At 40.1% G+C, this 62,206-nt stretch overlaps 3 protein-coding genes across 20 annotated transcripts; 1 reads left to right on the top strand and 2 right to left on the bottom strand.

Annotated features, from left to right (window-relative positions):
* Positions 1-1,968: 1,968 nt before the first annotated feature.
* Positions 1,969-44,165, top strand: ZDHHC13 (zinc finger DHHC-type palmitoyltransferase 13). 17 transcript variants are annotated; one of them, XR_004498033.1, is made up of 25 exons: positions 1,969-2,075; positions 2,689-2,822; positions 3,205-3,327; positions 3,811-3,888; positions 4,330-4,474; positions 5,675-5,739; positions 6,328-6,490; positions 7,348-7,473; positions 7,768-7,901; positions 8,673-8,773; positions 11,171-11,295; positions 12,307-12,369; positions 12,755-12,848; positions 14,306-14,389; positions 15,209-15,363; positions 16,523-16,620; positions 17,125-17,174; positions 23,802-23,915; positions 24,863-24,936; positions 25,036-25,100; positions 25,284-25,386; positions 33,111-33,183; positions 38,215-38,314; positions 41,627-41,713; positions 42,865-44,060. XR_004498033.1 is itself a non-coding variant. In XM_033515425.1 (18 exons), the coding sequence occupies exons 1-18, from the start codon at positions 2,055-2,057 to the stop codon at positions 17,745-17,747; spliced, it is 1,764 nt and encodes a 587-aa protein (XP_033371316.1). In that variant the 5' UTR covers positions 1,969-2,054; the 3' UTR covers positions 17,748-18,208. The 17 variants fall into 17 exon arrangements, 6 of the variants coding, with proteins under 6 accessions (XP_033371316.1, XP_015486200.1, XP_015486201.1 ...); XR_004498032.1 differs by having other exon boundaries at positions 25,021-25,100; XR_004498036.1 differs by adding an exon at positions 17,743-17,797 and having other exon boundaries at positions 23,802-25,100; positions 42,865-44,165.
* CSRP3 (cysteine and glycine rich protein 3) lies at positions 18,298-31,828 on the bottom strand. Its single transcript, XM_015630719.3, has 6 exons — positions 31,731-31,828; positions 25,830-25,960; positions 21,937-22,105; positions 20,512-20,647; positions 19,958-20,051; positions 18,298-18,867 (listed from the first exon to the last, which is right to left on the bottom strand). The coding sequence occupies exons 2-6, from the start codon at positions 25,939-25,941 to the stop codon at positions 18,788-18,790; spliced, it is 591 nt and encodes a 196-aa protein (XP_015486205.2). The 5' UTR covers positions 25,942-25,960; positions 31,731-31,828; the 3' UTR covers positions 18,298-18,787.
* On the bottom strand, positions 34,687-46,109 carry E2F8 (E2F transcription factor 8). 2 transcript variants are annotated; one of them, XM_015630712.3, is made up of 14 exons: positions 46,055-46,109; positions 45,693-45,802; positions 44,174-44,449; positions 43,699-43,855; positions 42,684-42,989; positions 41,894-42,055; positions 40,423-40,560; positions 39,908-40,117; positions 39,292-39,376; positions 38,556-39,039; positions 37,486-37,704; positions 36,508-36,637; positions 36,097-36,413; positions 34,687-35,409 (listed from the first exon to the last, which is right to left on the bottom strand). In XM_015630712.3, the coding sequence occupies exons 2-14, from the start codon at positions 45,729-45,731 to the stop codon at positions 35,236-35,238; spliced, it is 2,697 nt and encodes an 898-aa protein (XP_015486198.1). In that variant the 5' UTR covers positions 45,732-45,802; positions 46,055-46,109; the 3' UTR covers positions 34,687-35,235. The 2 variants fall into 2 exon arrangements, with proteins under 2 accessions (XP_015486198.1, XP_015486197.1); XM_015630711.3 differs by lacking the exon at positions 46,055-46,109 and having other exon boundaries at positions 45,693-45,923.
* Positions 46,110-62,206: the final 16,097 nt, after the last annotated feature.

Here is a 62,206-nt window from a genome sequence, read left to right as displayed (position 1 = left end):
AGGAAAATTAATCCACAAACCACAGAGGTTTATGTCCAAAAAGGAGACAGAGGAGTCCTTTTTTCTTCATTACAATAAAGGGAGAGGCCATGGGGCATTCCCCTGGGGTCTCTCAAATTATTGGTGGGCGCAGCCTCCTTTTTATCTTAATTCCCGGCCGCTTGTCCCTTCTCTCTTTCCCCATAGACTGAGGTACTCGAGAGGTACAGACTTCCCGGAACGCCTGATACCTGCGAAACCTTCCCCCCCACCCCCCCCAATGTATAATCCGTTCTTAATTCTTAACTTTTATGGAATTCATAATGTTCTTTCAGTGCCTCTTTGATCTTTTAGTGGAATCCATCCCATTTTTCTGTTGTCTTTCCCTGATAGCTGCATCTTATCAGCAGACCCACAGCTTGTTTGTAAAGACAAACCCATCATTCCTCCCACAGGGACTGGGGGAAAATGGATTTTTTCATAAATGCGCCTGTTCTTTCATTTATCTTCCCTTTTATGAGGGCTGCTGACCATCTTGTGCCCTGCATGGCTCTCCAAGCCTCTACCTGAAGACCTGACCTGAACTGTGATCCTTCCAGCCAGGACCCCACTGTGAGGGGATGGTGAGAGGTCTGTGTGTCAGCCCTGGTCTGGAAGCTGAGCTGGGAGTGATAATTATCCCTTTTCCAATGACCTGTGAGCAGTGGCTGCTGTAATACATAGCATAAATAAATTTGTGATAAAGTTATCATCTCGTCTAATAAGAAACCTAGCGTATTTCCTAGAAACCTTCTCTGACAAGATTATAGTGATATGCAGCAAGGCCAACAGGAATATGCATCTGCAAGGAGCATATTTCCAAGAAACCTCTGTCTGGTAAGATTATAACTTGTGAATATTTGTCTGCAAGAAGTGTATTTCCAAGAAACCTGACAAAATTACAACATATACACCCAAAACAGCATGAATATTTGTCTGCAAGAAGAGTATTCCAAGAAACCCCCAAAAAGCCTGAAAACATATAAAAAACACCCTAGGACAGTCACAGTTTGTGAAGCGGTGCTAGCAAGCTCCTCCCTGCCTCACTTGATGCTGTTCACCTAGTATAGCATCAAACTGATTTTTGCTTGTGGCTTTTTACGACTATATTTTTTTAATAAAATATTTTTATTAATCAAATCGGCTACTCATTTATAACACTGCCAATCCTCCAAGAGCCATAACACATGTTCTCCAGGAGTGTGAGATCCCCATAGTCCTGGGATGCCAGTGACTGCTCTGCCTGCTCTGACCTGGCCCACAGCCATTGAGAGCTGGAGTTCTCCAGTCACTCCATGGTTTCTTCTCAGACTAGAGGAGATGGTGTCGCTCTGGGGGCTGCCAGAGTCTCATCTCACCTGGGAAGCTTTTGGGTGTTTGACACCTGTGGGTGTTTCCCAGGTTATCCTCATTTCTTCAGGTGGTGACCGCTTGCCCCTCACGGCTTGCCCTAAAATGGCGGCTCCTCCCTCACCTGGCGGTCATTATGAGGCGACATTGGGGCTCAGCTGCGGGTGGAAATGGTCCTAAATGGCCTTGAACTCCTGTGAGAACCGTGCCAGCCAGGAGGTGGCACTACTTCTTTCAAGGAATTGCGGAGAGTCAAAAGCTCCCAGCTGAGCCTCCTATTCTCCAGGCTGAGCTCCCCCCGCGCCCTCAGCTTCTCTTCACCCGACTTGTACTCCAGAGCCTTCACCAAGACATTGCTTCCAGCTGCTGAAGCACAACCCCCCGAAAAATTCGCCTTGTCCGCGAAAAGGGTCCTTGTTCGCGACCCAGGGGGACCCTGTGCTTAAACGAAAGATTTTTTTCGGTGTGGCTGCCTGGGTAAAAGGGAAGGAGCCATTTCAGGCACAACTGAACAAACCTGGATGCCGCGGATCTTCCCGCCCAAACAGCTCCGCAGCGGCCGGGGTAGCTCAGGGATGGCTCCCCCGGTGCCGCCCCGGTGCCGCCCCGCCAGGGCCGTGTGTGCCCGGCCCCGCCCCGCAGCCGTGCCCAGGAAGCCGGGAGCAGGAAGCCGCGGGGCTGCGGGCATGGCGAGCAGCGGCCCGGCGGTGAGCGGGGAGCCTGCGGGCAGTGCCGGGCGGGGCTGGGACCCGGTGCTGCCCGGGCCGGGGGTGCACAGCGCGGCCGCGTGCCCCTGGCAGGCGGCGAGGGCGAGGGCGGGGCCGGGGCCGGGGCGGCCGCAGTGCCGCTGGGGCCTGGCGGGGGCTCCCGGGCAAGAGCTGTTCCTGTCGTACCCTGTATGTGCCTTGTCTGTTCCCTCGCGTCGGTTCCTGGCTGCACGGGTGGCACTGTGGCTGCCAAGTGCGTTTCAAACCTTCCCCAAGGGTACATAGGTTGTACCTACGGCTCCACAAGGTCATAGGTTGTGGTTTCTGGTGTGGCAGCGGTGTTGTGGGTGAGGCTGCTGTGTCGGTAACCAGCTCTGCAGGGTGCTGAACGCCTCTAATTTGTCCTGATGCACCTTGACCACATCCCTGCTGTCCTCCGCAAATAAAAGGATTGGTTTCTTGCCAGGAGGTTTTAAATGTGCTTTGAATTAACATCTTCGTTTGTATTAACAGAAACTAACACGCACAGTGAGTGCTTCTGGTAAAGAGGGAGGTGTGTGTGGTGTGCAGCTGATAAATAACAATGGTTAATAATTGTTTTGTTAACCTCCAGTGTAAAAGCCACTGCCATGGGTCTCATCGGCCTCATATGCACAGCAGCCGCAGCGTACATGGAGAGAAAGATCTCGCAGGCCCATATCCCATTGCTGAAGACCCCAGTACCTGTGATATTGTCAAGGCTACACAGTAAGTACATGTTCTGAGTGTGCAGTGTTGAAATAGATGGGAGTGTGCTCAAATGTGAGACAGGCTGGATATTTTTACAAAGGAAATGTTTTCAGTTTCATTTTCTCCCTGTAGTAGAAGAAGAAAAATCACTTACAGCTACTATTGTAAATGGAAGCATTTAAAGCAAACTTGTTTCAGCAGGAAATTCTACCCATCAAGGCACAGCCCCACTCTTTTTACAAGGCTTCCAGTGAATGCAATGTGGAATTTGCTCCAGTAGGAACTGCTGGGTGATGCTTACTGAGATGTATTTTTTTCTTTAGGATGCAGCTGTCTCTGGACTGGAGAATACTGAAAAAAATTATAAGTAAATTGATTTATTTTTATTTTCTTATTTAAGATATGGACTCCTAGAGCGATGCAAAGAACTGGTAGAAGCAGGATATGATGTTCGACAGCCAGACAAAGAAAATGTGACTCTTCTTCACTGGGCAGCAATAAACAACAGACAAGAGCTGGTGAAGTGAGCTGGGAGTCCCTGTGACAGTAACACAGCATATTCTGTCATTGTTACCTATAATGACTTTGTTGCTTTTGTACTTGAAAACAAAGGATTGTGCTGCTTGAGAAGAAAAGGCCGTAATTCAAATTTTAATGCACTTATCTTTGTGAAAATGTCACTGAAATGTAAAGATAGTCTGTTTATTTACATGTGAAATCATGTAGTACATGAAATCATGTAATACATGAAATCATTAGATTTTCCTGGGTTTGTTTCTGATACAAAGATGAAAGCTGAGTTTAGAAGCACCCTGATAATGACTATATTTTTTCTTCACCATCTTCTTGAAACAGCATTATTTACTAGCAAACCACTTTTGTCCATTTGCTTCTCTAGTGAATTTTTATTATTAATTGTTTACTCCTTTAACTATGTTATCTTTAGTATAATGTTTAGCTATTTTATTATGTGTGTTCCTGACCTTACTGTGTTGTTATTACACAGATATTACATTTCCAAAGGTGCAATAGTGGATCAGCTTGGTGGAGATTTGAATTCTACACCCCTGCACTGGGCCATTAGGTAATGCTGCTTGCACCCAGTAACTGCAAATCTGTCGATGTTCACAGCTGTGGTAGCATTTTCTGAGATCCAGAAAACAAAGCACTGGTTGTCTGTAGAAAACATAACCTGAAATAACTATTCTGGGAAAACTTCTCCAAGTGTGAAGTCTCCCATTGGACAATCAGTGCTTTCTTCTAGAGTGTCAGTCTTTTGCTAGAGTCAGAGGTTTGGATGACTGTTCACAGGAGAAGTTACTGTAGAATAACCACTGTATTCTAAATTAATGCTTTGCCCTTGGCTCGTTTATTATGGGGTATATATTTAATATAATTTCCTGAAAAAAGCCATGAGAGTCTGAATTTTTTTTGGGATGCCTGTGAGAATTGTTAAGGCGATGCTTTCATTAAAATATCCATTTTTTTCATCATCTCTATAGTTTTATTTCACATATCGTTATAGACAAGGACACCTTCCCATGGTCATGTTATTGTTGAAATGTGGAGCGGATCCCAATCTTATTGATGGGGAAGGATTCAGTAGCATTCATTTAGCAGTGCTGTTCCAACACATGCCCATCATAACCTACCTAATAGCAAAAGGCCAGGTATGTTGCTGATGTCCCTAATGTTGTTTTCTGCTTACGAGTAGCTGCCTGTGTGTAGGAGACATTTCAGAATTAACTGGTTTTTTTCCCTAGATGAAAAGCAGCGACTCTACACCTATTTTTCTGTGCTAGAAGTGCAGACAAATTTAGATCTTTTTTATATTTGTACATATTATTTTTTAATGCTCTTCCCTATTCCTGTCATTCCCTATATCCAGATTCACCTGCATTTCAGCATGAAATATATATGATTTGATTACAGTTTTGTAACTAATAATATGTGCAGTTCTCCATCAATTGAAGAATGCAGAATAAATTATCAGTTAGGTCTGAATTTTCATTAGAAATTTCTGTACTGTATCTGTGGTAGTTGATGTCTCTTAGCTTATTTCTTATCTGAAATTAACAGAATTAATGGCAATTGTAACAACTTGCTAATAAGAATGACAGGAGAGTTCTTATATGACCTAGACTGATTCTGAGGAGCGATATAGTGTTAGGATTTAAAAGTTTGCTAAGTCTATTTTCTTTCTCATGAAGTTCTCTTTAGGGAGAGTAACTGATTTCTGGAATGTAGGTATAGTGGTGTAAATCACAAGCCTAATAAAGTTGTTGGCCCACCTATCTTCTACTAAAAATATCCAAATGAATAATTCTTCTAAGAAAATCTGTGCTAATGTAATGATGGATGGAGGCAGGGAACAAGGAAACCTTTCTTGTAAAGAAGGAAGAAAAGTAAAAAAGAGGAAGGAAGAAAATTTAGGTTAGGTATTTAACTATGTCTTGAGATATAAAATCCTTCTTTGTTGTTTTAATAAACCTGGCTTTCTTATTTTCTGTACATCTGTTATGTACAAATATTTACACAAGAAACATGGTTAGCATTACTTTACAAGATCCTTATTTATTGTATTTCTTTGCAAGGAGGACAAGAACTACAATTGACATGATTCACTTAAAAATATCCTTATTGGAGTCTCTCCCTTAAAAACTTCCTTAAATGGAAACTCAGAATATTCTGAAAGGAATGATATACAAGACTTGTAGGAGGATAACATTTTAAATGAGTGTTGGCTTCTTGGCTGATATAATTTGATTTCTGTCCGTTCTCTGTTTATTAGTGAAGCTAAGCTAGTTCTATAGCCTTGAATTCCACTGTTTCCTGAAATCACTGGTAATCGCTTGTTATCTTATTCTTAGAACATAGACACAATAGACTTCAATGGACAAACACCTTTAATGTTAACAGCACAAAAAGTCATTGGGTAAGTAGAGAGTAACTGAAGAAGAGTCTATTGTATTGTACTCAAGAAGCAGTTAGGTGAAATTTTCCTTACTGTTGTTTTGTTTTCTTTTCAATCTGACATTCCTTTCGCTTCTATTTGTACTAAAATATGAGGTGTTTCAGAGATCAGGAGTCGGGAATAGCTCACTGGATATGGAAAAGAAAGTAAAAGAAATTTCTAGAAGAATTTTAGGTTTGTGGCTGAATCATCTGCAGCCGTATTGTATTTTCTGCAAAATGAAAACAAATGGGTGTGGATGCAGTGAAATGCATTTAAAACAAATAAAATGGGGAGATACAAGCTATGTATGGTGTTGCAGAAGATATAACCTGTGTTATGAACCTCATATTTGTTAAAATGGTAAGGTAGCATGGTCTGGAGAAAAACTCCCAGGGTAGGTCTGGAATTCTAAACATGCATCTATCACCGATGAGCTGGTTCTGAGAAGGCATTATATATCTGCTGTTGTTTCATAAATGGGAACTACTGTTTTATAGTGTTCAAAAGTTTCATTTCCAGTCTAGATTATCTTCTGTTTGTTAACTCTCATACTTTATTTTCATCTAGACCAGAGCCCATGAGGTATCTCTTAAAGTTTAACCCCTCTCTCAATGCTGTAGACAATGTTCAAAAGAATACTGCACTGCATTGGGCAATAATCTCAGGAAATACTAGTGCAGTGGATTTGTTGCTGGAAGCTGGTGCCAGCCTGAACATAAAAAATGTCAAGGTACAATTTTCTTTGTGATACTTTGTCCTATGTGGCATGAATGTGTAAAATGAATGTAAAGGAAAATCACAGTCCTCTCCATGTTGTATGTAAATTACAGCAGGGGTCGGCTAAGAGCAGGTGTTCTTAGTCTTTCCCAGAAGGAAGTAGCATCTTTCTTCAGGTGTGACTCAAAGTATGAATGCAGAGGTTCTTTGCAACCTTTGTGTAACCAATAGCCAAGCCTTGTGTTCACTCAGCAATAATTGTGTCCTTTGCAGATTCTTCTCCCTCACCCTTTTTAGTTTCATTTTCTTGGGGTGTTTAATTAGTTTCATTTTCTTGGGGCCTTGTTTAAATTCTTTTTTATCTCTTATTTTGGCTGTTTTCTGTTTAAAAACATCATGAGGACTTGGGCGGATTTAAAAAAATATGTTTCTTAGTGTTCAGTCAGACTTGTAAAGACTTAATTTTAAGTGAATGTCCTCCTGTGAAAGCTGATGTTTGGCAATGCCTGTTTGTACATTAAAAGGTTATCACATATGAAAGGCTTCTACTTAATATTTGTAGAAATTGATAGTATAAATGTTGAGAGTATAGATTCCCATGACTATATAGACATGTTACTGGAGGCAGTCCAACAGATAAATAGGAGCAAGCTATTTGCAAGTATGTTTTTAGAACTACGAAGCTCTCATTTGAGCATGTTAGCACTCTGAATTTAGCTTACCTTTGCCATGAAAAAAAATAGTGGGGGGAGATGGAGCTGGGAAGTAACTGCCTAGTTAGTCTTAACTATATTCATTTCTTGCTTCTGTTAAAAATGAGAGTATTTATGTGTTAAGTACATAAATAAATAACCCTTTCTGTTGTTAAAGGGAGAGACACCGCTTGACATTGCTTATCAAAGTCAGAATCACTTCATGATTTATATGGTACAAGAGGAAGAAAGAATGAGAAACAGGAGAAATAACAGGTTGCTGAAAATAATAGAGAAATATGAGGTAATTTCCTGAGTAATAACTAATAGAAATAAAGCTTGAGCATGCTGTGGTTAGTGACATGCAAATTAACAAGAGTAATTACTGAAATTGGGTGCACAAAATAGAATTCTTTAAAAGCGCATAGGAGTGGTTTGGGTGGGATGTTTTGTGTCATACCTCACCCCTGCTTTTGATGTATTGATGTGTCCTATCTTATTTTGAGTTTTTCAGCATTTGTTATTACATGAACTGAATTCTTTTAGATAAGACCTGCTTAAGTACTTTGTCATATTTTAACAATTATAATTTTAACAGCTCTTCCTGATGTTGGCATCTTCCTTGACATTCATATGGGCCATTGGATATGTCATGGACTTGAGTTCTGATTCTTGGCTTTTAAAAGGAGGTTTGCTTCTCGGTCTGCTATTTGGGATGTCTCTGTTTGTGAGGTTTGCGGCTTTTTCTCTCTGTTTTTGTACTTACTTGTCAAAGGCACTTTAAAAAGTATCTGATGCATAATTATTTTCAGAGTTTAGTTTCATTTAGTATAAAGGTACCTTCTGAGAAATGGTTGCATGGTGTGTGAAGAGTTTAAATACAGGTACTTGTTAGAATGAATGACTATAGAAATTGAATGTATTTAAGTGTATACAATATCGTTTCTTGTCACTGAAGGATTTGAAAAAAAAACCCCAAACCCGGGTTTGCTGTTTGCTAATTTTATTGTCAGATCGTTATTAACGGTCTGCATCTGGTAGACATGGAGATATCTGCTCAGAAATGTCCTTTATCACAACATTTTGCTGCTATATTCTGTCAAAGATGAGTTTTAGTGAGCAGTCCCCTTTCTCTCTGTTCCCCAGAACTCCCAGTATTATCTTGAGTTGTTTTTCACTTTTTTCTGCCACAGTCAGTGGTCACTGATATGACAATGCTGTCTGTGTGCAAATAGATAGATTGGAGTTTTCATCCAGTCCTACAGCACTTTTCTTATATAATATTGTACTGGAACAGAGCACTCTTCAGCTTTATTTTTGTATTGTTAATGCCCTGTATATGGGTAAATAGTGCTTTTGAGTGGCAGTTCTGGACTGCTTTGAGAGACTTGAAGTAAACCGTAAATGAAATTTTTACAGTTATAAATAAGATTATTTATATTCTATGGATTTATGTTTCAGATGTATTTTGAAAAACATTTTTTTCTTTTAATGTTCTTTCAGGCAACTCATGGGGCTCAAGAATCTAAGGTATCTTCCCACAGCATTTCTGCTAAGTTCAGTTTTTTGGATGTCCATGACCTGGTTTTTCTGGTTCCTTCCCGATATCCTTTTTACTCAAGAAATGCAACTCTCTTTGGAGTTTCTTGTAAATCTAAACCTGGTTGTGCAAAAGGTGATGAGCAGTTCCAGATAATTCCAGATGATTCCATGTGACTGTTAGTGTCAGTATTATTAGGTAAGATTGGTTTAATCCCATTGGGAAGGAGCAAAGTGACTTTTAAGTTATTTGCTGACTAAAAATCTGTACCTTCTTTTGTCTGTAGATTTTTGTCTTTATAACCTGAAGTATTTCATGTGTTACTGGAGTATCAGAATGAAGATGTTTTTTATAAAATTAATTGTTTCTGTTAGCATCTCCATGTCACTCTTTAGTCTTCCTCACTGAGACTGTTGTACAGTGATGTATTTTGGCATGTGGTATAACTGGGTAACACCTATATTAATAATAATTTTAAAAGCACCTCTTCTTTCTGAAATGGTAAGTGTTCGATGGTTAGTGGTATTCATGCTCCTGCCTTTAAAAACAACATCCTTTACCTCCACCTCCCTAAAAAAAAGAAAAAATTTATTTGTGTTCCTGCAAAATAGACTGTCCAGTCTTCTATTTTTATTCACAGGTTACACTGAATCTTTAGTATACAGTGGATTAATTTCTGACATTTACTTTCTTTGAAGAAGCTTTTCAGTGATGAGTACAAAAACAGTTTAGTAGTTTGTGCTCTCTTTCCATTGCTCTGCTCTTTTGTTACACAGTGGGTATCTGTTTATTGGTAAAGTTGTGTGAAAAGGCCTTTAGCAAAATACTTAGAACTGCATATAATTTTGTACTAAACCAGCTATAATATATTGCTCCACAGTTTTAATTAATTCAGCCTTTAAATGACATTTTCTCGTGTACTGTTCCCAATTAATATGTCCTTAATAGAATTATCAGGATTAACTTTGAACTGATCAAGTATATTCCTGGTGGGGATTCACGCATATGCTTGTATAAATGGAAATGGTGTTATTCAATTGTTGTGAAGCTTTAAGGTTTGTTTTATTGGTATCATCTAAGTTAAAAGGTTCCACTGGCAGGGATTTGGGTTAGACACTTTGCTGAAGATAGTGAGCATAGCAATATTCTGAAGTCCTAACCATAGCCTGGTGAAATGGGCCAGTGGCTAGGTTTCCATTTCACTGTCCAACCCTATTTCTCATGAATGTGTTTTCCTTCTGGAGCTGATCACATATCTGAGTGTCTTAAAAGTTTTCAGGATTTTAGTTAGCTGCATTTGTCTGTCAAACTTCCTCTAGAGTGAATGAAAATCCAGTCATACTAATTAAGGATTTCTCTGAGCTCAAAAAAACCAATAGCAGTGCAAATAGACCAGCAGTATCCACAAGAAACATATCATCATTTTGACTTCTAAAATTGTACCCTGCAACTGCATTGTAACAAACACAGCTGGTGTTTGTGCCACTATTTCCTAAATTATCATATTGATTTTAATTAGAACTGTTTGCAGTGTTGTTAGTTCATAAGACAAAACAACCTTGAGGTTGCTATCTTGCATTTTTAAAAATTATATGCACTGAGGGTCATGGAGTGACAGAGGGGTCACTGGAGATGCAGTCCAGCTTGAGCTCTCTGCCTGTTCCTTGGTGGCAGCAGGGACTGTTCTTTAGCAGCCTGAGTCTCAACTTTGATGCATGAATTGAATTAGTATGAAACTTGTCCCACTCCACATTCTTCTGTTGTTGTACAGAGACAATCTTGACGTGTTTTTCTTCCCCACTCATCTGATACAGAGATGGTTTTAGTTCATGGTGCAAAAACTGTTCCTAATATCCCATTACCTTCAGAAGCGTTTAGCAGTGTGTTTAGTGTTTTTTGTGTGACAAAAATAGTTTCAGGATGACTTCCAGTTACATTTTTCTGACTGAATATATTTAGATATTTAGTTGCTTTTAGCTAAAATGAATAGGACAAGGTAAGACTGCATGAGAGCCACCTGTTTGAGTTAGGGGTGGGTACAGCAGCCAAACAAATCTCACTGCTGTCAGAAGCTTTATAGCTGTGCATGTCTGACTGATATTGTTTAAATGAAGTACAAAAGCTTCAGAGGGAAAGAAGAAATCAAATTTGTTTCATATCTGTGAAATAATCAAAGGCAAAAATCTGGAGGACTTTTAAGGAGGACATGGAGCCATATTATGATGCAAATTTATACAGTTGTAAGAGGCTTCTCCAGCACTCAAACTAGACTGAATATTCCATTTCTCTGATAAGATGGCCTTGGAAGGACAGAGAGGATCCTACTGTCAAAGTGAAAGTAATTTTTTCCTTCTTGTGTCTTGCTTGTAAACTAGTATAAACTAATTTTAGGATATTTTGCTTGTTAGACAAATAATGGTGTTATGAGTTATAAGAATATAGTCCTTAACCTGACTATCACATACCACAAATGTAATTCTTAAAATCACTGTCATGTTCAGCATGATGGGTCTTCTCTATTATTTCTATAAAACCTGGAGTACTGATCCTGGATATATAAAGACTTCAGAAGAAGAAAGGAAAGAGGTAGGAGATTTTTGTAAAAATAAATGGAAAGGTTGACGTGGTGCAACATGTATGTAATTCTGGCTTGTCATCATGTGCAGCTTTGTTAAACTGGAAAGCAGTGAAATATTCTTACTCAAAGAGTTTTTAGCAATGTTGCTTAACAACACAGGTCTTGGAGAATTTCTCCTTCTACTGCTTTTTTCCTCATCTTCCTTGTTCTGCTATAATTTCCTTGCCTCTATCCTCTCTTTGAAATGCGAGCTTTGGCCAAAGGTTGTACAGACTTACTGGTGTTATCTGTGATATGAATTCTCATAGAACTTCACTTAAAAAATACAAGTTTTGCATAATTTCTGCTTCAGTTGTCTCTGGTTAGAAAGAAATAGTCACAGTGCTGTCCTATATATTATATGCTAGTAATTATTTAAATTTTACCAGGCGCTTTGAGGATATGTATAATGGTTTGATTTTTGTTCTTGAACATTGTGCAACTCATATGCTGTTTCCAAACTGTTTTATAGTGGTCAAAAGAAATCATGAGCAGCCAATCAGTAGAGAATTTAGTGTCTGATCTCCCCAGCCTATGCGTTAAGGAAAGCATTTTGTTTGTGATCGCGGGGCTCTCCTTGAGGTTATGTTTCTTCAGATTGCCAGGGAGAATAAACTGCAGTTTTAAGATACTGCCACAGGACTCATAAACATGTCCTTATAAAGGAGCAGACTTCATCTCCCTGAAGTCTGACTAACTATATGAGAGATGCCATCTCATTGTATGGAATATGTAATTCACATAATTTTTTAATTTTGGCAGCACGGAGATACTTTTCTGAGCAATCTTGTGTGGGTGAAAGTGCATTAGTGTTTATTAGTTTGTTTTTTCTTGTGCTCCTCTTTATATAGCAAGTTCTTATTCCTGTTCATGCTTGGCACTTTAAATACTTAAAAAATGCAGAAGTCCTAATGTAGAACTCTTCATAGGACCTATGGAATTGTGATCCAAGTGCAAGCACAAAATACTTTGTCTTTCAGAACATAATAGCTCTTGCAGAAGCTGGCTGCTTGGACTTCAGAACATTCTGCACATCATGTCTTGTAAGTGGGGCTGTTGTACTTCTGTTGTTTGTGAATCTGCCTTTTACTCAATACTGCCATAAAAAGCCTTTTTGCCATAAAAAGCCTTTTTCCTCACTACTTGTCATTAAAGTCTTACAAAAGTAGTTTGTTATATATTGTTTAGATTTCTCTATTTATTTATGGTGACAAGAGATTCTTTGAGATTCTTGGACTCTAATCTTAATTTTAAAAAATTCCTTTTTTTTTTTTTTTTGAGTGTATAGTTCTCATCTATGTTCGGTGATATGAGGTCATATCGCAAAATGTAATTATGCAAAATGTGGTTGTAACTGTAAGGTGATGCCTTAAACTTTGAGCAAATGCTTCTGGCATGAGTGTATTCTTTTCTTTCATCCTCACCTAGGTAAGGAAGCCTTTGAGATCTGTGCATTGCCTTGCTTGCCAAGCATGTGTAGCCAAATATGATCAGCATTCTCTGTGGACTGGACAGTGCATAGGTGAGAGTGTGTGTTTTATCAAATTTGAAAATGCCATATATTTTAAAAGTTGCAGAGATAACATTTATTGCCTTAAAGAGAGAGTACACATGATGCAAGAATATCCTGTTGATACTGAAGGGGTAGGTGCCCGTTGATAGGTGCCAGAGGGAAATTAGTTGGAAGAGAGAAAAGCAAATAAGATTATTCAGGGGTTGTTAGAGTGGTTACCCTAAGGACACAGACCACACAATCTTTAACTCTTTCTTTGGAGAGGGAGGAAACAGGGGATATGATTGAGACTTTAAAAAAGGAAAGAAAAAAATTAATAAGATGGTGAATTATTAATATTATAATATTCTATTATAATATTATAATATGATTTTATAATAATATTATTATAATATTCTGCATTATAAGATGCAGAATTATTAGCCAAGCACATTATAGTAGAACTAGGGATTTAAAATCGATAAAGGAAAAAATGTCTCCACATGGCAGGCAGTGAAATTTTGGGCCTTGCTGTAAGGGGTTGCAATCATAGGCAGTATCAGTAGGTTCAGAAAGGGATTAGACAAACTTTTTTGGACGATGTATCCAGGAATAGATACTAAAAGAACCAGACAAGTGTGCACAGTCTGACATTTTAATGCAGTAGCTGTGGATGAGGAGAATGAACACACAAAGTGGCTGGACTTGTGTGACTTCCTGAACTTCCATTGCCTCTTGTCACTGTTAGGGACAGTTCTGAGTGGAGCAGCTGTACCACTGAGATAACACCGTAGGGCGTTTCCATCTTCTTGCGTTCTTCCCTCTCACCCTTTCTCTTCCTTTCTGGCTCATTACTGATGATGCTCAGGATAGGAAGGTGTTAGGTTCACATTTTTAACAATATATTTCTCACCTTGTTTTTTGCCAATAGCTTTTTTCCTAGTGTTAAATGCTATATTTACAATGTTTGCTATTTATGAGGTGCTGAGTCATCCTTCTGATGCATTGTCTCAGAGGTTTGAGCAATACAATTGTAATTTAAAAAAAAAATCTTCATATAACAGTTTTTGTGACAGAGGTTTGGGGTTTTTTTATGTGTATGTTTTCAATTCTGAAGGGCACAAGGTCAGACAAATTGAACAGCTTAGACTTCTCAGTCATATGAGACAGTTTTATTGTGCATGGGAGGGAGTTGTGGTTACTTAATTAGTTTTCATCATACTAAAACAGCTGAAGATATGCTCTGAAGGAGGGACAAATCCTGGTTGACTTTATCTAACTAATTCTATTATATAAATTGGAATGGCTTATTGGAGAAAGTTGAGAGATCAGCCTTGCCAAGCTCTCTTGTGGATGGCAGAGGTTAAAATAAGAAATGGTTTTGACTCTCTTTTTATTCCTGCTAACTTCGGTGGGAATGCAAGTACTGCTGAATTTTAAAATGTCCAACTTTAAAAAATTATTTTCCTATTTTTCCTCAATATCAGGCATTGGGAACCATTATTACTACCTGTTGTTCCTGTTTTTCATGATGGTGACTGGTGTCTGGCTGCTTTATGGAACTTTTCAGTGTATGTATCCATGAATTCAGTTTTATTTAGCTTTCAAACCCCTCTCAGTGTGGTCTTTATTTTTCAGCATTTCATTTCCGGCAAGTGTAACCTGCACAAGTGATACCTTATTTCAGCAGTGATGTTACTGTGTAGCTTAAGTGAGAATGCATCCTTTCTGAGTCTTTGGTCAAATACCTTACTGCGTTTGTGTTGAGCAAGAACAAAGATGCTGCTGTAGTGGGATATCCATTGGAAAATGAAATAGAAGGAAGCATTTTGTTAGAGAGGAAATAGGAAAGCCATGTGGAGAAAGGTCAGGTTCTAATCTGGATGCCCTTTTCTGTAACAGAAAACAAGTTCTGTAAATAGTTTGTAAATACATTATTGCAAAAGCTTGATTGATTTTTTTTTTTTTTTTAATTTGAAATTATCTATAATAAACACGAACTTTTTTTTTGTTTTAAAGTAGTTTAATTCTGAAGAGGAAAAAGTGTATTATCTTATTAATAAATCTGAACTGTTACTTTGAAAAATTAAAAAAATTATTGGTAAGGAGAGGAAAGCCCTTAGAATTTAGTTGCTAGGATGAATTACCATAGCACCAGCCTTTAAAAATATGGATGTTTTTCTGTGGATCATGAGCACAGAGTGTAGAGATTATGCAGCCAGAACAGCAAGCAGTCATGCATCTGTGTGGGTGCTTTTACGTGGCAACAGGGTAGATGAAACGTGGTATTTCTACAAGACGTTGCTATGTAATATTCATTTTATGCAAATAGTTTTTGCTCAGCTCTTAAGGGCTTAAAAGCACAATTAACTGATTATGTCTCTTGTCAGATTGGTCCAACCACTGTGCAAGTTTCCATCAAGATGGAGCCTGGACATACTTCACCCAGACAGTATCCTGCTCTCCCTGGGTTTCCTACATCTCCTCAGTAGCCTGTTTCCACACCCTATGGGCCTCTGTGTGGCTCACTGTTCAGCTTTATCAGGTAATATTTTCCTTCAGTTTATGCTTCTTGTCACATTAAAGCTTTTCCCTGGATAATTTACTCCCATAAAAACTCTGTGCCTGCTCTCCCTGATTATTGTCACAGGAAGGTGCTTCTTTTAAATCTCAGAGGAGACCTTGAAGTTTCACAGGTTCTTGTGCACTCATAATTTCCCTGTTGGAAGCAATAGAATTACAGTCTGCAAATTGTTCCTATAACCGAGTTTGGGTTTACTACTCATCAGAAATTTCAAGCCTGTAAAAAGCTGTATTTAAAGACAAGAAATTTATTTTACTAATATAACTGATATTAATGACCCCAAAACTGCACTAAAGCTTAGTAGCATGGCTATTCCTGAGTTGAAAATTCTATGGTAGAGCTCAGCCATATGTCATTAGACTGTATTAAATCTCACTGCTACCGTAAAAACATATGACCTGGATTTTATCTTGTTGAGGACAGTAAAATTTCTTGTTTATGTTTTTCTCAGAGAAAAGCTTGGCTATGCAAACAAAATTGAGAAGAGCTGTCTTAAAACATCTGTGAAACAGCTTGTTTATCAGCTCTTGGGAAAGAGATGTCTTTGAAATATGTGTTAAACATACTGAGCTAAAGGGTTGTTTTATATCTTGTTTAGTAAAAAAAACCAAAAAGCAAAAGCTCTACAATTTTAGACATGTACTGCTAAATTTTTGCAGTGTCCAAGACACTGGGATACCATGCTAGAAAAAGATAGAGAGGATATTTACAGTTTAACTACTGTGTTTCATACACAGTGATTTGAAAAAATACTGCTTTATGGCATTTAGTGTCATTGTGAATCAAGGGATCTTTTTCTACCATTTTGCATGGTAGACTGTAGACAAAAATCTGAGGAGATTGGTGCTTAACTGTGATAGATTTTATACTTCTACAGACATCCGAATTAAGCTTGCCTTCTCTGGAAGCTGGTGTTAGAGGTTGCCAGATTCTGTTTTAGCCCAGGAGACATTTAAAAACATTCCTTTCAGTCATCAGTTACAGTAGTGGTTACTTATTTGTTAGATATGTCTAGCCTCTTCCCCACTGCTCCCCTCTAATTAGTACCTTTTGGTCTCACCAGAATTTTAATCTGTGATGTTCATGTTGTAAGCATTGCTTACATTTTTTTTCCAATCAGATTGCGTTCCTGGGGTTGACCTCACATGAAAGAATGAACATCCTGGTACAGAGAAAATCCTCTAAGCATCCTGTTCCACTCAGAAGGACTCCATACAAGTGGGTATTATTGAATAGAGTGTTTTAAGCATGTTATGTCTTCAGTACTAATTTGTTTCACTGCTTCATAAATGCAAAAACACTGTTCTGGCGGTGAGGGAGTAGTCCTCTAATTTGTTCATCAGTCTCTGTGTCTGTTGTGTAGGGTCAGAAAGAGAATTATGGTATGAACTGGTCCCTTACTAGCTTCTCTTGCAGTATTTAGCATTATTAATAGAAATTGGTACCAAATTTTGCCTTTTTCTTCAGGTATACTAACAGATGAGATCTTACTAACTTTTAAATATTTGAATTCAACTTAATCTACTCTCATTTGTTAATGTAAAACATGTTGTAAAAGTTCAGCAAAGGAACAATGCTCAACTGAGAGCTGTTTCTTCTCCCTGAGCTGTCTCCCTTGACAGGTTAATATCTTAAGTAATGTCTCATGGTGAAGTGGTGTTTTTCATGCTTGCAGTCTTCTTTTTTTAGGTTTATTAATGCATATTTTTCTCTTTTTTTCAGCCTTGGATGCTTCCAGAATTTTGCAGACTTTTTTCAGTGCAGTTGCTTTGGTATGTTCAAACCCAACATAATTGACTGGACCAAGCAATACAAACTTTTTCATCTGGAAAAGGAGAAAAATGTTCATTCTGTGTAAAGTTTTGCTTAATTTCTAAGACAGTTGAGCTGTGAAAGCTACATAGAACTGGATATTTTGTTAATTTTTACAATTTTTTCTGAAGTTGCTTGTTTTTATTTTTTCTTGTTGTTTCAAATATTAAACTTAACTTGTATAAGAAACAGATTTGTATATGGAACAGTCACTGTGTGTCTGTGTATGTATAGTTTGAGCTGAAACAATTTAAAATTTTATGTGAGGAGATGACACAAATATATATATTTTTAAAGGTAAGTTTTTGGGATAGGATTTCAAAGTGATGTTGGGACTCTTTACTTTTCTGGTAATAAAAGACACTTGAATTTGACAATTAAGGTGAATGTTCATGTTTAAAAACTTAATATTACAATTACATTGTAGTTTTATTGCTTATGTTTTGCAAACCTCTAGTAAGTCTTTGTATTTGAGGAGTTTATATGTAATAAAATAGAGCTTTCATACTTATAAATGTATTTTTTCAGTCTGAAATAGATGCAAAGGATATGTGACCAGTGCAGAGTGGGTGGGCACAAAACCGTAAGGAGTGTGACTTTTATGTTTTTCATATATATATGCCCTGTTAGGGTACGAAAATGGGTACGTTTATGATGGAAGATAGCAATATACATAAAGAGAAGCAATTGTTCCCCACTGCATCTGTAATAGCTAATGTCAGTCACATTCCCAAGAAAAGGAGGGGCTAGCTGAATAGTGTGATATGAAAGTAACAAAGTAGGTAACAATAAAAACCAGCAGGGAAAAAGTTCAAGATCAGGAAATTAAAATCAGATACCATCTAGAACTGGCATCCTAAGTAATGTAGTGAAATGCAATTATTGAAATTAAAAAATGGGGGGGTTAATTCATCATGGTGAAATCCATTTATCTGAAACATTGTAGAATGTATAAGCACAAGCAAATACAAATAAAAATAATGTGAAGCAGTAATTACTTTATTATAGCTTAAAAACAGACAAAACTTACTGTATTCTGAGAAAATGTTGGGTTTTTCTAAAAATACCTCCTTCAGAGAGAGAAAATTTTAAATCCTTTTTAATTGTCTCAAAGCAAATGACATCTACTTGTTATAACACAAATGCCAGCATGTTCAAAACTCAACTAGGAGACTGGTGGAAATACAGATGAATTAACATTGTGAACAAAAGAAAGTACAGTCTAACTGGGAACACCTGGACCCTTCACTCCAGAAGGGATCCCTATCATAATGGGGCACCATGAGTCTAAAATTCCAGTCTAAAATGTGACAAGTACTAGTTCAAGAAGTAATAATGTTCCATGAGATTCCTTGTCCTTATATATTAAACACAAACTTGAGTCTAGTTTTATCACTGTTTTTAATCTACTCTAAGAATTTTTGAAGATGCAACTCATTAATTTTTCCTGCAAGGTGGAAAATCTTAATCAAATGCTCTAGGTTCTTAGAAGTATGTGGTGGTTAATGTTTTACTTGACAACTGTCACTTGGTGGCATCAGCAGCAGTTTGAGTCCGTTGCATCTATTTCTTCTCATTCACACTCTTTCTTTTCCACTTGAGTGAGGCCACCAAACCCAATTCCTTTGGGACCAAAATTTTTTGCATAGCAAACTGCAAAAGAAGGAGGGGGAGGTAAATGGCACTCTGAAGGCTCTCAGAGGTAAATGTCTTTTATTTTTCATTTCTAAATTACTATCAAATCTAAGTTGATAAAAAGGAAGCAAATTTGAAATAGTGTATTTCCCATAAGTTTATCCAGATCTTAATAGTGAAACTGGTATCACATATTTGAATTACACAAAAGTTGAATCTGCTGATCTCATAAAAAATTAAGAAACTATACAGATCTAAGTAATATTTTCATTAAAGCTACTTTCCTGTCTGAAAATGCTCAGTAAAACTTGGTCTGATGAGTAATACAGAGTAAGCCAGAGATTTTTAAGGAGCAGAACTTGATCATAATCCAGAAACTATTGATGCGCATTTAAGTAATTCCATTTGAACTCTATATTCATTAGTGTGTGCGTAGTTATTTATCACAACTCTGCTAAGAGGTAATGGTGAGCATATTTCTCCAGATAGGCCAATTTGATCCGCTTTGGGTTGACAGACTGTACGCAAAATCACAGAACTCTGGTGTTCTTTTTAAGGGTTCTCTATAAGAATTAGCTTTGGATATTAAAGCTTTGCCTATTTTTTTCCCCTTTAGCTATTTCTAGAAGTCAGGTGAAGTCTGTGACCTTTCTGAATCTGAGAAGAACATCTAGAAGTATAATTTATCATTTTTGCATTATCTTCTGTGCTACCAATGCAATGGAAATATCTTTAAATTTTACTGTCAAGAATTCTGATTTGGAGGAATAAAGATCTGTATCATTGTGGATTTTTTCTTTTAAGTGAGTGAGACTGTGCAGGTACAAGAGCCTGCCCAGCAGGTATGGTCAGTGCTCTGTTAGAAGGTCTGACAGATTTGAGACGTCTCATTTGTAGAAAAATCATAGCTTTAAAATTTAAATGTTAATAGTAGAAGTTGCAACTGCAATGTTACCATAGCACTTTGCTTTGAGAAAGTTGTTAAAAAAATAAAATTTCCTGGGGATGTTAGGTGTACAGCAAGGTAAATTGCAATGGCAATCATAGGTCTAAAGAGACTAACTTTACTAACTAACTGTACCACAGTTCAGCTCCCTGCAACTCTCACCTTTACAGTAGAGCTCTCCATCCTTGTCCGTAACATTCGTGGATTCTAAACTCTTCCCACAAATAGCGCAGCGGAAGCAGGTCTTGTGCCAAGGCTGAGCAAAGGAAGATAATTCATTGTGTGGCACAGAAAGTGCACAGCCAGCAGATACAAGGAACAAAGAAGTACTGCTTTGTGTGGTGTGGAAAGGTTAAATTAATTTGTTGATGCTATGGCTTCCATTTTAAGTCATTCTGGGTTAGCCTTTTTAACAACAGTTACATTGTCTAATATATCTTCAATTGCCACTACAAATAAATGTTTATACCCAGATATGGAGGAAGAGCCACCTTGTACAGTAATCTGTGCTTGGTCCTCAGACATCAGTAAGAAGCAAAAAGTTGAAAAATGTTTACAAAAAGTACAAGACTTTAAACCTATTGTAGCAATTTGCAAATTCATCCTCATATTTTCTTTATGAATGAAAATTTAAATTATCTAAGACCTCTTAGCCATAGTTTCTCACCATTGTAAAATAGTGGGGTTTTTCTCCTGGCACTGAAGTCAATACTTACTTTCCCTCCTCCCATTATCTTCTCCGCAGCATACACTGATTTGCCACAACGGGGACATTTATCCACATCTACCATCTTTTTGGCAAACTTGGAAGCATTAGTTGGTGTTGAAGGGCGAGCAGGCTTTGGTGACCCCCTAAAACAGAAGTTTTAAAGCTGCTTAAAAATGTTACCTTCTTTAGAAAAAGGATTTCATTATTTTTTAGTAAGGCATGAAAAAATACTAAATTTCTGGTCTCTGACATGCAAAAGAGGATAAAAAAAAGAAAATTGAAGTATTCTATTGAATTCTGTGTTGTGTGATTGAGAAGCTGGCAGCAGCCACATGCAGAAAAGATTATATTTAATAAAAATTGAAGTGAAAACCAGTTTTCTGTCATTGAGAGGCAAGAGGGAAAATGCATGAATGGAGGAAAAGATGTCTCTAGTCTCTAGTAACTGGTTATCTGCTGGTACTCATCAAACTAAAAATAAAAATTCAGGTTTTTCATGCCGTAATTTCATTAGGCAGTAAAATATTTGGACAGGGAATTGCGATTCTTACCTGGCCTGGGGTCAGGACATCAGAAAAGTAGCTTTGTTTTTTAATTCTGAGCTTTGTGCTTTGTGCATAAAGCCTTTTGCAGAGTGATTTCTGAATTATCAGATAGTTGGACTGCAACAGGTCATTATATCCACAGGATGCAATGTTTTTCAGTGCAGAATTCTGCCCCTAATGGATTTTTATGGTACAGGAGCTACAGTTTGATACATTGTTTAAGCTTTTATTTCCTACACAGCTTATTGGTTAATTGGTTTCTTTATAGTCAGACCACCAGAAGGAAGAAGCATCGTTGATTTAGAAATGTGCAGCTTTGAGAATTGCAGGAAAATCCTATAAAAATGAACTGTCAGAGCCAATTATGTGCTTTTGGAAGATGGTATCCCATTAGAATTTCTTTGTTCAAATACATTCTTAGTGTGTTTGTAAGTGTTATTTGAACCACAGGGAGGATTTAGAAATGTTATTTCCCGCATTGAGAGGAGAACTAACAGTATGGGGTAATGTGATTATTTCTCTAAGAGTAAAACGTTAACTGTATTTTAGCCTCCAACAGGAAAAAAAATCTTTTTCTATGGTGAATGTGACTTTACCACTGTGCTGCAAATGGCAGATTACAATTGCAGTGAGTATTTACATGTGTGGTGGCATATAAAGGCGGTTTCTGCAGAATAATTGCCTATTGAAGGAGGAGATAATTTGAAAGCAGACTTAGAGATTGAACATCATTAAAAACTGTAAATTACTGTGTCCATGGAGGGAAAGGGTGTAGGAAAGTCTGCTCTGCTCCTTATGCTGGATGTTGTTATGGAAACAGAATAAAACATATAAAACACCCTGGTAAGAGACAAGTAGGACCAGAAAATCATTGGGATTTAACTCACTGCTGAAGATTCAAGCCCAGGTGGTCTCCAGTGTCAGTGCTGAGGCATCCAGCCCCTTGTCCAAAGCCAACACCTTTGGGGCCGTATTTTCTCCCATAACAGGTTTTGCAGTAGATTTCAGATTCATGAGCTGCTACGGTGGTGCTGTCCAGAGCCTTCCTGCAAGCCACTGAAAACAGGGAGAGAGAGGCATGTAGCAGCGTTTGCCTTTTCAAATTTGAATTTGTGTGTTTAAAATAATTAGAATTAGTGCTTGTTTTTGGTTAGCTTTAAAAATATGGGGAAAGGAGCCAGTCATTATAAAACTTGTCAGTGTTGAACTTGACTGGGCTGTTGCTGAAGTAAGGGGGAGGTGCATGTGTATGCACAAAACCTGTTATTCTTTCGCCTCTCTGAAGTTATCCTGTAATCCCAGGGAAATCTAGATCTGTGAAGCTTAAAATGGACTTGAGATAACCATCCTCAACTCCCAAACCATTAAAAGGTGGGGGAAAGAAGGTTGCAGGGACATCAATGCTACTTTTCAAAATACTTGCTCTGAGTCTGTGGTGGCTTTCTCAGCTCAGCCCAGGCTGTTTTGATGTGGTGTGTTTCTGAAAGAGGCTTTAAAATGGACACCATGTCTGGAGTCAGGCCAGACATGTTGGGGTTCTTTTATCATTACTTGTTTGTTGGAGCTGTGGCACTAGGGCAAAGCAAATGTCAGATCTGTCAGACTTCCTCTACAATGTCCAGACTTAGTGGATGTAGCCGTTCCCAAACAGAGCTTTTACAAATCATGTTTGGTACAGAGAACGATGGTTTAGCTTAGCTCTCTAAGAAAGGTCTGGCAGGCTTTTGGACAGAAGATGCCATAGGAATTCCCTGCTTTCATCAGGGAATACAAATTATATCATCTACAGCACTACTAATAATGAATAGGGGAAAAAAATAGTAGCTACACTCCTCACTGCTTGCTGAGGAGTGCATGCCTGTGTTTGCTGCACCACTTTAAGGACTCCGTGTGAGACAGCCTCCACTCCACAGAGAGGAAGATCTTTCAATTCAGAGTCTCTCTTGAAAATCAGGATTTTCTAGTATGCTAAAAAATTACTATTTCATACTTCCTATGAATTGTTCACTGTTGAACAGTAGTTTATTAAAAGTGGGGAAAAAATAGGCAAAAACTTTCTCTTCAGGATCCTTAGAATGAATGCTTGCCCTCCAGAGGGCATTCCAGTCATGGGCTATTGATAGCTTGGAAAACAAAGTTGCTGAGTTCATGTATGCAACAGAAAGCTGTGAAATACAGATGTATTAGAAGTGGCCAGTACTGCAAGCTCTGGAGGAGCTACCTGGGGGTTTGATTAGCCCCTTTCCCCCATGTTTACTTTAAATGTCCTCCTCTGAATCCAATTTATCCACTGCCAGGAATTTTCACCCTAGAACCTCTGCAGCTCTAATTACAGATTCCTAGAATGGTTTGGGTTGGAAGGAACTTTATGTAGTTCCAACCCCCAGACCAGGTTGCTGTTAAGGGGCAGTATGTAATACTAGTTATACATCCCCAGCTCTCCAGTTATCTTTGTGGCTTTCATCCTCCCTGCATTGCAAGGAGGAGGAAATAGGTTGCAAAGACCTTTATACTTAACAGAAATAAAATGAGGCACTTCTGTAAATGTGTGAACCTGATCTCCTCATCTTGCTTTGAGATGATAATTATATTTGCTAAGGGAGTTATGGGTTGATGGAAACTCTAGCAGCAGATAAAGTGTTTCTATTTCTGGTACCCTAGGGATAGGGTATCAATTCACCACGACAGACGGAGCAAAAGCCCTTGAAGTGCTATTGTTGAAATAACTTTGAGACCTGTCATCTGCCAACAGATCCTGTTCTCCCACCGGTGCTGAGGAGATCCAGGTTGATGGTGTGAGATCCTGCCAAATATCCATCACAGCTGCACTTCGGGTAAAAGCTCTCAGTGAAACAACAGTCTGCAGGTAAACAGGAGTCTGCATGGGAAGGAGGGGCTGCTGGAAACAAGTTTCGCTCTTGCAATACTTGTAGGGAAAAACTATGGAGCAGAGAGGATTATATAAAGTTTAGCTTGTCCGATTCTACCTGTGTTAACAGGTTGCTTTGAATTGTTTCTAATTCTGCTGAAATTTCTTTGGTCAAAAAATACTGATGTGTTTTGTATGCCCAGTCAAATATAATGGGAAATAGAAGTTATATTTGAAATAGTTTTATTTAGATATGTAAAAATGTGCATCTAAACTAACTGTTTCCATGCCTGAGTTTAGGCTGGGGAGAAATCTTCCTTCTGTTGAGAAATGAAATCCTATAAATGGTTCATAGAAAAGCCCATGAATGTGATACATGATCCTGAGGCACCCATGGCTGCTGAATAGTGTACGTGAACCATGGGGGACAGTAAAGCCAATTAACATACCTTTCATATGCCAGCTGGGTAACTTTTAGGATTTGACCTTAAATATATTTCTGATGGGAACACTTTTTTTAGTATCTAACCTATCAATAATTCAATTCAAACTTAAAACAAGGGGCAAATAAAAGAAAATTATAAAAAAACAAACAGCAAAATACACCATCAACCAACCAACCAAGAAAAGCCCCACAGCAAACCAAATATTCAATAGAGCTAATGGATATAAGTCATGAAAGTCACTGAAGTCACTAAAATAAAATATTTCAGTTGTACTAAGAATGAAGTTTACACTTGAGAAATGTTCATAACTATGTTCTATTAGGATTGCTCTTTATTTTTATTTACTATTAATAAAATAGTTATAGGCAGAACATGGAAGTATTGAGAAGATTCTAGTTGAGACTGAGATTTTCCTTCTGCCATTCTCTAAGAGTTAGCTGAAGGTTGTCTGTTAACTGAAAACTTTTTGAGGGAATCCTTTCTTACTTGGTCTTTCAGGCATCACTAAAGGCATCATTTGGACTTTTAGGCATCACTTTTAGGGCACCTGGAGAAAGGCAAAGACAACTCAGGTGTGTCCTTTGAACTCATTCTGCAAAGTGCTGCATTTTATTAGCTAAGCACAAAATGTTAGTCTCATACCTTCAAATATGAAGTCTCTATCCCTCCAGGAAAGGAAGGAGAAAATTTGATTCAATGGCTCCTGAACTGTCATGATGGAAGTTGTACTAAAAAGGTACTAATCCCAAGTATTGTCTGAAAAATAAATTCTTCAGTGATCTTTAGTTCTTAACAAATTGTTTGCTCTCTCCCTCTCTATAAAAGGCAAACAAAACTGAATTGATACCTTCTCTCTGGTTTTCTTGGGGTTTTTTTGGGTTTTTGTTTGTTTGTTTGTTAATTTCTGCCTCTTCTGCAGAGAAAGCAAAACTCCTGGAAGCCAAACATCACAGAGGAGTGTGGAGGGAAAGAGTAAGAAAGTGAAATAGATCTACATGAAATATGGGAAGGAGGAGGTTGAGGTATGTGCAGAGCATTGGTGGGAAGGTTTTGATGACACCAAGGTCTTTCAGCTTTTCGGTGTGAAAAAAATCAGTGTTGGGATTCACTGTGAAAATAATCATCTCCTAAAAATGAAGGAGTAATCGTCCTTCTGTCTAATGAGTGCTGTTTGTTTAGTTCTGCTGGACTTTTTAAGCTGAAGCAAACCTGTTACGTGCCACATTGTGGGTCAGAGGAAGTGTTTCCTGGAGATGGGCCTAGATACCTTGATTTTGTGGCAACTCTGTGTCCCTGACAAAAAAAGGGACAAAGAAAAGCCAAGAGCCCAAGAGGCAGATTGCTCCAGGTAAAAGGCAGCAAAACTGCTGGCCAAGTAATACAAAAATAAATGTTCTGGCTTTAATGAAAGAGTTATACAGAGCTGTAGGGGTGCTGTAATGTTAAACCATTCAGCCCAGCTTACTGCAGAGGAAGCACGACTTGTGGAAACTCCTTCCATTGCACTGGATTTCCTCAGCATGGTACACTGTCTTTTCACAGGCCCCACACTTGGCTCCTCCTCCCCAGTTTGGCATCCTTATCTGGAGGGCTAACCTAGGAAATAAAATTACATAAATAAATACAACAGAAAATGTGATTTTTTTTAAATGGAAGAGCTTTGTTTAATAACAAAGAAAAAAAAAATTCTCCCTCTCCAGTCAACTGCTACTGCATACATGCGATATACTCTATCCTTGTGTGGAAGCAGAAGTTCCTGCTTTGGGAACAGGCACAGTCTAAATCGCTGTGATTCCCTCTTGTAAAAAAGGATATTCCTTAGCTTGGTATATTGTGATGATAGATATGTGAAATAATTGCAAGGTGTTTCAGTGAAAAGGTGCTAGGATCACTCAATCCTCTTCTGGAAAAGAGGATCTAGGATTTGTTTTCCATCAAGTAGTCATTTTCTTTCAACATTGCCCACTCCTGTACCCCGGCATAGCCTTTTCTGAGTTCTTCATGAAATAGCCACAAGGTCACTGTGCTGCACAGCCATTGTAAAGTAATAATGGATAGGTTCCTGAAGTGCTTAAGGCATGGGTTTTTTCCTTTGTCAATTGCATTTAAAATCTAAGCATCAGAGAAAAAAAAAGAGCCATGGTTACTGTTCCAGTTCTTGCTATTCCAATTAGCACCGAAGTGCCTTGCCCAAGGTCACACAGGAGGGCAGGAGCCCAGCCCAGTTCTCCTGATGTCAGGCTCAGTGCCTGCCCTGTGACTGCTGTCACACACGTGGAACAACCCCAGCCCTTAGCCTGGCCTTCTGTTTTCTTGTTTGAGTCATTGTTTCTGGAAAGACTGAGACGTCATCTTGTTATCTGCACACCATATTATTGGGGTGTTCCAAGCTCCTGGCATGGACCTTCCTTCTTGGAAAATTGGTCACCTTTTTATTATAGTTACTTTGAAGTAACTTGTGCTATTTGTGTTTGATAAAATTCACCAAAAGGTACTTTTAACCAAGAGGAGAATTTAAAAAGCTGAATCAGATGTGCTACCTGAGAATTTTCTTCTGAGGTCAGGTGATAGAGAGAGGGGAATTTATCACAGCAGTGATGTAAAAGAGCTGTTATTTTCAATGAATTGCATTTTAGACTAACATTTTACTATATATTTACATTGGACTAATGTCCTGTGTTTATCATCTCAGTGACTTCTGCACTTTAATCTTCTGAATTTCAGAATGAAATGAACAATGTCTATGTGCCAACTCTGCACCCTGAGGGGAATCTTTTCTGACAACTAAGACCAAAATTCCTGCACTGGTACAAAATTGTTGTCTGTCTAGCAAAAGGATGGTGCTCACATTGAATCAATAGCACTGGAGACGTGACAATGGGGGGCAGGTTTTGCAGTCTTTGTTTGGTAACAGTGCAGATACCAGCATATCCAAACATCTCTGCCTTACCACAGCAGTTATTAGCATATCCTTAACCCTGTATAATTAAATAGTCACTCTTGTGATTGCTACCTTCACTATACAGCAGTACCTGTCATCCTTGTGCAAGATCCAATCTCTCCTCCTCTTTGTGAGGCTGATCTATGCTCAGCTGAACACCCATCCTCCCCAGCTCACTCAGCCCAGCATTCTGCTGTCATACAGCAGCAGCATCATTAATCTCTTCCAGACCCTCCCAGCGCTCCTGGGAGGCTGCTCAGGAGCAGAACTGCTTTGGCAGTTCTAAAACAGTAATGGTGAAGGAAGAAAAACTCTGCTTTCCTCTAACTCTGTGTATCTGTAATGTAACAAGTGAGAAGCAAAAAAAACCCTGATGTGTCTGAAATAAGAAACGAAACTAACCATGCACAATGAACAGATAATGAATTTGATCTCTCTCTCTCAGTGAAGCCTTTACTGAACAGCACCGTTAAATTGACTTTTCCATTTCTTTTAAATGTGAGATAAAGGACCAGAAAGGAATCTTTCATGTAGGTAAAAGATTATTCCCAGTCTGCCATTCTATATTTTCTTCTGTTTTTAAAGTACATTTGTATTGGTGCCATTTTTTCTTTCTCTTATGAAAACAGTTCAAGCAGTGTTTCAAATATTTTAAAAGCAGGAAGAGCAAGTGTGGATAAAAATCAGTTTTGTGACACTTCCTTGAAAATTAAAATGAAGTTTTTTTTGTCTACAGTGTTCCCTTTCAAATAAGGTTTCCAGTGGAATCCCTTCCCAGATGAGGCAGCACTAACAGCTGCCTGGGAGAAGAGTGGTTTGTACCTCTGGTCTCTGTAAATCTGCTTCTTCTCTGTTAGCTCTCCTCAAAGGCACACCAAGCCTCTGAGTCTGTGGCAGCAAGGACAGTTGTTGGAAAGTAGCTCAAATTATATCATCAGTTGAAGGGGAAAAAATAATCTCTGAAAAAGTCTGATAAAGTGTGATAGTGAACCTTGTGCTGTCAAGGGCTGTGGTTAAAGCTCTTAGAAGGACCATTGTTCCTGAGGCTAATTATAGTAACATGACTGGGCATGCATACACATTTTCCATGTTTTTTTGCCATCACCTGATGGGAAGCTGTAGGAGAAAGAAGAAAGGCACAGCAGAAATATTCCCATAAGGATACTGGTGTACAAACAGCAGTGCATGCCATGATGTCTGTGCTGGCTGGAGGAAGAGCTAGGTGAGGTACCAGGGCATGTCTGTGCTCTTCCTGTATGGGCTTTGCTCATCCCTCTGGAGATGAGTGGCCAACCCTGCAGATGATGCCTGTGCAGCAGGGTTACCTAGAGAAAGTAACCTCCACAGGAGGTGTGGCACTCATAGTTCTGTACTCATCTAAATTATAATGGTGGATAAAGCTCCATCCTTTCAATGTGCAAATAGAAATTGGGCTCCCATTTGTCATCAGAAAAAAATAGATCCAAAGTCCCCACTTCCCATAATTTCATTGGATGTCAGTGTCTAAATCGCCATGAAATTCCCTAAACTTTGTTGTCTTAATCTGGTTAACTTTTTGCATCTGCTCATCAAATGGTACCTGTTATATTCTGGTGATCTCGTGGGAAGTGGGGCAGACTCATCCTAAGCATAAGAAATGTGTGACACAGAAACTTGTGTTAGTGTTGCGACGTGTGGGCACTCAGACTGCTGCTAAACTGGAGGAGTGTTCTTGGGCCTGCTCAGTTGCCACTCAGAGCTTGTGTCATTCTTCAGAATGCAGCTTCTATATGGAGCAGAATTTATATACAAGATGTGCAGCCAAGGATTCATGCCTCCCATTATTTAGAGCTTATATCACTACTTTGTAGGCTGGGCTCAGAGCAAGGAAGCCTTTGAAGCATTGGTGTGCTCTGCACAGGCATGAAAACATTGTGAGCTGTCTTCTTTTGGGCTGTTAGTCATACTGTCCAAATCTGGGTGTCACATCACTGCCACAGAGTGTCTCTCTGTGATCAAAGTGCTATTGATAAGGATATAATCCAAAAATGTATTTTGATCCATTGATCTAAATGGGGCATAGGTGCAGTATGGGCCTGATGAAATGTGGAGGAGTAAAAGGCAGTGCTAATGCCTGACTGTGCTGCTGGTAAAAATGTAATTAATTAATTGATTAATTGGAATTCATTCTGGTACTTCCTTGCTAAACACAAGTTTTCTCTTCTATGTGCTCATGCATTTGACAGTCTAGAGCTCAGGTCTTATCTGAATGGACTGTAGGGCTGTGCGTTGTGTGGCTGGCAGGGTTATCTCGGGGCCACATGTGCTGCAGGATGGCTTTGAAGGGGATAAACAGAATGGGGAATATTGGTCTTTGTGACCACTGGTAATAGAAATGTTGAGTGGGGAGTGGTGGGCAGGGTGTGCCTTGCATCTCTCTGCATTTTAGTCCCAGCTAAGGTGCTTGGTCTAGACTCAGGTAAGAATAGTGATTCCTTGATTCCTCACTTAACAAACAAGAAATAAAAATAAAAACTCAAACATTGCTGTCTACATTGTAACACAAAGTATCAAGGCCATATTTTAAATTCTTTTCCCAGCTGAAGTCTGTGGGAGTTGCCAATCCAGCCAGAACTTCACTCTGGTATCTAATCACAGCTCTGCTGTGACCTGTCCTGTGACCACCATGACTCATTTGACCATCTTTAGTGGCACTCACTCCACCAGCACCGTGGGGGTAGCAAGATATGTCTTCCTTTATATAATAGCAATAAAATGTTGCTGTGGTTTTTCTCTGCAACTGACACTCACATTGAGGCTTTATTTTGATGTGTCTGCATTTGAGATTCCACTGCATCTCAAACAGCCTGGAGGTGTTTCTGTCAAAATCCAGCCCCTTGTCGAACGCTTTTCTCCCTCAGCAGGAGAGATTCACAACAGAGGGAGCATTTGTGTTTGAAGACTAAGCTCATTTGACAGAGATGTGGTGTTGTTATGTTTTTATAATTGTATTTCTGATATTCCAATGCATTCAGTGGACTGCGGCTACAGGTAAATTTTATTAGTGTCTTTCATTGAGCTTCCACCATGATCTCATAATAACCAGCATTTCCCCCTTAATTCTTCAATAAAGCAACAGAGAGGTCAAGGGATGGGAATTCCCACACTGGAAAGTAAATACTGCTTTTTCATTGATACTGGTTACACTAAGTTACACATGGCGCTTTGGAACAAAAGATTTTAACTGACTTATTTTAACTGACTTGATGTGAAGCACATGATGTACATTGCTGAGAGCTGGTAGTGTCCTATTTCCGTGCTTTCATCTATGTTCTTCCACTTTTTCTATTATTTTCTAGCCTAGTGATACCACATTTCCTTTGAAACTTCCTTGATGCACACTTTTGCAGAAATTTAAGATTGCATCTTCAAAAAATACAGTATCTTGACACCAGGAAAAGGTACTTCATTCTGACTTAGAAACCAACCACACCCTACATTCACATGCTTGTACATTCACACTCATAATTCAGTCTGATCCATGTGGCTGTGGGAAACTGCATCATGCTGTACAAGTGACCCATTCCTTTTTCCAGGCCTAATCCTGGGCTATCAGCTTTCACTATTCCTTCCACAAGATCCTTCTCTAAATCCTTATCCCTGCACTAAGTCTTTTAAGTGCCAGGCAAAACTATTACAGACTTTGAAATAGCACTGTATGGCTGAGGTAAGACACAGAATTATTTTATTTGCATACACAGCTTTATTCTCTGAAATAATTTTACCTTTAGGCAGAAAACTTTACATAGTAAAAACAAGTATGTATTTATGTGTTTATTTATTTGAATTATTGGGGATTTTTCCTGAAGACTTGGCCAATTATGCTTCCTTAGGATGCTTGAATGATGGATTTGGGAATAATTCTTTCATCCTGTATTCTTTCCTAGCCATTTTCTGTCAAGTCTGCATAGATATGCAGATATTATTTGACATGAAACCGATTGGTCACTGACATTAAGTAGTTTGAAGATTTAGGGGGAGGGGGTGTGTTTTAATTTCTTTTACTTCCAGGATACTATTATGGAAGCACACACATTTGTATGCTGTGTACATGCACTTTCTAAAGACTGGCTGCTTGCAGAAAAATAATTCTGTAGCTTTGTAACAAAATTTTTAAACATTATGAAACTTCTGTTATCCAGTACAAATGGGTGTCTCTAATGAGGATCCCCCCCAGCCTTGCTCTTGGAACACCAGTAGCTGCTCGCTTGGCTGAGCCAGAAGAATCTTTCTACTGGCTATTCCAAACTTAAAACACTGCTCATATAGGACTCATATTTCTGTACTATAACTACATGCTTTTCTTTATCAGGCAACAAATTGTTTCTGTTAGGAATAAAAAAATACCCAAACCCATTTTGGCAGAACCCATGAGACTCTACTTACCGGAGTTGCTTGAAGTTTCTCCCTCTTTTTTTCAGTCTCAAAGGGTTTGAACGGGAGGGGTTCCTGCTCCTTTTAAATGCAGTGACCACCTCTGCCTGCCCTACAAGCTGGGAGGGGAGGGGAATCAGAGTTTCAGGGATCTGAGCAATGCCGTTGCTATCATCAAGCTGAAAATAACCTCTGACAAAAGCCTGGCATTTTGTTCCCTTATGTCCACTTGTGAGTAGGTGGACAACAATGCAGCCCCTCGGATTACACCTAAAGGACATTCCTGACTGCAGCCTAACAGATCAGAAATAAAGATTAAAGTTTTATAGTTGCTCTAATGCATTGCATAAATGTGAATCATGAAATAACTGTCCCGAAATGATGATCACATTAATGGTCACATTGCCAAAACTAATTTACCAAAATAATTGTTAAAAATAATAATACATCAAAACTTGTTTGTAGCACTCCCAGGAAGACAACAGTTTTAAACTAAATAGCATTTCATTCTGCAGTTCATGGTTTGAGAGATACAACTGGTTTGTCTTCTAGGATACAGAGAATTAGGCTTTTAACTCAAATCTTTCTTTTTTTTTATTGTTTTTAAGAATTACGATGGGTAGCTAATATGTATAATATTTAGCTTGTGTAATTATTTCAATTATATTTGCCATGACTGACTGAGCCCCTTGGAAATAGATGAGGCTGCAGATATGTTAAAGATGTGGGCAGTAAAGTATGAAGCACTGTTTTACAGGGCTTTATTTTAAGGGCTTTGAAGGTTCAGAAGCAAATTCTTGTTTTCTGAACAGATGCCTGAATTTAAGCACCATTTTTCAGGATCATGGACTTTGCTCTGTATGAAAGGATCCATCCCAGGGGTTAAGCACCAGAACTCTCAAGCTACAAGTCTCAACTTGGGGGCTTTCATGGAAGCATAAAAGAATTAGATGCCAAATCCACGTCATACTTTAGGATTTAGGGGTCTGTTAGCTGAGGCTGCTAAGAAAACTCTTAGGAACCTGTAAATCTGTTTGCTGTTGAGTCTGGCATGGATTTTATAATGCAGAGACAGGTCCTTGGTGTAAAATTGGACTATTTCTTCCCTGAGTAGAGGATTCCATCTCTTCTTGGTCATTCTCCCCAGATAGTTAATGGAACAGTTCTCTATCAGCTAAAGCCAAATGCAAAAGAGGGTGAAGTGTGTGGTATGAGGGTTCATTGTAGGAGGGCAGTGAGGAGGGGTTGGGGTAGGCCTGAACTTTTTTGGAGTACATGGGAAGCACCAAGAAGCTTCTAAAATCTTTGTATTTGCACCCTTGGTGACTCCTATTAGGACCCCTGACATTTGAGAGGGATGAACCTTCTCTAATGTCCATTTATATTTTATAGATCATGTACTTGGAGGGATTTGCACCATAACCAACTGCAGGGAACTCTGCATACAAAGTTTTTGCCCCAAAATGTAAGTATTTTCCCTTTGGTTTTGGTAGAGGATTTAAGGGAAAAATGCGATTGAAGAACTTTTAGTTTTCCTGGTGTTGGGTGCTGCTTAATTTCTGTGCTGCTGTGTGCCCCTGTAAGGATTGTTGAAAGGCTCTTAACAGCTCCAAGGAACAGCTGGATCTATACAGGTTAGTTGGGATTACCTATCATTCCGGGTCAACTGTGGTTAGCACAGAAGTAACACTTCCTGGGATTGGAAGAAAAGACTCAAGATACGCAGCTGGAGTTGCATATGTACGAACTGGAGTGAGAACGTAGTTTTCTGTGAATCAATGGACTGGATTTTCCCCGAGAGCTGGAACACAGCGACTCAAAAGGCAGCCTGGGGATCAGAGGGACTTCCCAGAGCCCATCAGGTACTAAGGGCACATTCCAGGGGAGGTGAGACAGGTGGGAAGAGCAGAGACCTGGGCTGTCGGAGACAAATGCAGGTCTGCTGGGGCATGAGACCCTTGGAGCTGAGAAACCAGATTTTCAGCCTGCAAAACCAGCACATAGGAAGAAAAGTGCTCATGAAAAAGCAACTGCAATGTGTCAGGAGCCAAGGGACACTGGACAGCAAGCCACAAAATATGCTCAACTTTCCAAAATACGCTCAGCTTTCTCAGTACCATGTGTGAGAAGACCATTTCACCAAGCCTGATTACTGGAGTTTCGTAGTCTGTCAGGGGTGGTGCTCAAAAAATGAAAGGAGTGTAGTTTGTTTCCACTGAAAAATGCAAGTTTATAAAACCTTTATCTTTCCAGAATGAAATTCATAGGTGTAAGGAAGATCAGTTATCTCTTTGGATACTCAGTGCTCTAGTGAGAATTTTTCCCTCTTTCAGCTTTTATTCTTCTTTGCCCTTTGTTTAGGAATATTTCAATAGTGATCCTGTTCTGTCAGGTGTATTTTAGATCTCTGCACTATTAAAGAGCAGATGAGTTTGTTTTACTGTGGCAGCTGTTTTAATTTTATTTTTTTATGCAGACCAAGCCTGAATCTTGGGCTTTGCTACCATTTTTCCTATACCAGGCCCATTGTACCTGAGAAGGCAGATACACTGTATTTTTATTTATTTTGTTAGCTGTTACTTGTTATATGAGTGTAAACTGTATGAGGAGCCTTCACCTTTCTTCCTTCAGTGTATATGAGACATGGCTACGTGTATTTAAATTCAAGTGGTTTGATTGAACCTGTTTGAAATTTCTGTGACGTTTGGACACACGTTCCTGAAGGCTCCAGGATGATATCTTCCTTCCTGTTTTGTTCTAACCTGTTTTTAGGAGTTGTATTATCTACTGCTAAGAGCTCAGAAGTTACATTGAGTTACTTAATTCACTTTTTCACAAAATACCTTTTTTTCCCCTTCCTTCAGAACACAGCAATGTCCAGCCTGACAAAAAAAGAATTAAGAGATGCCAGTGAATATGCAATGTAAAATTTAGGTAATCTAATCTGATCAAACAGAAAAAGCCAGTGTAGAGTTTTATGTAAGTTTAATCTGAACAAATCGATTTAAAAATACAGTATAAATAATTCTTAACTTATATAAAAATTGATTAAGAAAATTTTGGGGGTTTTTTGTGCTTCTTACTAGCTTTACAAGAGAGCATTATTAAACATAGAAGCAAAACATTTTTAACAATAGCCTTTTTGCTAAGATGAAATATTTACACACTCACAGTACTTTTTTTTTGGTGCAAAATATGTACTGACTGTACCTTTCTGTACAAAGATAATTTCATCTTACTTTGCATAGAAGAAGTCAACACACAAAAAACCCCACTAGATACATAACTTTGTCGTTAAAACACTTCAGGTAAGCCTTTTGGAAAAATTAATTAGGCATTAACTTTCTCCTTAAGAGTCAGTTTTATTTTCTAAAGCATCAATTAAGGCTATTCCAGCATTGAGATCTTGGCAATACATGTCCAAACCATTGTCCATCATACAATGCCAGACGTGTGCAGTGTGTTACCAGTAAGTAATTTTGCCTGCTAACACAGTCAGCAATTCCCTATCCCAAAATTAGTCTTCTGAAACTTCAAGTTTTCGTTGAGGAATATACAGAGCTTCTTGAGAGCTTCTTTGGGTACCATCTGAGTTTGCAGATAGTGAAGGTTCTGTGTTTGGCCCTCCTGGTGTACGGAAAAAGTTTTCTGTAACTGTCTGAGGCTCCTGAGGTTCCTTTGGAGCAGAAGGCTGAAGAGAAAAGAGAAAGACACTTTCATTTATGGAGGACTAAAAAGTAAATTCTACTTCTAAGTTTCTGCAGGATGTTAGCAATTTTTTTTTCCCTCAAGTATAAAAACTTGACTTTTTACTGAGAAGGGTATATCTGCATTCCTTGATATATATATAAAAAATACATTAAAATATGCGTTTTCTATTCCCCTTCTTTTTAAACACAAACAGATATTAGGCAGTGCAGTATTACATAAAATATAAAGAAACTTCCTGTGGGAAAAAAAGTATTTAAAATCCTGTACAGTCCTACCCTACTAAAGAAAAGCTATTATTAAACACAAGAACTTAAAGGTAGATTAGGGAAATAACAAGAAGGAAAGAAAATAACAAAGGGGCAATTTGTTAATAAGTACAATCTCAGATCTATGTAAAATCCTCCCTCTAAAACAGTTGTCTCGTCACATCTTGTCATCTTCCGGCTGGCTCCACTTCCACCAAAAATAAGTCACTTATCTTCCTTGCTAACCTCTCATTTCTACTGTACTTAGGCTGGCCTTCATTGCTAGCTCTTTTTGGGCAGTGCTGATTTCTAAAGATCAAAAAGAAATGTTTATTTATAAATTTTACCTGCTGTAAGGGAATTACTGCACCGCACTTCCCACTCAACCCACCATGGTGGAGTTGCCATATATTTTAACTCACCTTCCCTTCTTGCACATTTGTGCTCCCTGAGCTATGGCTGATATTTTCTGATTGGGAAGAGACTGGCACATGCTGAAGAACAGGATTTGCAGCAACTTGCACACCAGCAGGTAGTAGTCCTATGTGTTGCAGCATAAAGTTCAGAGCTGAAGAGCTTGGATTTGGGGCAGAGCTGGTACTGCTAGAATTGAGGCAGGAGTTGCTCAGTACAGGTGCAGCAGCTATGGAATTTGGTGACACCATTATGTTCAATGGTGTTATATGAAAAGCAGGAATATTGACTGTTTTCAGTTCTGAGGCTGGCATTGGAATGACACCTAGAATAGAAACATCAAGTGTTGAAAGGAATTAGGATAAACTGCCCCCAGCCTCTTGAGCCAGCCCCCCATGCCTTTTTCCCTGGACACGCACCAGTGATGGGAGAGCTGTAGGGTGTGTGCTGCAGAGAACACACCCCAGCCTTCTCTTTATTGGAGCACTCTGCCTTATTGCCATGGGTGCAGTGAGTCAGAGGAATAAGATAACCAGATGGAAAAAAAGTCTGAGAAAGAAAGAAAGAGACAGCACACTTTTAGCCCAAACACATAATAAACAAACCCCAAATGTTTTCTCCAAAACTGTAATCCTCCCTTGCCTTGTTCTTATTCTTTATCCTCCATGTTCCCAGGATGCCATATCTCACACCTGTACTATTTTCTGTCTGAAATGAGACACAACAGACTCGAGGACATGCTCTTTCAATTAAAACCACACAGAAGTCAGCTGGCTTCATTTCCAGCTGGTACTCTTGGTGAGGAACTATAAATCCACCTGGGATTAACACAGCACAATTTGACCAGATGGAAAAGAAACCCTGATACTGAATATCATTTTTCCAGAAGAAACATCCTGGACCTAGCAAATAAACACATCACCTCATTCTTGGATTGTGTTTTTCATAAAACAAATACTGGAAGACAAAACTTTTGCATTTACACATTCTGTTTTTGTCAACAGAACTGTTCTTTATTCAGGTTCTCCACAGCAACCAGTCTTAACTGCAGAATACTGAATTTTACTGATGAAGAGAGTTTCATGTGATTGTGTTTCAAAGTATTTGACTCTAAGTATGTGCAAACAAAGGACTGGGGAGGTAAGGGATCTCAACATTGCCCTCAGCTCCTTAGTGTGACCTTCATTCCAATGGAAGTCTGAAAGCCTCTTTATGTCCTCTTATTTGTGTACTCAATACAGAAACAGAAATCCTACATTCCTACAAAATAACTTTTTAAAAGCACACTGAAATGAATTCAACCAAAGAGAACCTGTGTAGGTGTAGTTCATTATAGTTTGTTTCTTTTGCTAAGGCTCCAAGTAGTATTTTCCCAGGGAATGGCAAGAAAATCTTACCTCAGGAGCAGGAATGGCAAATGCCACAGGTATGTCTTGTTTTGTTTTGATTTTATCTTCATCTTCTGGAATATTTTCTTTTGTACATTGGTCACAGCAACTTGACATGTTTTGATCTACTGTTTTGGTCTCATTCTGTCTCTCTTCCTGGACATTGTCCATTTCACGATTCATTTGTGAACTATTGGAAGGTGTTTTTTCATTCTTAGTGGATTCTCCCTTTGAAAAAAGTACATATAAAAAGAAAGGCAGGTGTTGAAAGGCTTAACGATCTCATTTAGAGGCCTACAATGATATTTATCCATTCTTAAAAATTGGAAAGCAAGCTTTTTACTTCCTCTTCATTCCCAAGTTTGTGCTATAAAAATTTCTGAGCCAGGTCCATGTTATCACCTTTTGTTTCTTCCCAGCTAGTGGGTGTTTGATAGCATGTGCTCTCATAAAACACCTATATCATATGATGACTGTTTAGGCAAGCCAAATTTACAACAGATTTATAATTTACAGAGATGTTAAAACAATCAGCAATTGAGGAATAGAAAGCAATCCAGCCCCAATCTCTCCATATACATCAAGTTTATCTGAACCTCTTATTCGCTTCATGTGCTGTTCCATTATGCCTACAACAACCCAACACTGGGTGGAAATATTTGGCAGGTATGAGGATTTTGGGATGTTTCCTGTCCAGTGATTTTTATACATCCACTTTCTCTCCTAACTCCTCTAAAGCCAAGAATGGATGCCAGTAAGTTTACAGAATCCTAGAATTCAAGAGACATTGACCAACCTCACTCTCAGCCTGACCAACTCCAGAATCATGTATAAATAGGTATGTTTTGACATCATGTTGTTAGTTGTTTTATTTTCATTACACCTGTACACTTTGTCTTCTTAGAAACAAACCCCAGCCTCATAAACATTGGCAGACTCAGCAAGTGAACACCATCTCTTCAAGCCTGATGTTATTTAAAATGCCTACACTCACTGGCAGACTCCTACATCACTTTGAAAATAAGTAGGTGGCAACATCACAAGCCATAAAATGGCATTTTAAAACTAATTTAACTTACCAAAGAAGAATCAAGGCTTTCCTCATCACTTTTATGCCTTTTAATTAAATTATTCTCTGGTAATGCTTGTGATCTTTTAAGGCACCGCTGAGATGAAGTTTCTGATTTCGTCTCAGGTCTTTCTTCAGCTGCCAAGGATTTTGTAGGCTCATCCGGACCTTTCTGAGTGTCCCCTTCCTCAGTGGTTATTTTATTTAATACCTTTGAATTATTACTCTTAATTCCAGTTAGGTTAGCACATGGCAGAGGCTGCAACATGAAGCCTGGGCTGTATGTTGTCACCGTGTGGGCTTGGGAAGGGTGCAGACAGATTGTATATGAAACCCCAGACTGAGGATGAGGTAAGATGACTGGTGACATGGAGCTGTGGCTTGCAGGGCACACCCCAAGGGGCTGGCTCAGACCTGGCTGCTGAGAGGGTTCAGGCTTGGGAACAGCCTCAGGCGAGGACAGGGCACATTTCATTTGCATCTCTTCTGCTGCCCTTCAGAAAAAAAAAAACCAAAAAAGATTCGCAAATGCGTTTTAATTCCTTCATGCAGAAACTAATGTCCTGACAAATTATTTTCTGTAATACAAAGACTTAACATGAACTTGTACTTCTCAATGCACCGAAGAGAAATTAATTGAAAAACGAGCCTGCAGTACTCAGGGTTACTGGTTTTTGCAGGCTATTGCCCCACCAGACAGAGCATAACTTTAACTTGTTCTCATCTTTAAACTTGTGCAAACTTACTTGGATTGTCCTTCCAGCGGATGTTTAGTGATTGCTGGAAACTGAGCTATTGTATTTGGGAAAACTGGTAAACTTTGATAAGTACCTGGTCAGAGGAGAAGAACAAATCAAAACTGAGTACATCAAATTCAGAAGTTAAAATTTAACTTTACGTTGAGGAGACTACATTATGCAATGTAACATACACATTTAATGATACAACTTATCCTCAAACTCAGCCCAGGTTTGATTTGATCAGCTGGACATCAGCTTACATCAAACAAATTCTAAAGGCCCAGAAAGGATCCCTAGCAAGAACATGAACACTGACAGGTACTTTTGTGGCTACTTTTTGGAATACAGAATTGGTTAGATAGTATGCTCCAAAGCAGTTTCTACAACAAAGCCGGTTCAGAAAAGATCCAATATTCAGAGATTCAGTGATTCTACAAACAGAAGGTTTGTAGCCATTTCTATATTTTTGACAGTTCTTAAGAAGGATTTTTTGAAAGGAGGTACCACCCACACATCTGCATGTCCTGTTAGAAGAGATCAAGCTCAAATATTCAATGCAAGACTACATCTGATTTTAAAAACAAAGAAGTTTCTAAAAGAAAAGTTAGGAAAAGATATGTACTGGCACTAATTTTAACTGGGCTGGTTGGAGCAGACTGGATCTTCCTTCTGTCGTTCTCTATACTCTTAACTAATTTTATTAGAGATGAATGCCGAGTGAAGTTTTGTTTTCCTTTTGAAGGAAAAAGGGCTTTTGAGCACTGCTCTTTGGAAGGGATGGATTCTGAAACAGGTGGGGAACAGGTTGTAGAAGTTGCTTCCAGCTTAGTATCTGAAAGACAGAAAAAAAGAAGAAAATATGTACCAAATGCAGATTCAGTAATTAAAAGCAATTATTTGAGTCTGGCTTATAATTCTTGAAGTACCAGCAGCAACAAACAGAGAAATTCAAGAATCTCAGTAGGTGAACATCCACTATGTGCAAATAGATACTGGTTGCTGTGCTGTTAAGGACAGTGATGTGACTAGTAAAGGATTTCCTGCTTAATTATTGTCTCTTGGTCAAAAAATTCTAGCAGAGAGAAAAAAAAAAACAATCATATCAGCAGAACAAAAGAAAATGACAGATACACCTACCCTGAGTATTTGGCAAGACCTCAGGTCCTGTCCACTTGAATGCTGGTTTTCTACCTCTCTCCTCTGTAACATGAACTTTTTTGATAAGCTTAAGGCTGCTGAGAACATTCGCTATGTCATAAAGTCTTCTAATTTTGGCTGAAATGAAAGAAATAGTATAGCAGCTGCAATTAACAAGTTAGCATGTATCAGATAAAGAACTGTTGTAACATCCGTTAAGCAGCTAAAAGGAAAAAGCTTTTTAAAAAATTGTAAGAACAATTTTGTGGAACAAAATTTATACAATGAAATAACACTGTGATACAAAGTTTACACATAAAAATAGAACAACATAGGTACAGACCTACACAAATCCTGTAGTATCCTTATATTTAAGTAGATTAAAAAGGTGCACACATGCAATGGCAAACATGGGAACGGGAGAGAAGAGAGACACTAAAATAGAACAGGATAATCATCCTGCATGTCTTCCCTGTCTCCAGGTTGAGGTATTAGGGAAAAGTTTCAGGTAGAAATCAAACTACAGCTGAGTTCTAGAGCAAAGTGAACGTGCTTAGGTCATGGAATTTTTTGGCTTCATAACCAGGAATGTGGTAAAAGATTGAATTGATACTTGAAATACAGGTAGACAGATGGAATGCCCTGAAAATGTTTTGACTGTGTGTCAGGCTCTTATGGAAGAATAAAAGCAAGCAAAAACCACTACTGAGTAGCCACCCACCCTCACTATGTTGCTGTGAGGCAGTGGAAAGGAAATCAAGAACTGAAACCAGAAAGGATCAGTATTTGCATAGACACAATTCCACAAAAAAATAAAAAAACAAAACAAAACAAAAAATAACCCAAACAAGCAAAGGAATCTGAGAATCAAGCAAGAGTCTAATTTCCAATGAAACCCACAACCATCCCTCAAAAGCAGCACATTTTTAATTATTTTATGTCTACTGACCTAGACCTAGAAATACCATTTCATTTGAATGGAGAGGAAGGGGAGGAAGTGCACAGGGAACTGAGAGAAATGTAAAAGAATGAAGAAATAATTGGCAGTTAGAGCACAGGGTTTCACTTCCTCTGACATGCAGATTGGTTACAGGACTTTTACAGAATTTCTTTAGATTTCTACCAAGTTAGTTATGTGGTCAGAACACAGATTTTGCATGATTCTGGGGCATCTTTGGTGAAATGATGCTGAAAACTTTGACAGGCTGCTTGAGGAAAGAGAATTTGCTACCAATATGGAGCCTTGTGACATTACTTCAGGAGGGAGGATTTAATGGACACTTCCTCTCAGGTGGGTATCAATGACCAGAAATTACGAACATCATGATTATCAATGATACAAAAATTATGAACAGCAGAAGGTTAGTGAGTTTTTGGAGGCTGAAATAAACAGCAGGAAAAATAAGAGCATTTTTTAGTTACATGCAGTAGTACTAGGATAATTCATTTAGCTTACACTTGTTGAACTTACTTTTAAACTTGCTTTTATCTAAGTCTTCTAACTGATCTTCTCCAATCAAGATTTTAGCAGCAACTTCAAGGCTCACAATTTGAGGTGTTGACACAAGGAAAAGCATCACAAATTTCTGACTCATGACTCGTAAGGACTTGTATTTCCTGCCATTCACTGATGCTGCAGCAGACAAGAGAAAAGATTACAGTATTCAGTGACACACCAGATACAAACACAAAATACTGAAGAAATTTGTCAGTAATAATAATTGTAAGAATAACACAGAGACTAGTCAGGGTCAGTGCTGGCTCCAGAATCATGTTTCTACATGACAACAAACAGATAATTGGGTGGATACCAAGTCTAACTACAGAGAGGTAGATACATATGTCCCACATGTACACTTCCCATTATCTGACAACTTGTACTCTTAAAGATGCTTAACCCTCAATTAAATTTCTTCCATGAATCAGAGCAAAATTAACAAAACAAATTGAGTAATTTATGCTTCAGATTTCTATACATTCAGTAGTAACTTCTGATTTCTATAATAGTTTAGTGGTAATGGCAATTGGATTGTATGTTGGTGTATTTGATAGTTTCACTTGATGTAGAAATAAATTACAAGAACTGAGTGAATAAGACAAGTGAAAGAGTACAGAGCACTTTTTCTCACCACAAACAGTTGTGGGGCAGAACCACCTCAGAAAAAAAAAAAAAAGAAGGCTAATAAATCTTCTTTTTCCAAGTTCATAGAAATGTAACATTTTAAGTACATATTATTCTTGGCATTATAAAGAATTATTACCAGCATGAAATTCCACTCCTGGGAGCTCGACAAAAGACATTTCTGACTGGTCACTTGAGCCAAAAGAACTTGCCATTTCTTCATTTCTTTCACTGTCAGGATCAAATTCATGCTCATACTCTCTTTTCTTGATCATCTGGATTTGCTGTATGTATTTGTTCTCTTCTCCCACCTTTTTCAGGGCCTGCAGAGTCTGGGGGAGGTTGTGGCGCCCATGCCAGACGTATCTGTTCCTGGCCAGGCGGCTCACCATGTGCAGGCTCTCCAGCACGTTCACAATGTCATAGATACGCCTGCGCTCCACGTCTGCGGAGGGAAAGGTGAACCTGACATCTCTGCTACGTAAAATATATGCACTCATGCATTACCTGCAGAACAGATTCCTGTCCTTCCCCTTAATATACTTCTAAATAATTTTTGCCAATTCCATATCACAAACAGAAAATAGCCCTCACAGGTCTTGCCAGCAAGGAAAACAAATCGTGCTTCATATATGGAATGATTTGCTGTTCCAGAGTTACACTTGGCTTTCAGCATTCCTTAAGAAATAAAACTTACTGTTGCCAGAAGAGCCATTACATGGGTTTCAATCCAGCTTTAGAAAAAACAAAGCATTTTTAATTATACACTGAATTGATTTTAGATTGTGTCCTTAAATATCCATGGAAACTCATAAGAAACTGTTTTGTAACTTTTTTTACATGTTATTTTATTAGCATGCACTTCTTTTCTCATTTGTCTGATAAACTCTTGATTTTGACAGACATTTCTTAAAAGATATGTTCTTTTGTATAAAGTATAAAAAAACGTAAATCATACAGCTTTAAAAAATTTTATAACCATCAGCATTTTAAAAGAATTTCTCTAGGAATGAGGAATTTAAAACTGGGTTTAAATAAATTTGAGAACAGTATAAGCATTCAAAATTGTATGGAGCAAAAATGTACTAACAAAAATGGTAGGTTATTGGCAAATTTGCATGAAGAAATATTTAATAGGATGAACAGCAACTTACGTAGCTCTTCAGTGACTTCATCGAGGCAAATGTAACTTTTCTGTGAAGGGCTGGGGTAATCAGGATATCGGGCTAAGAATTTATGACACAGTAATCCGAGACTTTTCTCTTTGCGACTTGGTTGAGATTTTTCATATTCATCCCCCAATAAGTGCTCCTACATGGAATAAGAAAAAGAGATTGTGAGTTTTTTGACAATATGTAAGCACAGATAATTATCAGCTTTGTAGTAAGCACTGAGGACAAAGGGCCAGTGTTCTCCCTTTGTCCTCAGCAGCTGTAAAATAAAACCAGAACATTACCTGTTGCATGTAGCTAGTCAATATCCTTACTTATATTTGGTAAATGCTCCAAAATCAAAACTTAAAAAAAAAGATGTGCCATGTCAATGTATAATTTTTATACTGGATAAACAGCCTTCAGCTAACTTCAAAAAAAAAAAGAAAAAATAAATACAAACAACTTTACAACGTACCTGTGAACAGTGTTTTGTCTGTGGGACCTCATTTGAACTGTCTGACAGTTGCCTTCTCTGTTCTCTGCTCCTAATCTCAGGACTAGCTGCACTAATCAGCATTTTCAAGTTGGAAGTAGGTGTCCATGGATCTGCTGGAGGGGTTTCCTTCAGTTTCGGGGGTGTGGTTAGAGGCTGACAGTCAGGCTGTCTCTCTGTCAATACTAACTGTGAGGTAGCCGCTTGTTTCAAAGGGGTTTTCAGTATATTTTTGCATGGCTCAGAATGCTCATTTTCCTACATATCAAGAAAAAGAACAACAGTGATATTAAAACCCAGGTGCATCATGACCTGTTTATCAATGTCAAAGGGGAATAGAGATCCATTGCATTTTTTGGGTTGCTCTGAGTCAAGGGTTCCAGTCCTACTCTGAACCAATGGGTACCTTCCCTGAAACCATTTCTGTGCCTGTAGCTTAAGACTCGGGTCCCGTGGCATTAATTCCTCGGGTAATTTCCCCTTTCCTTCCTCTGAGGCAAATACAATCAGAATGTACATTAATGCATAGCAAAGAGCAATAAATAATGCCTGAAACATATCATGACCCGGGAGCGGGTGTGATGTTGCTTTATAAATTCTTGTTGGGCTAAATAGACACCAGCCTACATGTTAGGGAACTCTTACCCTTTATCATATAATCGCCTTAACTCCGGCGACCAACCCGGTACTCAGCAGTCATAGGAGTGTTGGCAAACAAGCTCTTAACTTTTACAGTGAACTTTAACAAGCTCCAACTCTCTCAAAAAATATTCGGAGTGGTTTAAGGTGTGGAATGTAATCCCGGGGCTTGCCGAAAAAGAACATGAGAGGAGAGGATAAAGACGGGAAAGTGAAGAAAGGGGTGCCCAGGCGGGCTGGGTCAGGGATCGATCCACTTCCTTGTAGTTTCCCTCGAATTCCCCCCCTTTACTTTTCCCGCCGTGTCTCTGCGCATGTGCGGTCGGGCCCGCAGAGCCCTCCAATAAATGGGTCTGGGGTCTGCGGTGGTCCTGGAGCCCCTTTCGGTGAGGTGCCCGGGGCTCCAGGCAGGCTGGCGAGACTGGAATTGTGAGGGAAGCGGGCTCGGCCCAGCGCCGCCCCACCTTCGCGGGACCCTCTTCCAGTCGCAACTTCCCTGTCACAGCACTACAGAATGTCCGAGACAAACACGCTTTAAAACATCATTATACCTGTCTCTCCACACACCTCCTGTTAAGGAAAAAGCAAAGAGGAAAGGAGAGCCGGGAAGAAGATGTGTTCTTTATGGACTGTGTGGACAACGGTCGTGAGAGATGAAGTTCAGGAACTTTTGTTGAGGACAGAAATTAAAGCGAAGGTAAAACACCCTCGGTTTCTGCCATCCCGCGGTTTCTACGCGCGATCGTTCCGATCGAAGCGGTTTCACCCCCAGCGGGGCTGAACGCGGGCAGCGGGGCTGTCACTGCCCCGCGGGAAGCGGCATCCCCGGGGATTGGCGGCTCTCGCCCACTGGAGGAATTACCTTGTCGCCGGCCCCCATCTCCCCGCCCGCCGGCCGCATTCTCCCACCGCCTCAGGAGGCGACACCCGCCGCTCCTGCCGCGCCGCTCCGCATCGCAGGTCCCGCCGGCTCTGCAGGGCGGGAGGAGGGACGGATGCACTGGTTGAGGGTCCCCGTGACGAGCCGGTTCCTGCTGCCCTCCGCGGCCGCCGGGCTTGTCCCGCCGCCTCCCGCCTCCCAGCCCGGCTTGCGCGCGCCCACCGCCCAACGGCCCTGGCCCCGCCCCGTCCGCCACGGCCCAGCACCGCCCATCGGCCCTGCCGGCGGCGAGTTTAAACATAGGGGAGACGCTACCCCTGCGCTCTCCCGCCCCCTCCGCGCACCCCACGGTCCGGGAGCACCGGCGGCGCCCAGGAGCGGCGCTGCCACCACCGCCGCCCGGGCCCGGCTGAAGCGCGGGGCCGCTCCCAGGGTCGATTTGAATTCAACGCGCGGAGCCGCCGCGGGCGGGTGGGGCGGGCGCGGCAGCCAATCAGCTCCCGGCGCTGGGCCCCGCGCGGCCAATGGGAGCGCAGCGCTGCGCGGCCTCTCCCTCCTCCTCCCGCCTCCCGCTGCCGGGCGAGCGCCGGCGGGGCTCGGGCCGGGGCTTTGGCGGGTTCCCTCCCTCGCCCCCTCCCTCCCTCCCGCCCCAACGGCCGTGGGGCCGCGGGGCGGAGCGGGCGGGGGGCGCCGGGCGGTTTAGCGGAGCCCATTTACCCGCTCGCCCCGTCCCGTCCGTCAGGGGCCGCGCGGGCTCCGCGCGCCCCTCGCGCCCTCCCCCGCGCCTTCCCCCGCCTGCCGCGCGCCCCTCACGGGGCCCTGCCCGCCGCTCCGGCGCCCGTTCCCGGGGTCCCCGCGGCTGCCGCGCTCCTCGGAACCCTCCGCACAACATTGCGTTTAAAACACACCGCGTTTTGTGTCCGTGACCCGGCCCGGGAGCTCCAGGCTGAGCTCCACAGTCGGGGGGCCGGGGCTGGACACCGGCTGGAGCCATTCCCCCGCTCCCCGCTCAGCAAAAAGAAGGGATAAAAGATGAATGGCTGAGCCGGTGAGGGGGGCGCAGTTGGGTGGGAGCGCTTCGATCGCCCCTGGCCAAGGGGCGTTAGTGTCCCCACATAAGGGTCTCAGCCGTCTGGTGCCGCTTTTCGCAAAATCACAGAACCAACTAGGTTCGAAAAGACCTCTGGCGTCAGCGAGTCCAATTTATGACCAACCCGACTATGGCAGTGAGTGCCACGTTGTCTTTTCTTAAACACCTTCAGGGACAGTGAGTGACTCCACTATCTCTCTGGCTAGCACATTGCATTGTCTGATCACCCTCCATGTGAAGAAATTCCTCCTAAAGTCCAACAAAAAAAAACCTGTCTCATCTTAAGACATCTTGTCCTGTCCCTTGTTCCCTGGAAGCAGAGCCCGGCCGCCACTGGGCTGCACCCTCCTGTCAGGGGTTGTGGAGATTGATAAGGTTGCTTCTGACCTTATTGCAGAGTTTGCTATACTTTTGTTCTGCAGCAGGAGTCTGGGATTTAAACCCACCTCGCCTCGGCTGGGTTTTATACGAGAGCCGTGATTTGCAAACCTTTTAATGTGACTCTGTAATTTCTTCTGAAAGGGAAGTCTGAAAGCTTGTAAACCCAAATGAAAAAATTGACCCCAAAGTGACCTTCACTCCTTGGTGTCACCAGCCATGTAGACGACAAGGGTTATTCTCTTGCAGTACAAGAAGTGGAGATTTGCTTTTTTCCTAGTTTCTGCTTTGATACAATTACTGTGTATTGGTTTCTTTCCATAAAAGGTGCACTAGAAGGTGTGATTGTTGTAATCTAGAGCTGGGGTGTGACTCTCAAGAAGTACAAATCTAAATACTAAAAAAATAATGTGTGTTTTTTCTTTACCCCCCACAATGCCAAACATGACCACACAGAATTGACATGGAATTTGAGTTACTTAGATGAGGAGCACTCACATGTTTCAAAAATCAAACCAGGAAAAAAAAATCAGGCTTTTACATTCAAGCTGTCATTTGAATATTTATTTATGTTGAGCTTTGAAAATTACCTTTATCACCTAATCAAGAAGCCATTATCTCTGTTCAAACAGCACACTTGTGACCTTTGTTCAGGGGACTTCTTTCCTGGTCTCCAAGTTAACCTTACAAGCTGCCCATTATGACAGGATCAGGCATTTTAAAGTAAAGGTTAAAAGAATTTCCAAGGTTATTACATCTACTGAAATAATTATTCTGTTAATAATTTGTGTGCCTCTTTTGCCATGCTCCTTGCTATGCTAGTGCCTTTTGTGTTTCTGAGACTGTGAAATTACATGGAGCACTAAAGAGCATTCTCACTTGTAGCCATCAATTTAAATTGTTTCTGTTTCTCTCTGCTCTTGCTTGAGTTGCATAAGAAACTGCAATTACATTTTTTGTCAGGAGCCTCTTAAAGGAAAAACAAAGACTGAAAATTTTAGTGTCCCTGACATGGCAACTGAAGGTACCAGTAGCAAGTTAATAATGGGTCCTTTAATATATAACCTCGAAGCCTTTTGTGTGATGATCCTTGTGGAGAATGTTTGCTGTTTTCAACTATTGTGCTGAATCAAGACCCACCTGATGCCAGAAATCAGAGTTGGAGAGTGATAGGTAATTTTATCTATGCTGGTTCAGCCAAAGAGTGACTTGTAGCATTGTCATGTGGATTAAAGAGAACGTGTGACATATCCTAGTGGTTTGGTCAAATCAAATCACTGATAAAATGGTAAATAAGCAAAGAATTTGTGAAATGAAGTGCTTCCAGTGCCTCTATTATAGTTAAGCATCCCTCCTCATCTGCCTGTAAAAATTTTCCTCTTCCAGAAACAGCTTTAGCAATGCATTGTGCTGAAGAAAGCACTAATCTGGTTTGCTCTGCATGCACTGCTTGAGTTGTAGTTCTTGTATGAGCACATGTTGTTAATAATTGATTTGTTTCAGTGTGATCACAAGGCAGTAAAGTTCAGCATCTTGCGCTGATGTGCATCCTGGATGTGGTGCTGCACTTCTGTCAAGAGGAATTGTAATGAATGGCTCACATAAAGAGAAAATTAAGTAATTTCATGTATAAGACCACTTACAAAATGCCCAGGTGGAATCTTCATTCTTGGGGTTACTCAAAAGCCCTCTGGATGTGGTCCTGAACTGCAGGAGACAGGTTCGGGAATCAAGAGACAACTCAGTATGAGTTAGCTGCTTGTTCCATTTTATTGCAGTTTCAGATACATTTTTATAGTATTTTGGAAAGGTAACATGCAATATGTATTCTATTATGATTGGATAATTACTGTTCTTCACGCATTAGCTTCTACATTTCTGTTGGTCCAGCTCATAACATCCGAACTCCATAAGATACTTTTTAGCGGAACTTATAAGATACATTAAGTGGCTATATAAGATACATTCTGCAGAATTCACATCCTGACAAACTACACAAGATACATTTTGCAGATTTCTCATTCTGAATTCTCATCCACTCTTCATTGTCTTATTAACACTTAGTCTTTTTCATATCTTTGGTACAATGTTGTGCCAAGGACTCATGCTAACTCAAAGTCAGAGTTGTGCAGGCCTTCCAAGGAGCTATGGCCTCGAGAAGCAAGCCATTCTTCAACACTGAGCAAGGGGCTTTAGTGATCACACTTCTAAGAATACTCTGCTGTAAGGTTCAAGTTTAAAAAAAAAAAAAAATTAAAAATCACCGATAACATAGTATGTGAATTGAAAAGATTTTGTGATCTCTACAACCTTCAGAAAGCCGATCTTTCTGTCGCTTTATGCCCTGCTGTCAGAGTGCTCAGACTATTTTCGGCTGCTTTTCTCAAGGAGCTATTTTGTTACTTCTCTGTCTAAGGCTGAAATTGTGAATTTGAAGGTCGTAGCTGCCAGCCAGAGATTTGCGGGGAAGTGCCTCAAGTTCAGCACCCAGTTCCACTGTTACAACACTGCTTGTGGGAATCCTGGCAAGTGATGCTGTTTATTGCAAATGTCTCTTTCAAATGATTTCTGGTAATGTTTCTTTTATTCAAGTTAATTTTTAAAGGCAATTGATATATTTCAGTTATTATACTTTAATTTTAATGTCTAATGGGTTTCAAGGAGAAACTGCAGCCTTCTCCAGGTATGTACTTCTAGGCAAGAAGTTCATGAATAAGCAGACCCCCAAATACTTTAGAAATCTCTCAGTGGATTGGGTTAAATATTTGATATATTTTAACTATAAATAATGAAATTATTGTCTTCAATAAAAATGAAAATAAGTCAGAGTAGTTTCAGGAATACAAGATGTTTCCTTATTCACAGGCTGCTGTAATTTTAATCTCTCCAGTCACTTCAAAATTGTGTGAAAAATGATGTTCACTGTTCTGGTAAACTTTAAAAGGTTTAATAAAAATAAAAAAAAAGACAGTAGGAAACAAAGACAATAAAGCAAAGGATTATAATGGCCTGGTGCTTGGCACTCTGCCAGGAGCACACCTGGTGTTTTGCAAACACCCTTTATATACCATTTTTATTGCATCAACTTGATGCATATTTATAGACTTTATGCATAGTCAAACTTTTCTATTATCTGGTTTACATTTTCCAGGAACTTTTTTACATGGCCACTCTTTGGGTCCACTTTTTTAGGTCATGCGTGTTTCTTGGCTTGTGGTTTTAATCTTCTTCTCATCATTTTTTAATTTGGGCTTTGTCTCCTTCTTTCTACAGGCAGTGAGTGGTGATAGCAGCCAGGTGGTCCTCATCATCTGTTCACTGAAGGTTATCTTAACTAGGCAGACAGTTCAAACATCCTATATTGACTATTACAGCAAAGCCATTTTAACATTATACATATAGCATTCCTCTTAATACTTGCCAAAAGCCAGTATTATGATATGTACTTATAACAATTGTGATGAAATCTAGATTATAACATTTATCCTTTTCTTGTCCTTGTCTTCATTCTGGGCTGTGATGTAACAAAAACATATCTTCATTTCTGAGCTAGGAATAAAATTTTGTAGAGCTTGCAGATAACTTCAGGCTGTGCCTCTTGCAGGAGTGGTATAAGTACTTGGGTTCACTAGAGGTCACACTTCTTTTACTCCTCCCTGTCTGTCTGGAAGACAGACTATTGCTCCTCATAGAGATGTGCTGGCGGGCTGTGCTCCTGTCATGTTATTTACTCAGCAAAATGACATCTGTAATTCTGTACAGTGTATAGCAGCACTAAATGGCTTTTAAATTATTTACAAAAAAACAAAAACAAGCAAAAAAACACATCAAACAAACCAAAACAAAACCCCACAAGGAGAAAAAACCCCAAGCCTTTTAAAGATTAAACAGGGAAATTATGGCAAATAAATGACATATGGCAGACTGAAAACACAATGTCTAGAAGCGATCTCGTGGATTTTTGTCAGACGATATCTTCACCGGCAGCAGCGTGTTGTCACAGAATCCTAAAATGGTTTAGTTTGGAAGGGATCTTAAAGCTCATTCAGCTCCACCCTCCTGCCATGGGCAGGGACACTTTCCAGTTTGCTCAATGCCCCATCCAGCTTGGCCTGGAGCACTTCCATGGATGGAACATTCACAGCTTCTCTGGGTAACAGAATATACTTCGTGGTCAGTAAGATCCACATCCACAGCAGACAGACAGCTGTAGATGCATGCAAGCACCCAAAGGAATCACTGCTGCCATTTGCCAGCCTGGGGACTGGTGTGGTGGCGGGGAAAAGAGACAGGGGAGGAATAATTGGTATCCCCTGAACCGGGTGCGGGAGCGGTGCTCAGTGCAGGGCATGGCACCGCGTCAGGAGGTGGCAATGACTGCTCCACAGGGCCCTATGGAGTGTTCTACTGCAGCCCTAGCTAATCCTGTATTCACTAGTCTGCATAAAAAATTAAATCATATTAAGGCATATTATTGAACAAGCTGATTCAATTTAACTGGAGTTTCTTTGCTTTCAATTGTTGCATTATTTTTTAAAATTAGGCAAATTAAATCAGCTGGTCAAGCTCTGAGGTGAAGGCTAGGAAGGAAACTACCCCAAAACAATATGAAAACCTGGATTCCTAAACAAACAAATGCCTCTTTCAGACATGATAATTTCAAGGAATGCTAATTAAAACTTAATGCATGTACCAGAAACTACACTGCAAGAATATTAATAGCATGGTAGGAAGAAAAATAGAGATACAGTATTTCAGTACTTCACTTCTGTAGGTATATTTTTTCTGCTAAGATAAATTATTAGGAAAAGAGGATAACAGCAAAGGAATGTGTGCTCTGGAACATCTAGAGCTGAGAGTTTAGAGTGCTCAGTAAAGAGCATGTTTGTACTTGAAATGCGTTTTACTTTTTGTAGTCAAACATTTCATAGATAATACCATCTAAATTATTTTAGTATACTTTACTAACTTGTTTTTTCAACATTTCAGAGGTGAGTTATCTCTACTAGGAGTTGAGAATCATGGCCATTTAAATGAGTCAATATTTTTGAGAAATTGAGAAGAATTCTGCTTACCGAAGGGAAACATATAGAAAAGTCTCTCACAACAGTTATTTCCTGAAAGGGTAAGTTGGAGCAAAGGTCTGCTTGCTTCATGTCCTTGAAGTAGAATAATTTTTTTTTAATTATTTATATACCCAAGTTTTTTATGTGAAAAAAAAAGAAAAAAAGGAAAAAATAAGATTCTTATGATTTTGTTATTTGTAGGAGCCTTCAGAAGATCTTGTTTCCGTAAGTGATGTGTTACTGAAAATACTTCATTTATTTTGCATTTGTTCTATCACATATTTGTAGTGAAATTCAGCATGGATTCCTTAAGGAGGCTATGAAGCATTTTTTCTTAAGACCTGATCTCAATTTTTTCTTGTCAACAAGCAGCATTTAAGTTCTTATTTAAGAGATTTCCTACTGCACAGAGACATCCAAAAGATAATATCTGTTTAAAACACAGATTCTTACACAAATTCCTTCCCCCCTCAGTTCTTTAGCTGAGAAATGACACATGTAGTTTTCAATGGCATGTCAATAGCAGAATACTTTTTATTGTGGGATTAACCAAACAGGCTACACTGACATTGCACAGACATACTTTACTACTCTGGTTTAACTGAACAGATTCTCAATATTCTCATGCCAAATTGTTTGCCATAACTCATTGAGTCAGAATAATGTTACATTCACATCAAGACATTTTCCTCTACTGCAAAATGACTGGTTTCAGAAGATTTACATCAGGAAGGAATTTAGCTTGAGAATGTTAATAGTATTTTCTATTTGAATATTTTTCTCCATGTCACTATAATTCTCCTTTTCCTGAGTTTTTGTACCATATCATATTTGAAAGCTGTTTCTATGAGTTTGCTCTTCACATGTCTCACTTAAACCTTCTATGAAGCTCTGCCTTTCTAACTTGGGCCACCTTTTCATCTTCTAGCTCTGCGGGTTCTCTTGCTCTAACTTCTGATGGCTCAGAAGTGTTCCACACTGGCCCTCTTTTAAGCCTGCTTTTGGGTACTCCCACCACCCATAAGAGGTGTGTTCTTGCAGGCTGCCTACAACAAGTACATGGCAGGCATCCACCCAGGGACACGAGTGTGCATTGTAGTTATCTCTGTTTGTGATGTACAGCTAAACACGTTGGACAAGGACTCAGCATTCCTCTGTCCTTCCTTCTGCCATCCTCCCAGCTGAAAGGATTGCCTACAGAATGACCACCTGCTTTTCCAAAGGTATTCAGTACCACATGCCCTGTATCCAGTCTTCCTTGCAGTAAGTAGATATGAAAGGCAGACTGTTAATTTGTCTGTGCTGTGGATTCCATGTTGTGGAATGGGTGATAAAACTTCCTGTCTTCTTGGAAATGGCATGCATTATAATGGCATAAAGGGAATAGGGGATTCCGAGCTTCTTCCATGTGCAATTAAAAGCAAAATTCTGTTAGGAGCTGAACACAGACTTTTCTCTCCATTAGCTAGTTTTCCATGTCTTTTGCATGTAAAGGGAGTTTTTCAGCACTGCATACATAATGTTTTTCCTTTTTCCCCTATGAGAATGCTCCTTGAGTGCAGTAAATCCACCACAAAGCCTATAATACCTGAAATAAACTTTACTTGCACCTGCCATCTTCCGTTCCAAATGCCATCTTTATTGAAACACTCTATAGTGTGTATGTAGCATCTCAACCAAGCTGAATTATTTCATCTGCCACAAAGGGATTAAACATGTCAACAGTAATTATCTTTGCCTTAATCTCTGGCAGTCGCTTTTCCTTAAATATGCTCAGAGATTCATTATAACTTTCTCACTGAATCCCTTGCTGCATAAATCTACCAAGGTATCACTTGCTGGCATAGCAAGTGCTGACACATGTGTCCACTCTTGCAAACAGAAGTTTGATGGTGAGGAGGGTTTTACTCATAAATTCTAGTCTGTGCTGTTCTAGTAAAAATCCCAGTGCAGCTTACACTCTGCTTGGAAGACTGTTAGGCTGCTGGAAAGCGATTCTAACCTATGAGAGGACTGAGAATTTCTGCAGAGCTTTGTGTTATTAATATGAAATACATAGTGCTATTTTTCAAAACCTATTAGTAATTCTTGCTGTTAAAATCAGTTTAACTTCATGTTGTGATTAATTAACCACTTTTATTAGTTAAAATGACTGCAAAATATCATTGACCAATGCCTTGAAATGAAGGTTTTGATAAAAATATCACAGAAGAGCAATAAAAATTTTGTTACTATCAAGTTTTAAAGGGTAGTGTTTTTTTAATATTAAAGCCATGTTTCACTCTTTTGAAATACTTGTACTGGAAAAAAAGTGCATCATCAAGTATACATTAACTTAAAACTGCATGAAAAGATAACTACAGTCCTCTGCTATTAAAGAAAACTTTTGTTTATTACCTATTCACTATAATCCTGCTGAAAGGCTAGCAATTAAGGCTTATAACTTGAGAAGCACATTTAGGGTTCTTTCTGGGCATTACAATATTCCAGATAAGGTTTTTGGCATAGGCAATACAATGCAGTAAGAGTTGTGCTCCAAGAAGGCACAGAGAATGACAAATACGCATTGTGGTGCGCCCATCAAAATAAAATCCCATTTGCTCTGCTTGGCAGTCTTGCCAGATCTTCACACAAATTATAATTCTCTGAGGATATTTTCTTGGGAAGACAGAAAGGACGAAAAAAAAAAAAAAAAGAACCTTAAATGCATTTGAATATTCATTTCTTAGCTATCTTGTTCTGGTTTGTGAATTTCCTGCATTCTCCTTTGGAGAATGCAGGAAAATGTATGGTGCTCTAACAAAGAGCCTTTTTTCCCTTCTGAATAATCTGACACAGGGAAATTCTGCATCCAGAGACAATTATGATGAACTGGGGTTTTCACTGTGAATTCCCTACTGGCTGTACTCCAGAACGTGGCCTGTCAGTCAGGTAGGGGTGATGTGCGGTGTTGGCTCCTTTTCCCCCTGAAGGGAAACACAGTGTTTAGCCACAATGGAGAGTTGTCCATTAAAATGACAGGGGCCTGGAAGGACACTCGGCAGGCTGAGCTCCTAGATAATGCATAATGGGCTGTTAACAGCCAGACAGGCACCTTTTTCAAGGACCATCTACCCTGAGGGAAGCTTGCTGAGCATCCTCGACAGTCAGGGATGCCTTCTCCGTGTTAGTTTAAGGGAAGCTCCTCTTCAGAGAATTTTGTGGCATGAAATGATGCTCTGCAATGTGTGGTTTGCCATCAGGCTGGAATAACAGCCAGCTGGTTTTACACCTATTCCCTTCTGTTGTTTCTTGTCTGAGTTACAGCACCATTCAGGAGCATCAGCTGAAATAGAGTCTGTTTTTATATGGTGTTCACCACCCCAAAGTACACAAGGCTGGATTTTCCAGCAATTGCGTACTTATTGGAAAGATGGCCTTAGATTTTTCTAGAATCCTTGCTCTCTTCAGTTGATTGTGGACTTTCCCCTAGCCAAGGCCATTCCAGCATCCCCAAACAGCTGCCTCTGGCTATGTCTGGGATTATTTTAAACTTTCTGCATTATAGATAAGCAAACATTTATTGGGCCAAATATTCTGTGCTTAAGGCCTTCATAAAGAAACAGGACAGAGAAGTTCAAATGTCGCCATGTAGAGAAGAACTTCAACTGTCTTGCTTGAGAGGATTTCCCTAGATGAATTTTGTGGGATGGAGCAAAGGTAGTTTATTCTAACAGATGGTGTAGACTAAAAAATCCTGAGTGAAAGAAGGTGCTGCTTGTCAAAATTACAGAGGCATGGGAGGGTGAGGGTTCAGCTTATTGAATATGTTAAGAGCTCAGCTTTTTACCATCTTCTGAGCTTGTAGTGGCAAGAATTATTCATTTAGCCTAGATACCCATTGCTCTCTTAATTTATTTAAATTACTGTCTTTACATTAAGAAAAGGTAAATTCTGGAGTGTATTTTATCTTGGTGGGGGGTGGGGGGAAAAGCAAGGTTCACTGTTCTCTGTTTCCCCACATTCAAGAAATCTGAGGAAGAACAGATTCAACAAATCTGTGAAGCCAGCACCACTTCTGTTTTTTAGTTCACATCCCAACAGCTGGATTTCATCTGAGCACATGATCAAGGAGAGACACTCAGGTAAGCAAAGATCAATGTTTTTCCTTTAGAATTTACAGTATGCACAAACTAGCATTAACAGACAAGTTGCAAGCAATTAAATACATGAATCAATGTACTGATTTGAGCAGTAGATTTAGGTGGAAGCAGCATCAGGTTCATTCAGTTATGTTCATTCAGTTCATTCAGAAAGACAAAAGCTCCCTATTCTGTGAGTTTCAAAGATCAGAGATGTGCTCTCAGGGGAAATGCAGTCTGACTACAGATGGATATTGGCATGGAAAGCTCTTGGAAAAGGCATGATGGAAGTTTTGTGTACAAAAAACTACACCAATGACCTTTGTGGCAGTGCTAGTAGTGCCTTAAGAGGCCTTTACACTCAGGCCAGGCTGCTCTTGCAAATTTTGTTTTCTTTCACCTAATTGCTGGAATGAGGCTGAGTGGGTACCCAGCCAGTGCATGGGGATGGTTTGCCAGGGTGACTGACAGGCTGTTGGGCTGGAGATAAGCATGCTTTTCCAGTTGTTTGCAGAAAGTCCTGCCTTATGTTGAATAATTTCATTCTGTAATCAGTGAATCACAGATCAAGATAAACACTCATGCAGAGTCAATAAACTTAATTTTTATTTTTATTATTAAATCTTGAGAGCTACCTGATTCTGCATTGAATCAAGACTATAATTTCAGCAGTAAATATCTGATATTGTAATGAAGAAGCTAAGTATGAATAGAGCCACATTTTTGATTAATTAGAATTTTGTTGCCAAGGAATTAATCTGTTTTCTCTTCTCTGTGGAAAAAAACCCAACCTTCTCTAAAATGAGTTTCTCAGCAGGGATAATTATAGAAATGTTGGGTGAACTCTGGCATCAAATATGTTTCAATGTTTCTTTGTTTTCCCAGAGCAAGGGGAATATGGGGGAGAATAGATGACCATTAAATACTGACTATGGCTGTTATTTTTCCCGATCATAAAGTAACAGAAAAGCTAGTCCTGGACCTAGGACTTCCTAGCCAGTAAGCTATTTCTGGGTGAGATAAGAGCGAGTTTAGCTCAGGTTGTATTAACTCAGACCCATATTCATGTAGAAATGGCTCCAGGCTGGTAGTCTATACTAGTTAGCTGCTCCTATGTTAACAAGAGAGCTGCTGTAGTAATATGCTACACAACTGTGCTTCCTTGGATGATCCTCTGGACCGATTCCCATCTTCTTCTGAGGCAATGGGGGTGATGCTAGCAGAACTGACAAGACCCCAAAATAAGTTAACTGTATGGCAGTAAACTTTGCTGAATTACTTGCAATTTATGGATGTGAATCCATTTGTTCACATGGCAAGGTAACGTGTAATTTCCATGGGTATGGATAAATAGAGTGACCACTTAGTATCTGAAAACATTACTTTCTGTCATAACTTATGGCAGCAGGGGATGTGTTGAGGCTGGGACTAGGAGTCTGTATGACCCCCAGCTCTGCCACCAATGATCCCAAATGGAGGTCCCAAGAAGGAGCAGCTGTCCAGGGAGTCTCTGGCAGTTTCCAGACAGGGGTAACCTTTAGGAGGGCAGCCTGAGGCTTCACGTGATCAGCTCTTTTAGAAGTGATTTCAGCTCTTGTAGTGATCAGCTCAGATCAGCCCAGACAGCTCTGCTCACAGGTTACCCCAGCCGATGCTGGGGTAGGTGATGACATAGATGAGAGATGGGAGACCATGTGGAGTTCCACAGGGGACCTTTATTGCAGGCTTCAGTGAAGGGAGCCAGTGACAATCTTCCACCGATCTGGGCAAAAGCCAGGGTTTTTATAGGGAAGGGGAGAATTGGGAAAAGAACCAGTGGTCTGAGACTGGGCTAAAATGACCAATAGTTAACAGGAAGCTAACATGGGGTCCTGGAGCAGGAAGGGGTCCGCAGCTTAATCACCATGACTAAGTAGTTTCATCTTATCTTAGAGGGTAGATCTCCAGGGAGGAGGCCTGTCAGAGAACTGGGCTTTCTCCACAACTCCCCTCTCTGTATTTAGTAAAAAGACATCTCCTATAGCTCTTCTGAAGCAATGGAGAAGGCATGAGAACATAGCTAATACAATAATAACTATAATAAAAATCCACAAAATTCCCCTAACTAAAAATGACGCCCATCCCATTAGTCCCCATTGACTGAGAAGGTCATTGACCCAGCCCGGGGTGTTTTCCACTTTTAAGTCCTTCACTTGTTCCTTCAGTTTCTGGATGTTTCTATGGATGGATTTGGAGTGTGAAGAGAGGTTGAAGCAGCACATCCGTTCAAAGGTCTCACAGTCATGTCTGTGGGCAAGTAGTAGGAAGCTGATTGCTGCTCAGTTTTGTAGGGATGCATGTCTTGTGGTTTCCTTGTCCTTTAAAAGGTCACTCAGGGCAGCAGATGTTTTTTGCCTGCTTGCTAAGCCAACACCCCAGGTGATTTATGTCGCCAAGGGCTTTAGCTGCAGCTCCCCATGGGTAAAACAGGGAGGCTGTGACTTGCTTTCCTATGTTCCAATTGTAAATTTGGCTGTCACAATTTTCATTTAATTCAGAATAGGATATTTTTTGGCATGCCAATTTGTTTTTTTGTTTCCAATTATGTATTAATGTGATAGTTGGAGTGAAGGTAGAAAGCTTGCCAAGGCAACAGGGACTCCCCTGGATGTGAGAGGGGATCCCAGTCCATACTCAGTCACCACAGATAAAAACATTCCCTGGGGCAACACTTTACGGTGGAGAGAGGACACAGAAAATATGTGTCTGGTGCAATTACACCAATTTAAATTATTGTAAGCTTTGTTAATTGGTGATATGTCTTTTCTGTACATGTTTTTTGCCTGGTCAGTTCCTGGCCAATGTTGACTTGGTCATCTAAAGTAAAATTTGACACAGTATGTTGCTTTGGAGGACCCCAGCAGGTCCAATTCTTGGGGTTCCTCCAGAGCATTTGGCAGAATCTTTGTCCACTCATCCCAAGTGTCTACCGGATTGAGCCTCTTACCTGTGGTGCAGAGGAGCTCTGAATTAGACATGGGCCAGTCATCTGCTACCAAGGGAATCCCTGCCAGACACGTGGAAAGTGGGTTGTCAATGCTGCCCATAGATGGGCACATGTTATCTTGTTTCAGTGTCCTTGCTAAGGTGACCCAAACACTATGGTTAGTCTGTGGACTAATCCAGCCAAAGGCATGTGGCATGGTGAAGAGCATCCAGGCAGCAGTGAGGACAGCACCAACAGATAATTTTCATCTTTGGACAGGGATGGGGCTTCTGATAGTGAATATAAGCAAAAATTGTTATCTTAATGGGGGGGGGGTGCGGTTTAGGGTTTTCTCCCTCACCTCTTTCCTCCGTTCTTTCCCCCCTTTTTCTATTTACTAGAAACTGAGGATGGGGGAAGTAGGTATAAGGTTTAGGGAGGTTCTGGTAAGGGTTGAGGGAGGGGAACATGAGGGTTTTTAGGAAAAAAGGGGTAACAACATATAAACTAGGGAGAAATTTGTGACCAGACTGCATCTGGCCTATGGCTTGACTGATGCAGGAACATCTTGTTCAGTTCTCTGTGTTGTCTGCTGTCATGTGACAGAATGGTCTCTCTGGTTTGTGGATGCTTGGTGACGCCTTTGTCTCCATGCAGAGCTGGTCTGGTTTTGTGGAATTCTCTCTGTATTTGACTCAGGAGAATTCTTGTTAGTGTCTGTGTGGGCAGAGGTTGCAGTGCAGATACGGTTTTATGTTTATTCCTGGGAACCATCTAGGGCCCGATGGTAGTGAAACACAGGCATAGCTTTTTCCACAGGTAATCAGCGGGAAAGGCCCAGAAACCTGATGTGTCTCTGGGTCCTTTACCAGCACTGGAGACTTCTCACTGAGCTTAGCTTGGGTTGAATTTGAGAAATGGTGAAGGATTGGAGGGTCAGGCTGTACAATTTAGGAAGTTAATGGCGTAGAGGGCCTTACAGAGTCTCTCAACAGAAGATATAATTTCTGCTTCTCTCCATTGCTGATGAAGGACTCTTGAGGGTTTGATGAGTCTTTTCTATGATGGATTGCCCTGTGGGATTTGCAGGTATGTCTCTCTTGTGTTCTATACCCCACTCATTGAAGAGCTCTTTTAGCCAACAAGAGGCATAGGCAGGTCCATTGTCTGTTTTGATGTTTTTTGGGACTCCCAGAGTGGCAAATGCAAGAGGAAAATGTTTGATGGTGTGAATGTCATTCTCTTCTATGTGAGGTGATGCAAATACTGCTCCAGAAAACGTATTGACCGACATTATATTTTGACCTTACAAAAGGTGGGAAGTGAGTCGCATCAGTCTGGCACAACTGACAGCAGTTCAGGCCTTGGGGATTGACCCCAGTACCCTGGTATCCAGTATCTGGTAATTTTTGCAGCTTGGGCACATTGCGATATCCAGGGTGAACTGGAGTTTTCATTAGTCTGGAGCAAATGCTCTAGGTCTCCAGTAGTAAGTGGCAGGCATATGCATGTGAACCCACACCCTGCAAGAGAGCGGAAGTGAGTCCTGGCTTTTTTAATTAGACGTGTCATGATTTCTTGAAAGGTGGTAATTGTTTTTGTAGGTTGGTTGCTTGTAAAGGTCCATTTGAGTATCAATAGAGGGTCTCTAAGTTGAAGTTCCCATTGAAAAATCAATCCACGGGAACTGGACAAACTTCAAAAAACTACAAACTGGAAAGGTAGGCTGGGCTCGAAGTGATGGGCTTGGCGTGAAGACAGGGCTTTTTGGGTTTTGGTGATGGTATCCCAGGCTTCTGGTGTGAGGGTACATGGAGAGTCCAGGTCTTTGCTGCCATGGAGAAGATTGAACAGGGGGATGAAGTCCTCTGTAGTAATTCTTATCAGGGGACAGATCCAGTTGATGGACCCACATAAACTGTGAAAATCTCTCAGGGTTTTTGGGTCGTCTTGGATGGTGAGGTGCTGGAGTATGATGGTTCTTTCATGAATTTGGAGTCCGAGATAAGTCCGTGGGGTGGTGTACTGCACTTTGTTCTCATGAATCTTGAATCCTACTTTCTCTATGGTTTCAATGGTCTTTTTAACTGCCTTGTCCAAGTAAGTCTTTTCTGATGCACAGACCAGGATATCATCCATGTAGTGGTGGATAACTGCATCTGGGAATAGCTTCCAGATGGAGGACAGAATGTGAACGATGTATCACTGGCATATGTTGAGGCCTTGAGGTAGATAAGGCAAATAATATCTTTTGAGTGGAGCCTCACTGTTAAGAGGGAGGATAGAGAAGGCAAAGCAAGGGGCATCTAGGGGGTGCAGCAAGATGCTGAAGAAACAGTCTTTGATGTCTATGATGGCAAGAGTCCATTCTCAAGGCAGCATCGATGGTGAGGCCAGGCTGGAGGGGACCCATGTCGTCAGTGACGTTGTTGATCTTGCGGAGATTGTGAGGAAGTCTCTATCTGTCCTTTCCAGGCTTTTTCAGCACAAAGACCGGGGAATTCCAAGGGCTGGTGGTCTCGATGATGCGGCCTTTGGCAAGCTGCTCTTCAACTAGAGCTTCCAGTGTGTATAACTTTACCTTTGAGAGGGGCCACTGCTCAACCTAGACTGGGTCCTCACGTTTCCAGGTGAGCCGAGGGGTAGATGGCAGTGCGCATTCCTCAGTATCCCCAATTAGAAATTCCAGCTGGGAATGTGTAAGGAAGCCCTGCACTGGGATAGAAGGTCCCTACCCCATTGGGTGATGAGGGCCCTTAGCACAAATGGCTGGATGGTTGCCAACTTGCCTTCAGGTCCTTCAACGATGACATTCTGCTTGCTGTGCATAGACACTGTAACTCCACCAATCCCTGAAATCATGCCTGCCACAGGCT

The sequence above is a fragment of the Parus major genome, chromosome 5 (genome assembly GCF_001522545.3).
Source record: "Parus major isolate Abel chromosome 5, Parus_major1.1, whole genome shotgun sequence".
Taxonomy (NCBI): domain Eukaryota; kingdom Metazoa; phylum Chordata; class Aves; order Passeriformes; family Paridae; genus Parus; species Parus major.
This window is presented reverse-complemented; position numbering and strand designations above follow the sequence as displayed.

Excerpts from the sequence above, each read along its gene's own strand:
- E2F8 (XM_015630712.3), bottom strand. The coding sequence starts at position 45,731 with ATGCGGCCGGCGGGCGGGGAGATGGGGGCCGGCGACAAG. Across the intron at positions 39,040-39,291 it reads CCGCTGGAAGGACAATCCAA|GGCAGCAGAAGAGATGCAAA; the intron begins GTAAGTTTGCAC and ends TTTTTTCTGAAG. Across the intron at positions 35,410-36,096 it reads CAAATGTGCAAGAAGGGAAG|CCTTCTGCTCCAAAGGAACC; the intron begins GTGAGTTAAAAT and ends TTTTCTCTTCAG.
- ZDHHC13 (XM_015630714.2), top strand. The coding sequence starts at position 2,055 with ATGGCGAGCAGCGGCCCGGCG. Across the intron at positions 6,491-7,347 it reads TGAACATAAAAAATGTCAAG|GGAGAGACACCGCTTGACAT; the intron begins GTACAATTTTCT and ends CTGTTGTTAAAG. Across the intron at positions 7,902-8,672 it reads GGGATGTCTCTGTTTGTGAG|GCAACTCATGGGGCTCAAGA; the intron begins GTTTGCGGCTTT and ends ATGTTCTTTCAG.
- CSRP3 (XM_015630719.3), bottom strand. The coding sequence starts at position 25,941 with ATGCCAAACTGGGGAGGAGGAGCCAAGTGTGGGGCCTGTGAAAAGACA. Across the intron at positions 20,648-21,936 it reads CTGGGCTTGAATCTTCAGCA|GGGGTCACCAAAGCCTGCTC; the intron begins GTGAGTTAAATC and ends CTTCTGTTTTAG. Across the intron at positions 18,868-19,957 it reads TGGAGAGCTCTACTGTAAAG|TTTGCTATGCAAAAAATTTT; the intron begins GTGAGAGTTGCA and ends CTTCTTTTGCAG.